Source organism: Arachis stenosperma, chromosome 5, assembly GCF_014773155.1.
Source record: "Arachis stenosperma cultivar V10309 chromosome 5, arast.V10309.gnm1.PFL2, whole genome shotgun sequence".
NCBI classification, from domain to species: Eukaryota; Viridiplantae; Streptophyta; class Magnoliopsida; order Fabales; family Fabaceae; genus Arachis; species Arachis stenosperma.
The window spans coordinates 129,906,722-129,978,810 of record NC_080381.1 but is presented as its reverse complement, the minus strand read 5'-3'; the positions used below and the strand labels follow the sequence as shown (position 1 = coordinate 129,978,810).

Here is a 72,089-nt window from a genome sequence, read left to right as displayed (position 1 = left end):
ATCGTATGCGGAAAATGTAAAAGATCTTTGGGACAACATCAAAGAGTAGTTTTTGTGGTAAATGACCCATGGATTAGACGATGTGGGTTACGGGATAGTGCAGTCCAATATTCTGGCATGGATCTACTGTATTTCCTTAATTGAGTGTACATTATCTTGGTACATGAAGAACGGGTGAAAATGGTCACCAAAACAAAAGAAGGCAGAGAAAAAGGGGCAAAAAGAGACTAAACAGCTCGTGTGCTCATACTATGGTAGATCAGGACATGAATTCAAGGAGTGCTTCCAACTTGCTGGTTACCCAGAGTAGTGGGGTGACAACCCATGCAAAGGAGAAACCAAACCAACCAGAGACAAGGTGGATGTGGGAAAGGTGGTATGGTACGAGCAGATGTTGCCTATGTTGCAACTAAAACACAAATGGAACAAAAGGAAGACTGCTTTAGTACGGTGACTGTGCTCAACAATGAACAATGAAAGATGTTGATTGAAATGCTTAATGTCAAGGGAAACAAAGCAGATAAAATAACTAGTAAGATAAGCTCTATTTTGTGGATTATAGAAAGTGGCGCCTCTAACCATATGACAAGAAATTCCAAGTATTAAGGAAGCAATGCTCTATAAAGGCTTGTGCAATAAGGTTGCGTAATAAAAAATAAGTTATTGCAAGTATAGAGAGAACGATGACCTTTGAATGAGGCTCAAAATAAAGAATGAGCTGCGTGTACCAAAATTGAGAAGCAATTCAATCTCGGTATTGTAATTGACTGATGATGTGAATTGCTTAATACTATTTACTAAAAGATTTTGGGTGATACAAGACCTTGTTTTAAGGATGCTGGTTGGAGCAGGTAAATGAAAACATGGATTTTACTAGTTTCGTGAAATTCAAAGAGCAGTAGCATATCAGACTAGTGTGGAAAATCAAGTTGAACTCTGGAACAAGCAAATGGGACATCCTCTCTATAAAGTGGTTCAAATATTACCTGAAATAAGTAGTGATTGTAAGCATGAGAATTTGAATAAGATTTGTGACGTGTGTGAGATGTCAAAACAAATGAGAGATAAATTTTCTTTGAGTGATTATCATGCTACATCTATCTTTGATTTAATATATTTTAATATGCGGGGGCCTTACAGAATCCGTTCATCTTGTGGAGCTTCTTATTTTTAACAATAGCGGATGATTACTCTAGAGCAGTATGGATATACTTAATGTGTGAAAAGAAAGAGGTCTCTAAGGTTCTTATTAATTTCTTTACTCTCGTCGAATGACAGTTCAACAAACCTGTCAAAAGGGTGAATATATAGTGATAATGGAATAGAGTTCATGTGTCTAAGCCCATATTTCTTGCAACATAGAATCAATTATCAAACCTCTTGCATTAGCATACCACAACAAAATAGAAGAGTGGAAAGAAAACGCAAGCATATTCTTAATGTTACTCGGGTACTACGATTTCAAGGGGATTGTCCATTTGGTTTTTGGGAGAATATATTTTGACTGTTAAATATTTAATAAATTTTACACCTTCATTTATTTTTGAAAGGAAAACACCATATAAAATGATACATGAAAAGCCACCAAGGTATAATCATTTGAGGGTGTTTAGTTCCCTCTATTATGCAAACAATCAACTCACCGAGGGGGACAAGTTTGAGAGTAGAAGTCGTAAGTGTGTTTTTGTTGGGTATTCTTTTGAGAAAAAGGGTTGGAAATTTTATGATTTGGAAATAAATGTTTTCTTCATATCCCTTGATGTGAAGTTCAAAGAAGATAAATTTCACTTTGCTTCTTTGTCTTGATTGGACGCACCAATGGAACTGTCCAAAGTGTTTCTACAATGAGTGCTTTTAAGCCTAATATGTTTGATGCTTATAGTTATCAAAACTGAATCAATAATCAATCTGACTAGAATCCTGGGTCAGTGATTCAATCGGTAAATTACTGGTCGAACCGTTCAATCTAATAATAATTAAATAAGGCTAAAGTATATTTTTTGTCCCTGAAGTTTTATAAAAGTTTCAAAAATACCCCTAAGTTTTATTTTGTTTCAATTTTATCCCGGAAGTTTTCAATTTGCATCAAATATACCCCTAACGGCTAAATTTTCAAAAAAGTTAAAACCAATCTAAGAATAATGCATGAAAATTATGCTTGATTTGTTTGTTTTAGAGGGTTGTTCTTATAAAATTGTTGTTGAATTGGCCTTAACTTTTTTGAAAAATTAGCCGTTAGGGGTATATTTGATGCAAATCGAAAACTTCTGGGACAAAGATAAAACAAAATAAAACTTAGGGATATTTTTGAAACTTTGTCAAACTTTAGGGACAAAAAGTATACTTTACCCATTAAATAAATATCACATAAATCTAATTATATTATAATCTAATTTAATAAATACTTATATATATACATATTGGTAACACTATGTATGACTAGAGGAGTTGGCTTAGTGACAATAAGTATTTTTATCGTATATATCAAATTATTAGCACTAAATGGAGTAAGAAACTATTTGGCATAGTGGTATGGTCACTTTTTTTAGACTAGAAGGTTGCAAGCTCGAATCTTTGTCTTCATGCATGATTTTTGAATTTGGATGAAACCTCATGTCCCACATTGCCTGGCAAATAAAAGAAGAAAGTGTTTATAATGGTTTCTAACATTATGGGTCATGTGTTTGATGATGCAAGGAGGTGGCGTGTGTGGACTTTTCTATAGGATACTTTTATTTATGCTGGTCCATTTATGGGGTGCGCAGGTGGCATTGATTCACCAGGTCAATGGGTCCGGTTTTATGCCTGGTTTGACAGATTTGTTGCAAGTCAATTACATAAATGATCAAAATTTGAAACCAAATCAGTTCAAGACTCGGTTCACCTATGGTGATGCTATTACTCTTAGGCCTAACCTAAATGATACTCCACCTTTAATGAAAATGGGATTCTTCCTTAGACCAAGATGCGCAAAACGCATATGATGTTAAAGTCCTCATGATGAACAAACTCCCACTGTCACTTCCTTGCGCGACCTAGATGAAGAACCTTTTTGAAGTTTTTACTTGGGTGAGGACATCGAGTGAAACAACTTATGTATCTTGTGCACATTTCTCTCCTAAGCACCATGCTTTTCTAGAAGCAGGTGCTTAGTGGATAGTAGCTATGACCGATGAAGTTAAAGCATTTCAAGACAATGACACCTACCACGTTATCACCTTGACTCCGAGTAAGAAATCCCTTGGGTGCAAGTGGAACTATTGCATTAAATATCACTCATATGGGAGCGTTGAATGATTCAAAGCACGCTTGGTCATTTTGGAAAACCATCATGTTGAGGGAATAGATTTTATTGAGACCTTTATGCCGGTAGCGAAGATGGTTATTGTCCGTACTGTGCTTACTATAATTATGGCCAAAGATTGGGAACTCCACCTAATGGATGTTCACAATGCTTCACCATGAAAAGGAGATTTACATGAAGGTACCACATAGATTTCTTATTCAAAATAGCAACATGGTGTGCAAGTGGTGCGCAAATCAGGATTTCACACAGCTTAATCGGCAAGTGTATCGGATTATTTAAGTAATACCTCAAGTGAGTGAGGGTCGATCTCACGAGGATTGTCAGACTGAGCAACAATGACTATCCAGTTGGACTTAGTTAGGTGAATAGAAAAGAGGTTTTGATGGTGTAATTCACATAAAACAATAAATAAGCAAGTAAAGAAGAACAAATAGGAGTTTAGTGTGAAAACAGTATGAGAAAACAGTTATGGCTTCGGATATGTTTATCTTTTCGAATTAAAAATTCTTACTAACTATTTTAACAATGCATGATTCATTCCATGAAAAATTGTAAATAACTAAACCCTAATCCCTTAGCGATTTAGTTTCCTCTAACCTTCATTAATCGCCACTCCCGTGGTCACTTAATTCCGAGTAGATGGTTAAGTGCAAAACTACTTTATGGTCACAAAAACCCTAATTATCCAAAGCTAACAGGATTATATGTCACATATCCCAATTAGTTCAAGTAATTAGCAATTTAGGAGGAATTTATTTTCAAGTTGTAGTTCAAGCGAGATAACTCTCGAGAGAGTCACAAGAACTCATGTAGAATAAGGGTCATACTCTCGTTCCACCTAAATTCATAAGATTAAGAACGAAAACAATCCTTATAATTGAATCAAAATATTAATTAAAATAGAAGAATAATAATCTTAATTAATAGAAATAAATAGAGCTCCTAACTTTAACCAAAAGGTTTAGCTGCTCATGACTTACAGAGAAACTAGGGTTCTAAAACAAAACGTGCGGAAAGGAAGAGATCCAAGATACAAGAGATCTTTTCCCTTTTATATTAACCTAATTTTATTTGGAAGCAAAAATAAAATAATAAATCCTAAAACTAAAAGATATTGTTTATAATTAAAAGATACAAAAAGAAAATAAAATAAAACTAATACATGCTAAATCCACTTGAGAAGCTCCAAGAAAAGAGAATTCGGACGGCTGCTGGCGTTAAATGCCATTTTGGACGTTTAATGCCCCATAGGGAGCAACACGTTCTGGCCTTGAGTCCCTTAGTGGCGCTAACCGCCAGTTGGGCGTTTAGCGCCTAGGGAGGGTGCTACTAGCTTTTTCATTTTTAGCTTTAAACTCCATCAAATAGCTCCGAATTTCATCTGAAATCATAAAAATACTAAAACAACTTAAAATAGCATCTAAAAAGAAATTTTGGCACTGAAATCTAATAAAACTAAATAAAATCTAACTAAAAATAATTAGAAAATACTAAGAAAAAGGTATAAGATGTTCGAACTTTGTATGAAGGTTTCATTACGCATTTGTGTTCCTTTAAAAAAAATTCGGTACGAATTGACTTAATTATCATGTATTTGTAGGTAGTGAAATTCTAGCAACAAAAAAGTAGAGTCTTTAGCGTAAGTAAAACATAGCCAGATATCTAATAACCAAGCGAAATTGCTGCCATATGCGAAAATATTTTTTTCCTATGTTTCACTTTTGTAATTTGCTGCCATATGTGAAATTAGCTAATATGAAAGTCTCAGCTCAATATGACTATTAAATTAAACCCAGTTAATATTGGACATTATTGATGTAAGATCCTCAAATGCTTGGGCGGCTTTGAGGAGGTAGTAGCGATGCATGAGAACATAGAGGGCATGGTGAATATGAGTAGATGCGTGTAAGTTGAAACTCACAAAGCCCAACATTTATCATTTATTTATATATATGAGAGAAATGATAGAGCCATAAAAATTTATTATTTTTAACCATTATTTAGTTATCGATCTAATTTTTTTCTATAAATAATACTATCCTATTTTTATCTCAAATTTACGATACCAACACTTAAAGAAAATATCGGAGACTCTGTAACACTCATTCAAGATATTTTTCATTGATTGAACATACAACAATGATACATATGATTGCTTTCTAATTAAACTCCTAATAGCTAGAAAGAGGGTGAAGACTTAATATTGAACACAATTTTTTTGCAACTTTACTTAAGAAAAATAACATAGATATATATTTTACTTTTATATAGGAAAAAATTTTCTGATGACTTAATTGTTAAGTGTCTATAACTCTATATAGTAGTAAAACTAAAATTGCATGAAGTAAAATTTATATTGAATTGCCTTACATGACTTTCAAATGCTTGAGTTATTATCATATGCTATGTTTTTAGCCAATTTTGTTAACTTATCAAACATTGAAAAACTTTTTTAAAATTGTATAATTTTTAATAGTGACGATCTTTTATCAACTTGTATAAATAACTTTGTAATTCATAAAGATTTTAATAATTTCTAAGAATTTAAATTCAAGTTAAATTCTTCAATTTAATTATAGGTTATTAATAAACTTAATTAATTATAATACAAGGAGGTGGAGAAGGATAAGAAAGGGGAGAAGTTAGCCACGGTTGTGGCAAAGGAGAGGATGTAGTGGTGATAATAAGAGTGAGAGAAAAAATAGCAAGTAGAAAAAAAATAAAAAATACTAAATCGAAGAGAAGAGTATAAGATTAGTAATTTTGTAAAAAGGTATAAAATGGATATGGAAAATAATATATTAGGAATAATTTAAAATTCTTTTATTAATAATTAAAGATAAATACCATCCTTTACTTTTTTTTTTAATTTTAAAAATGATTCCAATTCTCGACAAAAATAATAATGAATTATGAAGAGTTAATATCTTCTTTTTAATCATTCTTATAAAGTGAAAAAAAAAATAATAAAAAAGAGAACAGAAACATTTCTGTAAACATTTATTCCTAGACAAAATCATAAAAATTTCATGCATCCATTAAATAGAAAACAAAAAGATCTAAGATTAATAGACAAAAGCTATATTTGATGGTTAGGTTCATTGTGCGTAATGTGGTATGTGGATAAGGAAAGGAAGCGGACCAACAGATCAAAGAATGATGGTTGGGACTCGAACTTTCATCGTCAATACTCAATAGTTATTTGCCAACCAACACAAGCTCCAGATATTTTTACAACGAGTGGCTTTGAAACTTTGATAATTTTGTCCAACTCAATGCCACTAAAAAAATAAATAAACTAAAAACTATATTTTATTTTTCGGTGAGAAGCAAAGTCTATTTTCTGCGCCACTTTCATACCAACTTTATGTGAATTGCGTGTAGGTAAACTTGCTCCTGCCTTCGGAGTGGTTTAGAATTCCAATTTTCACTTTTGTGATAAAAATTAAATTCTTGTATTCTTTTTTAATTTTAATTTTTTATATTTATATTTATGATAAGTTATTATACTCTAACTAATTTGACTTACATGAAAGTAAAGACTACCATAAATAAAATTCTATAGCATCCCATCATACCAACCCAAAAATTAATAAGAAAGTAAGCTATCATTTTGGTATTTAAATAATTGAGTTTTTAATAAAATAATTCTTGAAAAGATTGAAATGATATTGTCACATTTCAGAGATTTATTCTATTTTAAATTATATTAGTTATGAACTTTTTTCCGTCAATGTTAACGGAGGTTGTAGCACCAAAGTACTAAGAGTCTATTTAAAAAGTTTTAAAAAGTATTTTTTTTAATTTTTGATTTATAAAAAATCACATTAATATTATTTGGTACAGTTTTTTAAATATATTTTTAATTTTTTGAAAAATTGTTTAAAATTTTTTAAAGAAATTAAAAAAAATTTAGTTTTTTTTTAAAAAACTATTTTATCATTTTTATTTGTTTAAACAACTTTAAAACAATTACTTCTATAATAAAAATCCAAACACAAAGTAATAAGAATAATAAATCAACGTAAACAAATTGAATGAATTCCAAATTTACATAATGTCCTAAATGCAAATGCAAAGAGGTTCATAGATGTCTCAATTATATATTTTCGATTTACACTTTTTTAATGTAAATCAAATTCAATTAATTTAAATTAGTAGGTATACTCATAAATTAAATTCATTAAAATCGATTTACTATAAAAAAAATATTTTAGCTAAGACTATTCCATGTTACATAAAAGGAAGCTAATAGCTTCCATTTAATAAGAGCAACTTTTATGGAGGTAAATCGAATAAGAGTTGAACTAGGATCTATTAGTTTCGATTTAATGGTTTTGATGTCCATGTTAAATCAAAATCACTTAATTCGACTTACTGTATTTTCATACATGAACAAGTAAATTGAGTATATTACAAAAATTTTGATAATATTCATAACATTTTCTAAGCCATCTATAATAATTACAAAAAATGTTTACAATAAAAAATTTTAAAATTTTATAAAAGTATTTAATTTAAAATTATTATTAAAATTTTAGTTATAGCCGTTAGAAAATGAATAATTATCATAAGAATTTTTAATAATTATAATAATAAATAAATACAAAATAAATGAACGATTTAAAAATAGGTACAACTAACTTAAATAATTTTATACATTTTAAAATCTTTTTAAAAGATGTTACGAGTACCACAAAAATTTCGTTAGTGAATCGGTTTTGCATAAATTAACTTATAAATTTTTATAATATTCATAATATTTTTTGAAAAATTTTTAAATTTTATAAAATTATTTACAATAATACTATCTAAAATAACCATCCGAGTACTAGGGATAATAAACATCTTCCCATAAAATTAAACTGATTTTGGGGTTCATCAAGGATTGAACTCTTGACCTTTCGGATTTAGCGCTCTAATACTATGTCATAATACCACTCATCCCAAAAGCTTTAACTGATGGGAAAAGATAACACGATTATATCTCTAATACTCCATAAACCTCCATTGTACACATTGTACAAATATTCCATTGTCTCCTCATACTTTCTCTTTTAATATTGGAAGCCAATTAATTTAAAACGTGATTTAAAAATAAATTTTTCTTATAATTACATAATTATGAATTTATGATACGAAAAATATTTCACAAAAAAACTATTCTAAGGCTTGACTTCTAAACATCGAATTATTTATTTAAATAGTTAAATTTTTATCTAATTTAATATAATAAAATAGGTTTAAACCATATTATTATTATTATATCCATATTAAAAAGATTGTCATATTTTTAAATCGTTCATTCATTTTGTATTTATATATTATTATGAGGATTAATAGTCAAATTGTCAATGAGCTATAACTCAAAAGGGATAGTCTTTCCATACTTACTTAAAAATTGTGGGTTCGAGTTTCTCTATTTTTGGTAAAAAAAAAAGGGGTTAATAGTCAAACTAGTCCCTGAAAAAAAAAAAAAAGACATTATTCAAATTCATCCCTAAAAAATTTTTTCAATCAAATTGGTCTTTCAAAGATAATTGATGAAAATTGATATCCTAAATCGTTAATTGATAACATATAAATCTAATTAGATGTTGACTAAATATGTTTATGAAAATTTATTTAGTCATTTTTTTCAATTACAAAAATTATATTCCCAATATGACCTAATGACTAAATTGATAGATTTTCGTAAATATATTTAGTCAACGTCCAATTAAACATATTATGTGTTATGTATGCTATCAGAATGTCTTATCTTTTAGGGACTAATTTGACTATTAACTTATTGATATAATTTTTAAAAATTCTTATGATAATTATTCATTTTCTAACTACTATAACAAAATTTTTTATAATAATTTTAAATTAAATATTTTTATAAAATTTTAAAATTTTTTATTACAAATATTTTTTGTAATTATTATAAATGGCTTAGAAGATCTTATGATTACTATAAAAATTTGTAATATATTTAATTTACTACTTGTTTATATATAAAAATATAGTAAATCGAATTAAGTGATTTTGATTTAGCATGGGCATCAAAATGTTGAACTGAAATCAATAAATTCGATTTATTTTGGATGTGGTTCGACTCTTATAGCTTCTATTTATGTTTATGAAAACTGCTCCTACTAAATTGAAGTTATTAGTTTCATTTTACAATTTATATAAAATAGTCTTCGCTTTTTCATAGTAAATCAATTTTAATAAATTTGATTTATGAGTACACTTATTAATTTAAATTAATTAAATTTAATTAATATTAAAGAAGGAATTCGATTTATATTAAAAAAAAGTGTAAATTAAAACAACTGAATTCAATTTGTATTAATATGCAATTGAAGCATTTATACAAATTTTTTACATTTAAAATATTCATATAAATTTAAAATTTATTCAATTTATTGATGTAATTTATTTATAAACGGTTATTAATATAAGTTTTTATATTTTAAATATTTTTTAAAAAAATTTAATTAAATTATTTATCTAAACCCACGCTACGTATTTCGTATGCATGTATAAGTTGGTGTATTTTGTAAGAAGAAATAAATGTAAACGAGCCATGACTTTTCGTTTTAATGTATAAGTATTTCTGTTTTATAAAAGATTAAGTAATTTTCTTTTCAATTAAGTATTCGGGCTTAGATAATGGTTTCAAATTGGAATTTTCGTGAAATCTCTTTTTTTTTTGTTAATTTTGTATATATATTTGTATCTCATGAATTATGATATATGTATATTAATATTATTTTTTAAAATTCATTACTAATATAAAACATATATTAAAATATAAAATAAATATTAAAAATAAATATTAAAAATAAATTAAAAAATATATATATTTATATACAAATATATAATATTTAATTTTAGTTTAAAAATAATATTTTTTCTTATATTTATATCTAAATTAATAATTTTTTAATTTTTGGAATTTTTTATTTTAAATTAAATAAATGTAATAATTATTGAATTAAACAATTTTAAAAATTATTACCGAAATACATGTAAAATTATCTCGTTTACAATGTAAAGGAGATACAGTGAGACAATTTTTCAGCAGCTATAAAAGGATGTGTAATCTTTGACATTCTCCACATAATTTTCATATCTTCTTCTGTCCTGCTTTTCTCACAAAAAGAAGGCAACAATGGCCAGTAATAGTGTATACAATGGCCAGTAATAGTGTATACATAGTTGTTTGTATTTATCCCAATTGTCGTATGAGAAATGGCGATAATGGAGTGAAATTTGAGTGTGAGAATCCGATATTGTTGCGCACTCAACGTGTGAGTTCATTGTCCGAGTTAAAGAGTTTGATATTGAGCAACTTTGGTGGCACTGAAACGAAGGAGGTCAGAAGGGTGGGGTATAGGTTGCTGGCACCGTTCCGATTTCGATTGTTTCGGCTTCTAGGGGACGAACATGTGCAACTCATGTTCGACATCCATGGGAGAATCATGGCGGAACAAGTGATGGAGCTTTCCACCGAGGTTGGAGATGTTTGTAGTGGTGGTTCTGTACACTCGACCTATGTACAGGACGACTGACCTCTTGCACCACCACCCATTCATGTCGCCATTCCTGTGGAGGACATGGAGGTGGGAAAGGAAGACTCCGACGAAGAGTACGTTGCCGATAGTGATTCTTCTAAAGAGGCTGATGAGGAGGAGTTTGTACCCGAGACGCCCGCCAAGACAGCGGTGCGCTATGTTTTGCTCCCCCCTTCCTCCCCCGCACCTAATTCTAGCGCTATCAGATGTACCAAGTCACTATCATACATTGGATCTAGATGCCATGCATGAGAGAACTCCGTTTTTCAACACGGGGGAAGAGGATTACAACATAGACGGTGGGGTAGAGTTTTAGGTTGGCCACAGATTCAAATGCCGAGATGCAGTGACGCAAGGTGTGAAGAACTACATTATTTGCAGGAGTGCTGAGTACCGGGTGATCGAATCGGATCAATTAAAGTACCATGTGAAATGCCGTTAAGCTGCAAATGGCTGTCCATGGAGTCTCTGTGTTGCCTTTCGACAGAAACTCAGATACTGGTGAGTTCAAGTTTAATTGAACCATACTTACTCATTTATGGTTGCCATATATTAAGTAGTTTTGAACCATGGCTGAAACATGGCTATTTTATATCATCAGGGAGGTCCGAAGGGTTGGTAGAACGCACACTTATTTAGCACCCACCATGTCCCAAGACCATCGTCAGTTGGATAGCAGTCTCATCTGCAAGGTCATCTTGCCGTTGATACAGTCCAACCCCTCCGTTAGCATCCCTGTGCTGCAAGGTGCGGTCCGACAGAGCTATCACTTCAAACCCTCCTAAAGAAAGGTGTGGATAGCGAAGTAGAAGGCAATTGCTCAGATCTATAGAGATTGGGAGGAGTTATAAAACAAAGTGCCGAAACTACTTCAGGTGCTACATAGTTGTTTCTTAGAAACTATTTGTGAGTTACGGGTCGTACAGTACTACGACGAGCACCTTCTGGTCCACGACTGTAGCATGTTCGATAAAGTATTTTGGGCTTTTTCATCCTGTGGTGTTGAGGCTTTCAAGCATTGCAAGTCATTTGTTTCCATCGATGGCACGCATCTGTATGTCAGATACGGTGGGGTGTTGCAGTGGCACAAGACGGCAACAGCAATATCGCCTATTGCTTTTGCCATTGTAAAGTCCGAGAGTACCGAGTTATGGTGATTCTTCCTTACTAATCTGAGATGCCATGTCACCCCACAAGAAGGTAGGCTGGTTATCTCTGATAGATCGCAGGCCATCAAGGTTGCACTCAGTGCCGATGATAGTGGTTGGCATCCTCCTAGGGCGTTCTACGCTTACTGTATTAGACACATGGCTGCGAACTTCATGACTCGATTCAAGTCAGCCAAGGACAAGAGATACCTTATCAACGCCGCTTAGAGTCCAAGCAAGAGGGGTCACCTGAGGCTGAGGGTGAGATGGTGGATCTGATAGAGGGCTCACCTGAGGCCATGATGAGGTTAGCAACATACTGTAGTCGTACAATGGTGGTATCGCATACTGGGCACCCGGTCAAACCTCCACCTCGTATGACGCTCCAGATGCAGGAGATATATGTGGCATCCAGGCCGAGGTATGCGCGAGAGCAGATGGATGCTGATACTGTCTGACATCCTGCTCCTTGTCAGTCCCGAATGACTGGGTTAGGTACTACATCGAGGCTGGGTCAGAAGTGTGAAGCTAGAACGCATCGTCGAAGAATATCTCCTCAACCATCTGCTATTCCCGATGGCTGCTGGATGGCCCTGCATCATGCCATCCGGGTGGTAATGTGTCCCAGATGGCTTGATGTTGCAGCCCTCCTGAACTGGATGGAGGACGTGGTGGTGGGTTGGAGGAGATGGAGGTGGAGGTGAATCCTCCCTGTTTGATGGGATGTCTCCGTGGTCCTCATATCGGTCGTACCCCGCCTCCTCGGCGAACTTTACATCCAGCTGCACTCGACGAGGCCTGACCTTCTCCCTCCTAATCCCCTCACCTGGTCTGTGCTCTCTAGTACCCTTGTCCCTCCTTACAGGTCATCGGGTATCCGTCCTAACCTCCCTCGTATGCCTACGCCGATCCAGCACGTCCTAACCTCCTTGCCTGATAGGTGCTTAACACAGCAAGCCCCACGCCACCAATCATAATACTCCTGGGTCGGCCTGTAATCCAATATGTGATGAATGGAGATCCTGTGGCCAGGATCAAAACGTCCCTGCCAGCCGCTATACAAATCATGATGTCTGTCAGGCCACCACACATCATCACCCCCGCCAGTGGATGTCAGGAACTTGTCTAAAAAAAAAATCAGATGTAACTAATCTGATAGGGTTGATTGAGACACATGTGATGGTTGTAATAATTTAACTCTAAACTCAGAAAAGCAAAGATAAATAAGACATCAGCGATACCTGTCAAGGTTGATTGGGGTGCCAGGCACCTGCTGCTCTCTATTGAATTGCCACTTCACCCAGTCAACCTGGTGAAACTGCACAGCACTGAAGCAGACATACATGTCCCCTACTCGTCCTCCTCGATGAACCAAGGAGGCCATAGAGCCTACAGAGCAGGATCGTCGTACGATGTCCATACAAACTGAGAGAATCGTAATAGAACTAATAATTAGCACGAAAAATGAATTCAACATAAAGGACTAAAATGAAAATGTGGTGGCTCAAACGTGGTGCTAACCTCATCGAATCGTAACCTGTCGATCGCTACTCTCCATCATAGGACCCTGGCCTCATGCTCATCTATGCTCTACTACTGCAGTCCAACCAACCTGACACCAATCAAAAGAATAAAAGCAGTTCATTATGCAGAAAGTCGTAAGAAGTTACAAATTGATAACTAAATAAAGCCATAAACAGTTGTTACCTCGCAGCCATAGGATACATGTAGATCCCTCACTCTGGTGGACACCACTGAAAAAATCTCTGGTATATCCAGGACATCAACAGTGGGGTGTAGTCAGCGATGTTCATGACGCCACAGTGTGCCGCCGAGCACATTGACTGTATGTCCAGGCCAGCATGGCCAATCCCCAAGACAACGCCTGGCACCGCCCGAAATCCTGAAGAAGTGGGAGCCAAGGCAGGTGGACCAAGTTGTTCGATTTGTCCGTCATTAGATAGCCTCCGATTAGTAAGATGATGTAGCACCTAACGTACTGTCGTAGGGTCTCTAGGTCATCCGTCGGGGGCATCTGGCGGATATGGTCCCGTAGCCATATGAGTTTCAGCGTGAACAACTCTTTCCTTTGCGCTGCCTGCTGTGGAGCCACCGAAGGCCTGGCACCTAGCAACTGCTCCACCAACTCCCACGTCTCCGTGTGGTACTACCTGCCAAAGTCACGGAAGCACCCCCAACTAGGTCCCCGTGTGCGCATAGCCCTAGGTGGTACTCCATGTCCTGCAGGGTGATAGTGCCCTCACCCCTCGGGAGATGGAACGTGTGGGTCTTAGGACGCCATCGCTCCATGAATGTCGTAATCAGGAAATTGTCGAATGTGAAATACTTAAGAGGCACTGTGTCGCCGAATCCAGCCTCCCTCAGATACAGGACGATGGTGTCGGGTGGAAGAAGGGTATGATTCACTCGTCGGGGCAGTAGAAGGCGAGGCCTCAGAAGAAAAAATATATATTCACAATAATCAAGAAATAATTTTAAAACTTTTATTGGTTGTTTGAAGTTTAATGGTCCTTATAATATCACAAAATTTTTAAATAGGTTTTTATATCTTTTTATTAAATTCTTATACTATTTTTAGTTTTGTAATTAGATCTTTTTAGTATAAAAAATTATAATTAAATAAATATTTTTTTATAAATTAAAGATATTTATAATTAAGAACATAATTAGATCTTTAATTACATCTTTTTGAGAAAAATATTATTCTGTTAATTTTAATATATTTTATATAAAAAAATCTAAATATAAATTTATAAGTAGTATAATAACTAAATTAAAAAAATATAAAAATCTAATTATAAATTTGACGAAACTATAAGAAATAAAATAGAGTTCCAAACTAATAATTATGTAGTAACAACCTAACATAAGTGAAATAAAATAGAGTTTCAAATTTCTAACAGTGACCTATTCCTAACGATACAAACTATATTTATTTTAGTTCTTGACGACTACCCTAACCATGGCTACATACACACATATATCTATAGGGGATTGCATCAAATTCAACCCAACATAACTAACCGCAAAGTCGGCTACCCCAGCATAATGCGAAGTCTCGTTTAGTCTGTTGATGTCTCCATCGTTACCAGTTGCGCGCCATCGTCGTATTTATTGATAATATGGTCAGAAAGAGGTAAAAGAGAGGAGAAAGTGGTTGAAAAGTTTAAATTGGAGCCAGTCAAACACTGTCAACCACATATATTTAAGTTTGGACGTATCTCGTTTATAATATACATGTGTCACGTTTACGTATCTTATCTCGTTTACACGATAAACAAGATACGTATAAAATTATCTCTTTTATATATGAGATAAGACAGGCTCACGGAAATGATCTAATTCAGTAATTATTACATTTATTTAATTTATTTAAATAAAAAATCCTTAATTTTTCTATTAAAAATATTAATCACCTGATATTTATTTTATAAAAAAAAAATAAAAAGGAAGACCATCAATAACACGTCATCATCATATAAATGAAACGCAGGAAGAAGCACAATATTCCATTTTATTTAGTCAGACTCACACAAACTTGGAAGCCACACACTCGGATACCAGCTCCTTCTGTTGCAGTGGAAACCGCCACCAATGACTTCCCAGGCTTCTTCTTCCGCCGCTGCCTTCGCTCTCCCTGTTTCCTCCGCCACTTCTTCTATCCGCCGCCGCAATCCCACTCTCGTTCGAGCCCAAGGTAAGTTCCTTCTTTTATCCTTATTATTGAGCCACTGATTCTACTTCCAATTTTCCACATTCGAATTGAGTTCTAGCTTTGGTTATGTTTAGTTGCTTCCTGATCTTGTTGCGAAAATGCTCTTTTTTAAGTTCTAACTGAATTTTGAAATTCTTATTTTTTATTATTATTTTAAGATAATTATTAGCACTCATTTTGTGAGGCGTGAAATGGATTTTGATTTTTTATGTCAAATCTTGTTTTTATTTCTATTTTTTTTCTTTTGTCAAATTTCAATGCTTTTTGGCTTTTGAATCTATAGCACAACTTGGCAAAGCTAAAAGTTTGTCTGCTGCATATCCATTTCACGTTTGTGGAGATGTGTATAAGAATAAGAAATTAATTGTATTTTCGTTTTTCAAACTAATTTTGTTAAGATGTTTGCTCAGCATTTACAAAATTTATTTTAGGTAAAATTAATTCTGATAGAATTAGGTTAGAGGCTTAGATTTGGTTTTCACAAACTTATGTTCGGCGGTTCCTCTAAAAATGATTATGGCAGCAAGTGAAGATTTTTTGCTTCAATTAATATTAAAATAAATTTTGGAGGCAAGAATTTCTTTTGAGACTTGAGAGTTAGGCAACAAAATTAGCAAAATCAATTTTACCATCTCCCCACTCTGTTCTGATTTTGTAATGGTTTTGACTTCAATTTGGTGATTTGTTAACATATTGCTTCTGTTTAAATAATTTGGTTGTTTTTCCAGTGGAACCATCAGATAAATCTGTTGAAATTATGAGGAAGTTCTCAGAGCAGTATGCACGCAGGTCAGGAACATATTTTTGTGTTGATAAGGGAGTCACCTCTGTTGTTATCAAGGTATATTATCTATCTTTGCCATATGAATTATATAAGTGAATGTGATGTAAACTTCCTATAAATAGTTTCCCAAGTTTTAAGTAGTGATCTTTGTCAAATAGATATCTCATAGTTCGTGCTCCTTATAGTTGTTGTCAATGAACTGTAGCTCAAGAAGCATCTTATTACCAATCATAAATAAAATATTCCTTTGGTCGGTGCTGTGAATCTTGATTCAGCAAGTCTTTGTTGGCTGATATTTTGAAACTTCATAACAGTGAGGTGAGTGAGTTCTGTTCTTTGGTTGGCATTGTTGCCTCTCAATGTAAATGAAACATAAGTATCACAATAAATTAAGAAAGAGCTACTTGAATTTAAACATTCTTTGTGGGATATACACTCATGAGGTAGTGTATTAGTGCCGGTGCAACTATGCAATTAGATCTATGCTAGGTACCTCGGGCATTACTTTCATAAAGTTTGCTACAGAGTGCATTTAGTGTTCTGAATTGTGCTGGAATTTACTTCGTGTTTATGTTCATATTTTTCAATTTTGCTTCTTAGGTTGTGAAGCATTTGATCATTTCATTTCTATTAGTATTAATAAGAAATAGTATGATACTCTTGTCAATGATACTAGAAGGCATTGTCTTCAGTTTTTGAGAATTCAAGAGTTTGAAAATGAATACTAGTTTTCTTAATGCAATACATTTCATTTCTATTAGTTTTTCTTGATGCAATACATTTCTGGTGCGGCTTTAGGGATCTTATATGAGTATGTGAGAATATAGTATGGCTGGACCAAATTTGACTTCTGCGTGCATCATATTGCTCCTTGCTTTGTAAATTTTGCAAGGATAATTATAGTTTCCTGCTCCTATAACAGAATTTTCTGAGAAAATAATATGATATCATGACATTTCACTATATTGATACTACAAAAAATAAAATAATAATAAATATCAGTAACAATGTTATGAAGGCACCCCTTCAATCATAGACTAGTGCATGCCACTCCCGAGAAGTATTATGTGTTGTAATCTACCTCTCCCAAAGCAGAACATGTTGTGATTGGAGCTTTTTATTTTCACTTCAATCAATTGAACCTATCTGTACAACTATCTCTTATGACCATGTTACCAAGCAGCTAGAATTGTCAATTAATTATGTTGAAATCATACAAATATTGATAGGCTTATTCCATATTGGAGAAAATTATCTCTGTGATGGATGAGATATAAGAATGGTGATGATAATTATCTAATCTGTGATATATCTCTACTCCTCTGTAAAAAGGGTTGAGACACACTAACTTTCTTCTGGTAACATTTTGTTTCCAAGTTTAAGAGAAGTATTTTAATGATGGAAGTCACAAATATTACCCCAAATTTTGTTAGTGATCCTGAATGTATGACTGGCTCATTCACCGAACAGCCATATTAATTGCTACTTAGAATAGTAGGGTGTAGTCCTATTACTTAGGGGCAGCAGAAGAGATTGACAATGAGAACAACAGTGGTGTCTTCGTATCCAGTAACAAGAGGGTGGATAATATAGAAGGTATTCCAATGGCTTGAAGTAGAGAGAAATTACTGGTGAAACTATTAAGAGATTTATATGTTAATGTTTAAATACGATAAAAGAAAATGTTGTCCAATCTCTTGAGCGCTTTGTGCCAACATAACCGAGTGGGGCAGGATTTTTTTTGCTATTGTTCATATTGACGAGCAAAATTTTCAAACTTTACTATGTCACAAGTTTAGGGAGCTATATTACCACATGTAAAAGCTTATAGGGGCAAATTGCACCATGCACATAGTATATAAGGCCAGCTAGTAGTAGTAAGGACAGTGTTTACACTAGTTCATTTTATGTGGAAAATGCAGTATTAGAAAAAAGAAAAGTAAGTGAAATTTAGGTTGCTGCAAATATTGACATGTTAGAATAGAAGTTATAAAATTTCTTGAAGCAGTACTATGTTCAAGTAATGAGATGCATTTTAGTTTTCTTATTTTTTTTTCCCCATTAATGAGATATATTTCAATTCTGAAAATGACATCAGAATGAATTTATAAATTTGCTAATAGATGAATGCAACTGATTTTAGAATTGTAATTCTCTCAAGTAATCTGTTCTTTTGTTTTTCTATGTATTTTGGAACAGGGGTTGGCTGACCATAAAGACTCATTGGGTGCTCCACTATGCCCTTGCCGGTAGAAACTTGATCTTTTAACTAGTTTTCCCTCATAATTTCCGTCTTTATCCTGTAATTCTGGCTGTATGGTTTAATGGATAATTTGAGTTCATATTGGTGTTTTTTAAAGTTTTTAACTCAAAATACTTGTGTTTTAGGCATTATGACGATAAAGCTGCTGAGGCTGCACAGGGCTTTTGGAACTGCCCATGTGTTCCCATGCGAGAAAGGTAGGAATATTTTTATAACTACTGGAACATATATGGCTCCTATGGTATTAACTTATCAAGTTCAAAGATATATGTTTAGAGCAAGCAAGTTTTTTATTACAATAAGATATTGTCTATCTAGATTAGATTTAGGATTGTATTGATAAAGATTCAGTAATCTGCTTGTATGTCATTCTTGGCTGTGGTTATGCAGTGATTATGCAAGCTAAAGACTTGCTAATTTTGCTTTCCCTCCTTCTATCTGTTGATCTTTTGAAAACAGAGATATTTATCCATAAAACAACTGTATCAAATGCACAAGTATAGACTATAGCCATGCAGTTGGTTTGCTAAACCTAATATATTGAAGAATCAAGATGTAGGTCAAAATAAACTCTGCCTTAAACTGTTGTCACCGCATTCTTGTTTGGTCACATTATTAAACTGGAATTCTTTTCATAGTTTCTGTTTTGATCACAAGCAGTGTCACTTTAGCTGTTCTGATTACTGATTAGTAATATGATGTTCTGATCCCCGGTGAAGTTTATGCTATAGAAGCCATCATATATTTTGTACTTTTGTTGTTCGTCAAGAAATGTGGATTAAAATATATGAAACTTACGAAACTTAGTTATGCCACCCAAATGTCTCACCTTGATTTTTTTTGTCACAACTCAGTTATTATCATTTCATTTGGCAGGAAGGAGTGCCACTGCATGCTCTTTCTCACTCCTGACAATGATTTTGCAGGCAAGGAGCAGGTAAGTACCTTAATTTCATTCGTTCTAATTAGGGATAGCAAAACTCCCTGAAACGTGGGGATCTCCATGGGGACTGCCCCAAATGGGGATCTGAAGACGGAGAATTTTCTCCGCGGGGATAAGGGGTAAAATTCCCCCGAAGCAGGTGCGAGAATCTGAACGTGGATTTTTGCCCCGTCCCCGCTAATCCCCGAATTACTAAATTTATTTAAATATTTTTAATAATTTTTTTAATGTAATTTTTTTAGTCATTTCCAATCTCTTCTCTCCATGACTATGATGTGTTATTTTATATTTTTGGACTTATAATCTTGGACAATACTCCATTTGTATGTTGTAATAATATTTTGTAATTTTTTAGATTTTTTATTAGAATTTTTATATAAATTATTAATATAAAGAGATGGAAAATAGGGTCTCTGTGGGAAATGGAATCCCTGCGGAGAATGGAAATGGGGGACAGTATTTCCCCACGGCGGGGATCAGGGTGGGAATGGGGAGTAAATCTGGGGGCGGGGACGGGGAGCAGGGAGGCATCCCCCGCCCCCCGCCCCTTGCCGGCCCCATTGCCATCCCTAGTTCTAATTTTGATTTAGGTTGTCATGAATCATGATTACATCATACTTTCTATGCTGTGTTCTTATTTCAGTTACTATGATTTCCCTCCTTGGAAGAGGTCTGTGTGTTTGATTTAGAATACACATATATATTACAACCAGTTTTGCTGCTTTGCAGGCAATCACCTTGGATGAGATTAAAGAAGCAACAGCAAATATGTAACAAGCTATTTTTATATTTAGCTACTTGTTACAAATCTGTATCTCTAAAACAAACAAGCAAAAGGAAAAATGTAATAATGCCTACCCAAAATCATGTGTAATATTGATTTTTTGTTCTTTCTGAATAGTTACACTGTATTTGTCCTATCACAAAGCTCATTCATTTTACCACTTCATTCTTTTGGATCTGATGTTAAAGAGCACCTATATTTTTACACCCAGTTTTGTGTTATCTTTTTAGCACATAATGATCTGTTATTGCCAAACCGTCACAATCAAAGTAATCTATTTCGAATACCAAAAAAAAAAAAAGTAATCTATTTCAACCTTGGAGAATGTACATGAAAGCACCACTTTCATTCCATGCCATAAAAACTAAAGCATTACATGGTCACATAAGAACGAATAAATTTCCAATCTATAATCCTCGTCTCAGTATGCCTTAACAGAAGGATTTCCAGGAGCTGAAGCAGAACTACCTCCCCCACTCTTGCCACACTCTTGTCCGTTCCTCGAGGCGAAAGCGGCCAAGAACTTGTTATTCCACCATCCACTAGCAGAAGCAGGAGCCGTAACCGACACTGACACTGGACTCGAAGCTGCTCTACCACAAGCATGATCCGCGGGAAAACGGTGCTTGAGGCACACCTTAATGTGGCAAGTTTTACACGTACTGGAATTTGAGAAGGTTAGAACCTCCTTGCAACGCTTTACAGGGCAAATTGGTTTCTTCTTATTTTGGGGGTCACAAGTTCCTGAGTTTTGGTGCTTCTTCAAGATGGCCTCCTCGTCCTGTCCTCCATGTCCTGTGGTCTCAATAGAAATCGAACATGTTTCACAAATTATGACTTTTCTGCTGTTGTGGTCGGACTTGGGGCAAGAATGGGACATGTAGGATCGGTGTTCCAAACAGAATACCTGTACAATTTATCACATTCACAGCAGTTTCTTCAATTTAAAGTGAACCATAAATGTGAATATATATCGTAGATCGTTTAAAATTGCAGCTCGAAACCTATAATTACGTCCCTAACTTTTAGTTTTATTGGTTCATGCAACTACATTATAATAGCAATTGGAAATCCATGAATTGTCTGCAATCTCTTCTAATAATATCAATGATTCAACCTAATTGCAAACGAAATTTAAAATTATCAATTAAATTATATGTAATTATCATACTAAAATTATTATATTGTTGAGTTTCAAAGTCTATACTTATATTCCTAAAAGTATTATACCAAAGAAAAAAAGATATTTGACATTAGATAATTTCTGTTTTTTTAAATATATTTTTAATGAAGAAAAAAATAAGTTTATTTTACGATATATATTCGTAGTTAAAAAACCCTGCAATTGGGCCAATGAATATGTCAAGATACAAGTTAACGGAGCAAGAGATGGAATATCATAACTAAAAAATAGGAAAGGTGTTCCAAATTTGAATTTACGTGTGAAGAGGCAAAAAAAGAACGGTACCTGTTTGCAGCCTTCACAGGTGAAAGGGAGAAAATCAAGTTGTTTACAATCTGGTTGCTGGCAGTGTTTACCCAAATCTGGAAAAGCTTCTGTGCCACCTCCTTCCATATTTTCAAAGCCTTTTGTTACTCTCTGATAATAATTGAAAGAAAGATAGAATTGAGATGATAAGATTTTTATGAAGTGAATAAGGATGGGAAACAGAACAAGAAGGAAACGTGTATTTATAGGTTTGGTATGTCTTGTGGCCTAAGTCAGAAAATATGGGAAGGAGATAACGAACCGTGTGAAAGTGTAAACAGAAGATTCCAGATAGTGGCGGGCTACGCCTACGCGCTCTCGTTTATATAACGGATCTATATTATTATTATTTTTTTATAATTATTTAGTGTTTCTATTCTGTTATGTTTTTGTTACCATTCTTTAAATTTATCACATTCGCACGGCTTCACTTTAAATAGAAACAACAAATCAGAGTATTTCTCTTTATCTAATTTTTTAATTATTTTTTTTAAAAGATAAAAATAATTTTATATTTAGATATTTTATGTAAAAATATTTTTTTATCAAATAATTATATTTAAATATAATAATATAAAAAAATTTATTTTTTATTTATTATGTTAAAAATATTTTTATAAATAAAAGAAATCTTTAAAAGAAAGATAAATTATGACTTCTAAAAGAAGATATTTTTTATTTTTTTTGTTTTTACTTTTAGGATTTAACTAATTTATACTCTATAAAATTATTATTAAGAATTTTTTATTATAAAATAATTTTTTTTATTGACTGTTTTTAACTGCAACTTCTTTATGCAGTTGGTCCAGTGATTGAATAAACGGTGTGTTTTGCAGTCCAGTTTCATATAATTTGATACGATTTAGATCGTATGGGTATACGTTTATTTTTTTTCAATTAATCCAATTTTACTTAAATAATTTAAAATAAAAAATTATAAAGTTTTTAATTTAAAATTTTAATAGATATAATTTAAATTAGTAATTTAATTTAATTTAATAAAAATAAAAATACTCATATTATTATATTCATATGATTAATTATATTTATTTAGTTTAAAAATATTTTAGCTGTTTAAAATTGTTTAAAAATAAGCATACTAGTATTATTTTTAAAATAAAAATTTTAAATAAATATATTCGTATTAAATTATTAATTTAAATTATATTTATTTAAATTGTATATTAAAAAATTAAATTATTTAAATAAAATTAAATTAATTAAAAAATAAAAATAAACCAATAAGATTCAAATAGTACCAAATTATATCAAATTGGATTGTAAAATATAGAGATGAAAAGTTACAATTTGCTTAATAATTAAGTAAACTGATGCAGTTTGTCTCGCCTAGACATTAGGCAAATTGTGTACGAAACAAAAAAAAAAAATAGATTTTCAGTAAATAATGTCTTTGTTTTAAATAAAGTATTTTTATTTTATAATAAAAAATTCTTACTATTAATAGAAGGTTTCAAATTTTTTACTTTAATAGATATATTGAAAATTTAATTTTTTTTGTATTTGCAATTATATTTTTTTTAATTTGTAATCTTAACATATGTTTTTAGCCAAGATTTGATTATTTTTTATGTCTCTTTGAGATATAGATGTGGTGATATACTTGTGTCCTGTTTGATTTAATAAGACACAATTTTTTTATAGACATGAAAGACAAGAAGACACTAAACTATACATCTCCAAATAGTTAAGACACTAAAACATAATTTATAAGACACTAATTTTTTACACTTTTATCTTTATTTAATTTTCAAACTCCGAAATTCACCCTTCTATACTCCCAAACATGTCTCTCTCTTGATCCTCTCTCATGCATCTTCTACCTCCCTCTGTGCAACTCCTCATCATTCTCAGTAGTTCACCATCCTCCATCATCTCTCATCCATCTTCCCTTCTCACTTTCCACTATCCCCTGCCGCCTCTCTTCCTCTTCCTCTTTGCAGTGGCTACCACTGATTCTCTCTCTTTCTCTTCTCGACGTCCACCGCCTCCTCTCTTCCATTCCTCTTCTTCGCCCATTGTTCCTTCTTTCTCAGATAGTCAGATCTGCATCCATTTTCTTTTTCGTCGATTGCCACTTCTCTTCCGTCAAAATCCACCACATTTGCTCCTTCTTATATATTCTCTCTCGAAGGGTTCAGGCTTCGGGCGTACAAATCCATCGTTATCCAGATTCGCCGCTGACTTTAGGCTTCAACAACGTCTCTCTCCATTCTCTCTCTGGCGATATTGTTCATCCTCTCTGAGGAGAACGTCTCTTCCGATCTTTTTCTTTTTTATTCTCTTTTATCTGTGTATAATAATATGTTAGATTAATTTATTTTATTTAATGAGTTGTTATGTAAGGATAATTCAATTTAAGTAGTTAGAGTACGTGATAAAGAAATAAAGAGTAAACAAAAAGACAAGTAAAATCGAATAAAAAGATACATTGAAATTGAAATAAGAAATAAAAGGGATAGATTGAAATTGAGTACAAAGAGAATCAATTTACTTTCTACCAAATTTCTTGATACAACAAGAGAGAGATTCACTCAACCTAACTTGTTTACATCATAGTTTAAGAATTGAATTGAAGGGACTCCTCAACCTTTTACCTAATTCTCTGATGCAACAAGAGAAAAACTTACTCAATCTCACTTGTCCACAACATAATTTAATCACGCACCAAAAAGGAGTTTTTAAACCTCTAAATCACTCAATGATGACTATAATAATCTATAAGGTATTTATAACATTTTATTAGGTTAAAATAAAGAAAATTTTAAGCCAATAACATAAAGTCTAATTTAGTAATTAAATTAATAAAATTAAAATACATCAAACTAAATTGAACATTCTAAAAAGATAAATTAATAACTTTTAAATAATACTTGAACTTTTTATATCACAAACATTTGAAGCACATATCATTACGTATTAAACATGTTAGCTTAACTTGTTTTAATTAATTAGTTGACATATTTATTTATTTATTTGGATTCAATTAGTTAAAAGTGTAGTAGTTAAGAGTGAACATTTTCATTAAAAGATAATTTGTTATAGATGAAGTTCTCTTTTTTAGCAAAATTTTAATTATATTAGAATATTATTAATTAATATTATTTTTATGATTATTCCGGTAAAATTGAGAATTTTTTAATTAAATTATTTAGTTACTTAATTATAATATTTAACTTCATTACATTATTTAATTACTTAATTATAAGATGTAATTAAAATATTTTATTACTTAAAAAAATTAAGTTATTGTTAGCATTATCATACGTAATTAATTATAAAAGACTAATCAACTATATTTTTACAGATACCTTAGTTGCTCTTGTTACGTCGTGTAATATTGTCAATCCTATTGTCTGATATTTTTACATTAAGAAGGTTGGATTCAGACATCTAATAAAGCTAAGGAATTTTATGTTTGACAATGTCTTGCTCTTTGTATTAATTTATTGAGCGGTGGAAATCCGAAACGCATAGTTTCCACCTTTTATAGGGCAAAGTCATCATTACACTCGAAGATGTGGCTTACTATTTTAATTTGTGCACAGATGGTGATTCGATTGAAATTGTACTAGAGATTTTTAATTATATCATGGATACCCCATATAGCAATGGGCTAAGGATTTGCTTTGTGACAAGTTTCCACCTCAGTCAGTGGACTGGAAGTAGAATGTTGGGGTTCTGCATTGCCGATGCACACTTACCATCTTCGGCAAAGTCTCTTTATTATTCTCTATAACTGTTAATAGTCTCTATGAGAATACTTGAGCACCTTGCAATTGAGCGTGCGCTTCACGCCCTTTGTGCACAAATAGTTGTTGTAACCTCTCATAAGTAGCCCTCACAATAGCTGCCATGGGGAGGTTTCTCATTCCTGTTAAAATAACATCGATGCACTCTGAGAGATTTATCGTCATGTGACCATCTGACAACCTCCATCACAATATAATGCTGGAGCCATAGTTCCTTTATAAACCTCAGTACCCACTCTGACATATCCCTTGATAATCTCTCAAGGTATCCAAGTACCACTTACATCCCTCCTTACTTGGACTATACGCTACACATTGATAAGATATCTCTTATCTTCAGCCAATTTGAATTGAAAATTGAAATTGGAAGCCACATGACATATGCAATAAGAATGTTAAACTATTGGAGGACGCCAACCACTATTGGGTGCATTAAGGGCAACGTATATGACTTGAGATCTATCGGATATGAGAAGAAGGCCCTGTTACGGAGTAACTGCTGCCTCAAATTTATTAAAAAAAATGACCATGACTCGATAGACTCAGACTCCACTAGTACAAAAGTTATAGACAGGATGTTGTTATTACCATTTTAGGCCACATCAATTAACAACAACCCCCTTATTTTTCATACAAATGTGTCCTGTCAACCAATACAAACGAGTTGCAGTAATTAAACGCTTCGATGAATAGAGAAAATACCCAAAATACTTTATCAAACTCACTTTAATCTTTGGCAGTCATGTTTCTGTTGTAATGAGGAACATCAACACAATCATGTATGGTGCCATGGAAGCATTGTTACAAAGTTTCTAATAGGATGGAGTCTTGCTATACAACTCTTTTCAATCACTGTAAATCTAAGCAATTATCTTCTATTTTGCCTCCACACATTTCGATATGATGGCTTAAAATGATAACTCGATTGTACTGTACTTTGCAACACTAGGATGAAAACAAAGTGATCAGCATGTGTAATTGACAGTATCATAATGCATATCAGACTGCTATCTCACTGAGCATAGTCTTGAGACATGGTTAGCCCCAAACAAGTATGTCGCCTCCAAACCCACACCTCATCATCTAATATATAACATAATCAACATTTACTTGTTAGCTCCAAGTGATTAAATTTCTATTTCTAGGCAATCAAATCTCCTCTAATACAACCAACCGTCAATCCCTTGATCACTCAATTGCATTAGAGGGTGAAGTTCAAATTCTAATTTATATGCCACACAACCTTAAGAACCCCCAAAGCATAATGCGGTTATATATCACGTACCACGTTAAGTCCAGATAATTAGAAATTATGAGATATTGGTTTCAAGCTGTAATTCCAATGATATAACTTTTCCAAGACTCAAATAGAATTCAAGTTGAATTAGAGTTATTTCCCAATAATCACTAATTTTTAGGATGAAGAATGAAACTAATTCTTAAACAATAATCAAAATATTAATCAAGAGTAGAAGAACAAATAATTATTAATCCATCAAAGTTAATAGAGCTCCTAACATTAACAATGGAGGATTAATTGTCCACAGTGTAAAAAATTCTAAATCATAATCTAATGTAAAACCTAAAACTAATGAAGAATGAAAATAGAAAAGAGAGAACGAGTGTAATGTGTGTGAAAACTAGAATGAGGTCGAAGAGAAGAGAGAAGCCCGAAGGGCTAAATCTTTTCCCTTTCATATCTAACTTAATTTTGATTTGAAAATAAAATAGAATAAGAAATTCTAGGCCTAAAAGATTGTGTTTATAAATAAAAATAACCAAAATAAAATAAATATACTAATTAAAACCCAAATCTAACTAATGAATCCCCTTTGGTTGAAGTTGGATCTGCGTCATTAGCGCTAAACACCAGAATCGGCGTTTAGTGCCCTAGGTGGCAGAAAGCTTCCTAACGTTGCTGTCTTCCTGACGCTAAACGCTAGGCTTGGCATTTAGCATCCTACGAGGTAGAAACTTGGTACGAATCACGAAGCACCTGGCGCTAAACACTCAGGTCCGCATTTAGCAATAGCTTGACAGAATGGTCCCACATGTTCCAAAGCTCTTGGGAGCTAAATGCCAGATGCGGCGTTTAGTGCCAGCATAACAGATTTAAAATTCTTCTCTTTTCTTGCATGCGAACTCTGCCAAACCGATCTAAACTTCACCTGAAATAATAAAACACTAAAGCGACTCAAAGTAGCATCCATATAGGTTTCAAACACTAAAATATCAATCAAATTCAATAAATTCATATCTAAAATAATAAGAAAATAAAGAAAAGATGCTCACGCATTAGAGTGTCTATGTTCTATATTCTATGTCCCAAATCTCAACGAACCTTCTGTCGCTCCGACCTTTGTCTTTATCTTTTTCTTCTTTGTGAACTAGTTTATTTAATTTACCCTCGTCTGTTCACGAAAACGCGGAAGCACTTGCTCGTTTAACACTATACCCAAGTACCGATACAGCGGCTCTTGCTTATTTGACACAATGCGTGGGCTATATAGCGCATTGCTTCCGGACAACGACCTAGTTTTAGCGAAATAACATCTTTGATACATGTCATGAAGATTTGACTAAATTTTTATGTTGGTTGTCGAAGGTCTAACACAATCCTCCTCCTTTATCCAGACTTGGGACCGGCTATATACCGTAGATGAAGCATAGACAAAATTACCATACAGAGTTAGTATAGGAAAAAAAGGAGCAAATGCAAGAAAACAAAATACTTGTCCTTTACATATATTTATTTTAAGGAATAAAGTGACCAAAAAAAATCTTGTTTAACGTTAGTGTGGCTGATTTTTTTTTTTTTATATTGGAGCAAATTATGTGATGTGCCACAATATTTTAGTATATGTCAATTTTACTATGGTATGGGATATTTTTCACTTTTTCAAAGACATAAAATGTTACCTATGTTTTATATATAAAAAATATTTTTTATATTCGTTAAAGACAAAACGTTGTTGCCGTTTTCTTTTAAAAAAATAAGAATTTTTTTCACAAAATGGCAAGACCGTTTTGCATGTGATCATTTTTTTTGAAATTGAGAGTAAGAAAATGTCAATGACGTTTTGAGATTTTTGTTTTTTTGTTTTTTTTAATTAAAAAATTTGAAAACAACAGTGAGCGTTCTGTATTTTAAAATATAATTCGGTTAAAATATCAGAAACTTCCACAATAACATTAAACATGATTATTTTGGGCATTTTGGTATATTATACCAATGCAACCCCCTTCCCCAATATTAAAAAAATTCTTTAATATTCTCTATTATATATAATATCTCAAACCCTAAAAGGATAAAAAAATGTGCAAAAAGCAAATAGATGCTACAAAATTTTCTCTAACTTTCTTCAAGTTTTTTATTTTTTTTGATAACTCTTTTATCTTAGAAACGATTTTAAAAATTATAATTCAAATAGTTTTATTTCCAATGTTAATCGGTGTATTACATTAATTATTGTAACTCTGAGAATAATTCACATTCATTAAAAAATCTCATAACTATAACTCAAAAATAAGAAGAAATTTTAAATTAAGTCATCAAGTTTTTGAATTTCTCATCTTGTGAACAAGCTGTCAAACTCTCTATATATTCATCTTGTAAATTAATCCATTAATGATTTCTAGTTTTAAGAATATTTAAGAAAAAATATTTAAGATTTTTAAAATGATGAAGAGCCAATATAAATTATTATTTAATAATAAAAAAAAATCTAAAATTCTTACGTTAGTTGAGAGTGAATTTGATGAGAATACTTGAGTAAATAATATCTAAAATTTTAAAGTTAATGAGTTAGTTGTAGTCTAATTTAAATTAAAATTTAACTTGAGAAGATTCTAAAAAAGAATATATAGCAAAACTGTCATTTTTTTAAAAAAAATTGTATGTAAACTTTTGAAACCATACCGGTATATATCATATGTGTACATCTTCTAAAAACTTATCTCTTTACTCTTGAGTTTATTACTTATAATTAATTAAGAAATTTCTTTTCATATTTGCCTGCTTAACATAGATTTATCAAAAATGGTTTACAAATGATTGAGAAGATATGATTTGAAAAACATTTTAAAAAGATTTGATTTTAAAATTAATGACTTGCCTAACAAGAAAAGATATGATTCAAAAATTAAACCTTCCTCAACAGAAAAGGCAACATACTTGAGATTTTGAATCAAATCATTAATTGTTTAGCAAGTACCTTTGAAAAAGGAAAGAAATTGATTTTGAGAACATTTGATTGAAAAGATATGATTTGAAAAAGATTTGATTTTGAAAAACTTTGAAAACTTGAAAAAAAATTGATTTGAAAACAAAATCTTCCCCCTTGTGCCATCCTGGCGTTAAACGCCCAGAATGGATACAAAATGCTACCTTTTTGGGCGTTAAACGCCCAACCAGGTACCCTGGCTGGCGTTTAAACGCCAGTCTGTCCTTCTTCACTGGGCGTTTTGAACGCCCAGTTTTTTTCTGTGTAATTCCTCTGCTGTATGTTCTGAATCTTCAGTCCCCTGTACTATTGACTTGAAAATAGAACCAAGATCAAATAAACAAGGCATGCAAGACACCAAACTTAAGATTAAACACTAGACTCAAACAAAAGAAACAGAAAATATTTTTGGTTTTTATGATTTTGTAAAATTTTTTTGTTTTTTTCGAAAATTAGGTGAAAAGGAAAATAAAGGTATCAAAATTCTTAATGAGAATTCCAGGAATCATGCAATGTTAGTCTAAGACTCCGGTCCAGGAATTAGACATGGCTTCACAGCCAGCCAAGCTTTCAAAGAAAGCTTCGGTCCAAAACACTAGACATGGCCAATGGCCAGCCAAGCCTTAGCAGATCATTGCTCCAATAGCAAGATTGATAGAGATCAACAAGCTATTGTGATGATCAGTTGAAACCTCGGTCCAATAAGATTAGACATGGCTTCTCAGCCAGCCAGATTTCAACAAATCATCATGAAACTCTAGAATTCATCTTCAAGAATTTCGAAAAAAAAAATACCTAATCTAAGCAACAAGATGAACCGTCAGTTGTCCATACTCGAACAATCCCCGGCAACGGCGCCAAAAACTTGGTGCACGAAATTGTGATCACTACAACTCAAAATAATCCCTAGTAATGGCTCCAAAGACTTGGTGCTCAATACCATGGCATAAACACAACTTCGCACAACTGACCAGCAAGTGCACTGGGTCGTCCAAGTAATAAACCTTACGCGAGTAAGGGTCGATCCCACGGAGATTGTTGGTATGAAGCAAGCTATGGTCACCTTGTAAATCTCAGTCAGGCAGACTCAAATGGGTATAATGGTATACGAATAAAGCATAAAGATAAGGATAGAGGTACTTATGTAATTCATTGGTAGGAACTTCAGATAAGCGTATGAAGATGCCTTCCCTTCCGTCTCTCTGCTTTCCTACTGTCTTCATCCAATCCTTCTTACTCCTTTCCATGGCAAGCTTATGTAGGGTTTCACCGTTGTCAGTGGCTACCTCCCATCCTCTCAGTGAAAATGTTCCTATGCTCTGTCACAGCATATGGCTAATCAGCTGTCGGTTCTCGGTCAGGCCGGAATAAAATCCATCGATCCTTTTGCGTCTGTCACTAACGCCCCGCCTGCTAGGAGTTTGAAGCACGTCACATTCATTCAATCATTGAATCCTACTCAGAATACCACAGACAAGGTTTAGACCTTCCGGATTCTCTTGAATGCCGCCATCTGTTCTCGCCTATACCACGAAGACTCTGATCTCACGGAATGGCTGGCTCGTTTGTCAGGCGAGCACTCGGTTGTCAGGCGATCAACCATGCATCGTGTATCAGGAATCCAAGAGATATTCACTAGAGCCTTGGTTGCTTGTAGAACAAAAGTGGTTGTCAGTCACCTTGTTCATAGGTGAGAATGATGATGAGTGTCACGGATCATCACATTCATCAAGTTGAAGAACAAGTGATATCTTGGACAAAGAACAAGCGGAATTGAATAGAAGAACAATAGTAATTGCATTAATACTCGAGGTACAGCAGAGCTCCACACCTTAATCTATGGTGTGTAGAAACTCCACCGTTGAAAATACATAAGAACAAGGTCTAGGCATGGCCGTGAGGCCAGCCTCCCAATGATCTAAGAACTAGATGTCCAAAGATGATCAAAGGATCTAAAATAATCCCAAGATGTCAAATACAATAGTAAAAGGTCCTACTTATAGAAAACTAGTAGCCTAAGGTGTACAGAGATGAGTAAATGACATAAAAATCCACTTCTGGGCCCACTTGGTGTGTGCTTGGGCTGAGCAAATGAAGCATTTTCGTGTAGAGACTCTCCTTGGAGTTAAACGCCAGCTTTGGTGCCAGTTTGGGCGTTTAACTCCCATTTAGGTGCCAGTTCCGGCGTTTAACGCTGGAATTCCTGAGGGTGACTTTGAACGCCGGTTTGGGCCATCAAATCTTGGGCAAAGTATGGACTATCATATATTGCTGGAAAGCCCAGGATGTCTACTTTCCAACGCCGTTGAGAGCGCGCCAATTGGGCTTCTGTAGCTCCAGAAAATCCCCTTCGAGTGCAGGGAGGTCAGAATCCAACAGCATCTGCAGTCCTTTTCAGTCTCTGAATCAGATTTTTGCTCAGATCTCTCAATTTCAGCCAGAAAATACCTGAAATCACAGAAAAACACACAAACTCATAGTAAAGTCCAGAAAAGTGAATTTTAACTAAAAACTAATAAAAATATAATAAAAACTAACTAAATGATACTAAAAACATACTAAAAACAATGCCAAAAAGGGTACAAATTATCCGCTCATCACAACACCAAACTTAAATTGTTGCTTGTCCTCAAGCAACTGAAGATCAAATAAAATAAAAAGAAGAGAATATGCAATGAACTCCAAAAATATCTATAAAGATCAGTATTAATTAGATGAGCGGGGCTTTTAGCTTTTTGCCTCTGAATAGTTTTGGCATCTCACTTTATCCTTTGGAACTCAGAATGATTGGCCTCTTTAGGAACTCAGAATCCATATAGTGTTATTGATTCTCCTAGTTAAGTATGATGATTCTTGAACACAGCTACTTATTGAGTCTTGGCTGTGGCCCAAAGCACTCTGTCTCCCAGTATTACCACCGGATACATACATGCCACAGACACATAATTGGGTGAACCTTTTCAGATTGTGACTCAGCTTTGCTAAAGTCCCCAATTAGAGGTGTCCAGGGTTCTTAAGCACACTCTTATTGCCTTGGATCACAACTTTATTTCTTTCTTTTTCTTTCTTTTTTCTCTCTTTTTTTTTCGGTTTTTTTTTTTTTCGCTTGCTTCCTTCTCTTTTTTTTTTCACTGCTTTTTCTTGCTTCAAGAATCATTTTTATGATTTTTCAGATCCTCAGTAACATGTCTCCTTTTTCATCATTCTTTCAAGAGCCAACATTCATGAACCACAAACTCAAAAGACATATGCACTGTTCAAGCATACATTCAGAGAACAAAATTGTTGCCACCACATCAATATAATTAAACTGTTATAAAATTCAAAATTCATGCAATTCTTTTCTTTTTCAATTAAGAACAATTCTTAAGAAAGGTGATGGATTCATAGGACATTCATAACTTTAAGGCATAGACACTAAGACACTAATGATCATAAGACACAAACATGGATAACATAAGCATGAAAATTTCGAAAAACAAGAAAATAAAGAACAAGGAGATTAAAGAACGGGTCCACCTTAGTGATGGCGGCTTGTTCTTCCTCTTGAAGGTCTTATGGAGTGCTTGAGCTCCTCAATGTCTCTTCCTTGTCTTTGTTGCTCCTCTCTCATGATTCTTTGATCTTCTCTAATTTCATGGAGGAGAATGGAGTGTTCTTGGTGCTCCACCCTTAGTTGTCCCATGTTGGAACTCAATTCTCCTAGGGAGGTGTTAATTTGCTCCCAATAGTCTTGTGGAGGAAATTGCATCCCTTGAGGTATCTCAGGGATCTCATGATGAGAGGGGTCTCTTGTTTGCTCCATCCTTTTCTTGGTGATGGGCTTGTCCTCATCAATGGGGGTGTCTCCTTCTATGTCAACTCCTACTGAATAACAGAGGTGACAAATGAGATGAGGAAAGGCTAACCTTGCCAAGGTGGAAGACTTGTCCGCCACCTTGTAGAGTTCTTGGGCTATGACCTCATGAACTTCCACTTCTTCTCCAATCATGATGCTATGAATCATGATGGCCCGGTCTAGAGTAACTTCGGACCGGTTGCTAGTGGGAATGATTGAGCGTTGGATAAACTCCAACCATCCTCTAGCCACGGGCTTGAGGTCATGCCTTCTCAATTGAACCGGCTTCCCTCTTGAATCTCTCTTCCATTGTGCGCCCTCTTCACATATAACTGTGAGGAGTTGGTCCAACCTTTGATCAAAGTTGACCCTTCTAGTGTAAGGATGTTCATCTCCTTGCATCATGGGCAAGTTGAAAGCTAACCTTACATTTTCCGGACTAAAATCCAAGTATTTCCCCCGAACCATTGTAAGATAATTCTTTGGGTCCGGGTTCACACTTTGATCATGGTTCTTGGTGATCCATGCATTGGCATAGAACTCTTGAACCATCAAGATTCCGACTTGTTGAATGGGGTTGGTAAGCACTTCCCAACCTCTTCTTCGGATCTCATGGCGGATCTCCGGATATTCACCCTTTTTGAGTGAAAAGGGGACTTCGGGGATCACCTTCTTCAAGGCCACAACATCATAGAAGTGGTCTTGATGCACCCTTGAGATGAATCTATCCATCTCCCATGACTCGGAGGTGGAAGCTTTTGCCTTCCCTTTCCTCTTTCTAGAGGTTTCTCCGGCCTTAGATGCCATAAATGGTTATGGAAAAACGAAAAAGCAACGCTTTTACCACACCAAACTTAAAAGGTTTGCTCGTCCTCGAGCAAAAGAAGAAAGAAGAGAGTAGAAGAAGAAGAAATGAGGAAGAAGGGAATGGCTTTGTGTTCGGCCAAAGAGGGGGAGAAGTGGTGTTTAGGTTGTGTGAAAATGAAGGGGTGAAGAAGGGTTTATATAGGAGAGGTGGGGGTGATGGTTCGGCCATTTATGGGTGGGTTTGGGAGGGAAAGTGGTTTGAATTTGAAGGGTGAGGTAGGTGGGGTTTTATGAAGGATGGATGTGAGTGGTGAAGAGAAAGATGGGATTTGATAGGTGAGGGGTTTTTGGGGAAGAGGTATTGAGGTGATTGGTGAATGGGTGAAGAAGAGAGAGAGTGGTGGGGTTGGTGGGGATCCTGTGGGGTTCACAGATCCTGAGGTGTCAAGGAAAAGTCATCCCTGCACCAAATGGCATTCAAAATCACGTTTTGAGCCATTTCTGGCGTTAAACGCCGGGCTGGTGCCCATTCCTGGCGTTTAACGCCAGGTTCTTGCCCTTTTCTGGCGTTTAACGCCAGTCTGGTGCCCCTTTCTGGCGTTAAACGCCCAGAATGGTGCCAGACTGGGCGTTAAACGCCCAACTGCTAGCCTCACTGGCGTTTAAACGCCAGTGGGTTCTTCCTCCAGGGTGTGCTATTTTTCTTCCTGTTTTTTCATTCTGTTTTTGCTTTTTCAATGGATTTTGTGACTTCTTATGATCATCAACCTACAAAAAACATAAAATAACAAAAGAAAATATATAAAATATAATATTGGGTTGCCTCCCAACAAGCGCTTCTTTAATGTCAGTAGCTTGACAGATGGCTCTCATGGAGCCTCACAGATACTCAGAGCAATGTTGGAACCTCCCAACACCAAACTTAGAATTTGAATGTGGGGGTTCAACACCAAACTTAGAGTTTGGTTGTGGCCTCCCAACACCAAACTTAGAGTTTGACTGTGGGGGCTCTGCTTGTCTCTGATTTGAGAGAAGCTCTTCATGCTTCCTCTCCATGGTGACAGAGGGGTATCCTTGAGCCTTAAACACAAAGGATTCTTCATTCACTTGAATGATCAGTTCACCTCCATCAACATCAATCACAGCCTTTGCTGTGGCTAGGAAGGGTCTGCCAAGGATGATGTTTTCATCCATGCACTTCCCAGTTTCTAGGACTATGAAATCAGTAGGGATGTAATGGTCTTCAATTTTAACCAAAACATTCTCTACAAGTCCATAAGCTTGTTTTCTTGAGTTGTCTGCCATCTCTAGTGAGATTCTTGCAGCTTGTACCTCAAAGATCCCTAGCTTCTCCATTACAGAGAGAGGCATGAGGTTTACACTTGACCCTAAGTCACACAGAGCCTTCTTGAAGGTCATGGTGCCTATGGTACAAGGTATTGAAAACTTCTCAGGATCTTGTCTCTTTTGAGGTAATTTCTGCCTAGACAAGTCATCCAGTTCTTTGGTGAGCAAAGGGGGTTCATCCTCCCAAGTCTCATTTCCAAATAACTTGTCATTTAGCTTCATGATTGCTCCAAGGTATTTAGCAACTTGCTCTTCAGTGACATACTCATCCTCTTCAGAGGAAGAATACTCATCAGAGCTCATGAAAGGCAGAAGTAAGTCCAATGGAATCTCTATGGTCTCAATTTGAGCCTCAGATTCCCATGGTTCCTCATTGGGGAACTCATTGGAGGCTAGTGCACGCCCACTGAGGTCTTCCTCAGTGGCGTTCACTTCCTCTCCTTCCTCTCCAAATTCGGCCATGTTGATGGCCTTGCACTCTCCTTTTGGATTTTCTTCTGTGTTGCTTGGGAGAGTACTAGGAGGGAGTTCAGTAACTTTCTTGCTCAGTTGTCCCACTTGTGCCTCCAAATTCCTAATGGAGGACCTTGTTTCAGTCATGAAACTTTGAGTGGTTTTTATTAGATCAGAGACCATGGTTGCTAAGTCAGAGGGGTTCTGCTTAGAATTCTCTGTCTGTTGCTGAGAAGATGTTGGAAAAGGCTTGCCATTGCTAAACCTGTTTCTTCCACCATTACTGTTGTTGAAACCTTGTTGAGGTCTCTCTTGAGTCTTCCATGAGAAATTTGGGTGATTTCTCCATGAAGAATTATAGGTGTTTCCATAGGGTTCTCCTAGGTAATTCACCTCTTCCATTGAAGGGTTCTTAGGATCATAGGCTTCTTCCTCAGACGAAGCATCCTTAGTACTGCTTGGTGCATTTTGCATTCCAGACAGACTTTGAGAAATCAAATTGACTTGTTGAGTCAATATCTTGTTCTGAGCCAATATGGCATTCAGAGCATCAATCTCAAGAACTCCTTTCTTCTGATTTACCCCATTGTTCACAGGATTCCTTTTAGAAGTGTACATGAATTGGTTATTTGCAACCATTTCAATTAGCTCTTGAGCCTCTGTAGGCGTCTTCTTCAGATGAAGAGATCCTCCAGCAGAGCTATCCAAGGACATCTTGGATAGTTCAGAGAGACCATCATAGAAAATACCTATGATGCTCCATTCAGAAAGCATGTCAGAAGGACATTTTCTGATCAATTGTTTGTATCTTTCCCAAGCTTCATAGAGGGATTCTCCATCCTTCTGTCTGAAGGTTTGGACTTCCACTATAAGCTTACTCAATTTTTGAGGTGGAAAGAACTTTGCCAAGAAGGCATTGACTAGCTTTTCCCAAGAGTCCAGGCTTTCTTTAGGTTGAGAGTCCAACCATATTCTAGCTATGTCTCTTACAGCAAAAGGGAATAGCATCAGTCTGTAGACCTCAGGGTCAACCCCATTAGTCTTGACTGTGTCACAGATTTGCAAGAATTCAGCTAAAAACTGATGAGGATCTTCCAATGGAAGTCCATGGAACTTGCAATTCTGTTGCATTAGAGAAACTAATTGAGGCTTAAGCTCAAAGTTGTTTGCTCCAATAGCAGGGATAGAGATGCTTCTCCCATAGAAGTCGGGAGTAGGTGCAGTAAAGTCACCCAGCACCTTCCTTGCATTGTTGGCATTGTTGTTGTTTTCGGCTGCCATGGGTTCTTCTTCTTTGAAGAATTCGGTCAGGTCCTCTACAGAGAGTTGTGCCTTAGCTTCTCTTAGTTTTCGCTTCAAGGTCCTTTCAGGTTCAGGGTCAGCTTCAACAAGAATGCCTTTGTCTTTGTTCCTGCTCATATGAAAGAGAAGAGAACAAGAAAATGTGGAATCCTCTATGTCACAGTATAGAGATTCCTTGAGGTGTCAGAGGAAAAGAAAAATAGAAAAAAGAGGTAGAAGAATTCGAACTTGATCAGTTAGAGTTCGAATTGTGCATTAAGAAGGAGTGATACTCCATAAATAGAAGGATGTGAGAAGAGGGGAAGGAAATTTTCGAAAATTAAGTGAAAAAGTTTGAAAATATTTTGAAAAACTTTAATTGATTTTCGAAAATGAAAGTGGGAAAGAAATCAAGTGATTTTTGAAAAAGATTTTGAAATTAGAAATCAAAAAGATTTGATTGAAAACTATTTTGAAAAAGATGTGATTAAAAAGATATGATTGGTTTTAAAAAGATGTGATTGAGAAGATATGATTTGAAAAACATTTTAAAAAGATTTGATTTTAAAATTAATGACTTGCCTAACAAGAAAAGATATGATTCAAAAATTAAACCTTCCTCAACAGAAAAGGCAACATACTTGAGATTTTGAATCAAATCATTAATTGTTTAGCAAGTACCTTTGAAAAAGGAAAGAAATTGATTTTGAGAACATTTGATTGAAAAGATATGATTTGAAAAAGATTTGATTTTGAAAAACTTTGAAAACTTGAAAAAAAATTGATTTGAAAACAAAATCTTCCCCCTTGTGCCATCCTGGCGTTAAACGCCCAGAATGGTATCCATTCTGGCGTTTAACGCCCAAAATGCTACCTTTTTGGGCGTTAAACGCCCAACCAGGTACCCTGGCTGGCGTTTAAACGCCAGTCTGTCCTTCTTCACTGGGCGTTTTGAACGCCCAGTTTTTTTCTGTGTAATTCCTCTGCTGCATGTTCTGAATCTTCAGTCCCCTGTACTATTGACTTGAAAATAGAACCAAGATCAAATAAACAAGGCATGCAAGACACCAAACTTAAGATTAAACACTAGACTCAAACAAAAGAAACAGAAAATATTTTTGGTTTTTATGATTTTGTAAAATTTTTTTGTTTTTTTCGAAAATTAGGTGAAAAGGAAAATAAAGGTATCAAAATTCTTAATGAGAATTCCAGGAATCATGCAATGTTAGTCTAAGACTCTGGTCCAGGAATTAGACATGGCTTCACAGCCAGCCAAGCTTTCAAAGAAAGCTTCGGTCCAAAACACTAGACATGGCCAATGGCCAGCCAAGCCTTAGCAGATCATTGCTCCAATAGCAAGATTGATAGAGATCAACAAGCTATTGTGATGATCAGTTGAAACCTCGGTCCAATAAGATTAGACATGGCTTCTCAGCCAGCCAGATTTCAACAAATCATCATGAAACTCTAGAATTCATCTTCAAGAATTTCGAAAAAAAAAAATACCTAATCTAAGCAACAAGATGAACCGTCAGTTGTCCATACTCGAACAATCCCCGGCAACGGCACCAAAAACTTGGTGCACGAAATTGTGATCACTACAACTCAAAATAATCCCTAGTAATGGCTCCAAAGACTTGGTGCTCAATACCATGGCATAAACACAACTTCGCACAACTGACCAGCAAGTGCACTGGGTCGTCCAAGTAATAAACCTTACGCGAGTAAGGGTCGATCCCACGGAGATTGTTGGTATGAAGCAAGCTATGGTCACCTTGTAAATCTCAGTCAGGCAGACTCAAATGGGTATAATGGTATACGAATAAAGCATAAAGATAAGGATAGAGGTACTTATGTAATTCATTGGTAGGAACTTCAGATAAGCGTATGAAGATGCCTTCCCTTCCGTCTCTCTGCTTTCCTACTGTCTTCATCCAATCCTTCTTACTCCTTTCCATGGCAAGCTTATGTAGGGTTTCACCGTTGTCAGTGGCTACCTCCCATCCTCTCAGTGAAAATGTTCCTATGCTCTGTCACAGCATATGGCTAATCAGCTGTCGGTTCTCGGTCAGGCCGGAATAAAATCCATCGATCCTTTTGCGTCTGTCACTAACGCCCCGCCTGCTAGGAGTTTGAAGCACGTCACAGTCATTCAATCATTGAATCCTACTCAGAATACCACAGACAAGGTTTAGACCTTCCGGATTCTCTTGAATGCCGCCATCTGTTCTCGCCTATACCACGAAGACTCTGATCTCACGGAATGGCTGGCTCGTTTGTCAGGCGAGCACTCGGTTGTCAGGCGATCAACCATGCATCGTGTATCAGGAATCCAAGAGATATTCACTAGAGCCTTGGTTGCTTGTAGAACAAAAGTGGTTGTCAGTCACCTTGTTCATAGGTGAGAATGATGATGAGTGTCACGGATCATCACATTCATCAAGTTGAAGAACAAGTGATATCTTGGACAAAGAACAAGCGGAATTGAATAGAAGAACAATAGTAATTGCATTAATACTCGAGGTACAGCAGAGCTCCACACCTTAATCTATGGTGTGTAGAAACTCCACCGTTGAAAATACATAAGAACAAGGTCTAGGCATGGCCGTGAGGCCAGCCTCCCAATGATCTAAGAACTAGATGTCCAAAGATGATCAAAGGATCTAAAATAATCCCAAGATGTCAAATACAATAGTAAAAGGTCCTACTTATAGAAAACTAGTAGCCTAAGGTGTACAGAGATGAGTAAATGACATAAAAATCCACTTCTGGGCCCACTTGGTGTGTGCTTGGGCTGAGCAAATGAAGCATTTTCGTGTAGAGACTCTCCTTGGAGTTAAACGCCAGCTTTGGTGCCAGTTTGGGCGTTTAACTCCCATTTAGGTGCCAGTTCCGGCGTTTAACGCTGGAATTCCTGAGGGTGACTTTGAACGCCGGTTTGGGCCATCAAATCTTGGGCAAAGTATGAACTATCATATATTGCTGGAAAGCCCAGGATGTCTACTTTCCAACGCCGTTGAGAGCGCGCCAATTGGGCTTCTGTAGCTCCAGAAAATCCCCTTCGAGTGCAGGGAGGTCAGAATCCAACAGCATCTGCAGTCCTTTTCAGTCTCTGAATCAGATTTTTGCTCAGATCTCTCAATTTCAGCCAGAAAATACCTGAAATCACAGAAAAACACACAAACTCATAGTAAAGTCCAGAAAAGTGAATTTTAACTAAAAACTAATAAAGATATAATAAAAACTAACTAAATGATACTAAAAACATACTAAAAACAATGCCAAAAAGGGTACAAATTATCCGCTCATCACCATGACTTCCGCATCACTTAGTACTACACAAATTACTCAAGTTTTCTCAAGTCCGATTGCAATGAAACTAGATGAAGAAAACTTTCTGCCATGGAAAGATGAGTCAATTCCAAAGAAGCATCTTTCAATCGAAGATGAAGCTTCAGGCACGATGAATCCAGAATACGCAACGTGGAAGAAACAAGATGCACTACTCAAGACTTGGCTTCTTGTATCCATGAGCAAGAGATTGAATACCCGCATGGTTGGATGTGTATTTTTTTCACCAGATCTAGAAAAGATTAGAGACTTTCTTTGCATCACAGATCACGATAAAGATTAGACAACTCAAGAACAAACTAGTAAACATGAAGAAAGAAGGTTCGATTTGCGATTACTTGCTAGAAATAAAGAAGGTAGTAGATTCTTTAATTTGTGTTGGAGTGACGATAAATGACTCTGATCATGTAGACGCTATTTTAAATGGACTACCAGAGGAGTATACCTCATTCAACACCATTATAACTGCTAGGTCTCCTCCAATGTCAATTGGAGAGTTAGAAGCTTTGTTAAGGCACACGAAGAGTTGTTAGACAAGTATAAGAGATTTGACAATTTTGTACAAGCACATGTAGCACATGTTCAAAACTCTAATCACAATTTTAGAGGAGGTTTTCATGGAGGAAGGTTTCCATTCCATGGACGAGGCGATTCAAGATTTGGCAGAGGAGGAAGACACATGCAGTTCCAGCAGCAAGGATACTGAAGATCAAATTCCATGCATTCTTAGGCTCAAGGATATGGAAGAACAAATTCCAAAATAATACAGTGTCAAGTGTGCAACAAACTTGGACATTCTGCTCTCACTTGCTGGTACAGATACAATTCTGACTCTAGAGGACGTTCACGCACAGAAAACTCCTTAGTTTCTCAAAGTCCTGGTGCGAATCTTTCTTACTCTAGTGTCTTAATGTGAAATGAAGCTAATTATGCTACACTTTCAACTCTTCAAGACCCGAACTAGTATTTAGACTCTAGTGTCATGTATCATATGACTGCAGATGCAATGAACTTCATTGAAAAGTATGAATATGCTGGATCAGAACATGTCACTATTGGAAATGGTACAGGTTTATCAATTAGCCATGTTGAAAATTCTATTTTTATTTTAGATCTAAATAAGAAACAATTTTTACTCACAAAACTTCTTCTAGTGCCTCAAATTTCGAAAAATCTCCTGAGTGTATATCAATTTGCTAAAGACAATAAAGTTTTCTTTGAGTTTCATGATGATCACTGTGCTATTAAATGCAAGGTCTCCAAGGAGGTCATACTCCAAGGAACAATTGAGAAAGGACTATACAAGTTTACTGACTTTCGAGCAAAGGACAAAGGCAATTTAGCTACTGCCTTCTCTGCTTCAGTTCCACGAAACACCAATTTCCTCCTTTGGCATGCTTGCCTTGGGCATCCCTCAACTACCATAGCAAATAAAGTTTTGCAATCTTGTAATATTCATTTATGAACATTTTGTGTGTCCTTCTTATGGTCTTGGGAAAGCTCACCAGCTCCCATTTCCTTCTTCAAATTCTGTGTATAGCGAATCCTTAGAACTCATGTATACAGACATATGGGGCTCTGCCCCTATGGCTTCAATAAATTGTTCAAAGTACTATGTCCATTTTATTGATGTTTTTTTCTCGTTTCACATGATTTATCTCATTTCTTCGAAGGCTCAACTCAGATCTATATTTCTTGATTTTCAAATTATGGTTGAATTGCAACTTGATACTAAAATTAAGATGATGTAAAGTGATAATGCAAAGGAATATGTGAGTTTGGCCAAGTCTTTGCAGGGAATAGGTTTGGCATGGAGGTTCTCATGTTCGTACGTCTACCAACAAAATAGAACTGCTGAACGAAGACACATGCATATCATTGAAACAGGTCTCACACTACTAGTTGAAGCTTCAATGCCCAAACAATTTTGCGGTGATGCCTTTATCACTGCAGTGCGACTTATCAATATGCTGCTTAGTCCAGTTTTGGACAATATTCACCTTTATGAGAAGTTGTTCAATGTCAACCCAAACTACTTGTCCCTGAAAACTTTTGGCTGTTTATGGTTCTCTTATACTAGGCCATTCAATAACTACAAGATTGATGATCGGTCCCAACCCTGTGTGTTTATTGGTTATAGCATTCAACACAAAGGCTACAGATGCTTGAATGCTTCAGGAAAAATCATTTTGAGTAGGCATGTTATCTTTGATGAAACCAATTTTTCTTCAAGTCTGGGTTTTTGCAATCGCTAAAGGATACCCTTCTTGATGATCCCTCATCATCACCATTCTCATTATCTCAACCTATGCCATCTCTCACCATTTTGTCTTACCAGCCCATACCTGACACACAAACCCCCTCTCTTAGCCTGAGCCCTTCCATCAATTCCCAGTCCATTAAAACTCACATCTCCCAAGTAATTCACATAATGAAACTCCCTCTTCTTTTCCTAGTCTTACTAACCAATCCACCCTATAACCTCAATCTCAATATTTTCCACATATACACTCATCTCATCCAATGATAACTTAATCGAAGAATGATATTTTCAAACAAAAAATGCTTCAAGCCTCTATCACAATCAATCTTGAACCTAAGAATTACAAGGAGACACTATCAATTCCATATTAGAAGCAGACGATGGATGAAGAATATAGTGCTCTCATGCGTATTCACACTTGGGATCTAGTTCCCTTGCCTCTAAATTGAACTCCTATAGGATGCAGGTGGATTTTTCGAGTGAAACACAACTCGGATGGCTCTTTACAGAAGTATAAAGCCAGGCTAGTTACTCAGGGTTTTACCCAATGACCTGAAATTGATTTTCAAGAAATCTTCAGTCCGGTTGTGAGGCCTACTTCAATAAGATTAGTGTTGTCTTTGGCTGTCTCGAACAAATAGAGCATTAGACAACTTGATGTTTATAATGCATTTCTAAATGATGACATAAGTGAAGAAGTGTTTATGATTCAGCCACCTGGTTATGAGACTGGTTTCCCTAATGAAGTATGTAGATTAACAAAGTCATTGTACGATTTGAAACAAACTCCCTATGTGTGGTACACATGATTCTGAAAACTGAACCAGACTGGCCGGTTCAATCGGATTAATCGGGAACCGGTCACCTAGTTGGTCCGGGTAAGATCAGAAACCATCTGGCAAAAAACTGGTGAGAAAACTGGTCGAACCGACGATTAATCAGTGAACCGGGAGAACCGTCTGGTTTTTTAGCGGTTTTTGGTTAAGAAATAAAAAGTGCTAAACAGCGTCATTTTTCCTTTAAAAAAAAAGAAAAGAAAGGCTAAACGCCTAATTGCCTAAACGAAGCCCTAATCTTTTCAGCAGAAATCACCCACAACTCCACAAGCCAGAAGAGGGATCTGGGATCAGCAGTTTAGCACTGCCATCGCCACCGCATCCCGCAGTGACAGCAGCGACGGTGTTGAGAGCCGCAACCACCACCGCGTCCTGTTTCGTCGCCGAGCTCGTTTCCTCGTTGGTCGTCGCCGAGCTCGCCTCCTCATTGGTCGTCGCCGAGCTCGCCTCCTCCTTCGTCATCGCCGAGCTCGCCTCCTCTTTCCTCGCCGTTACTCGCCGCCGGTAAGACTCTGTTCTTGTTCGGTTATTCACTTAGTCCTCCTCGCTGCCTTTTGATTTTCTGTGCTTGATTATATGATTTATTTGTTTGCGATTTTGATTTATTTGTTATCTGTTCATGATTTTGTTTGCTGGCGTCATTATTTGTTTGTTTGCTGGCTTCATGATTCTGAGGTTATTTGTTCATGAATTTGTTTGCTGGCTTCATGAATTTGTTTACTGCTTTATTTGTTCAATTTTGATTTTGATTTTTCATTTTCTGAGGTTATTTGCTTGTTTGTTGGCTTCATGATTTGTTTGTTTGCTGGCTTCATGATTCTGAGGTTATTTGTTCGTGAATTTGTTTGCTGACTTCATGAATTTGTTTGCTACTTTATGAATTTGTTTGCCGCTTTATTTGTTCGATTTTGATTTTGGTTTTTCATTTTCTGAGGTTAGTTGTTTGTTTGCTGGCTTCATGAATTTGTTTGTTGCTTTATTTGTTCGATTTTGATTTTGATTTTTCATTTTCTGAGGTTAGTTGTTTGTTTGCTGGCTTCATGAATTTGTTTGCTGCTTTATGATTTTGGTTGCTGAATTATTTATTTGTTCATGGTTTTCTGAAGTTATTTTCTGGTCTTTGATTTTCTGATTGTTACAGATGGAACAATCACAAAGTAACCCATAGCCACAAGATAATGCTGTTCAAGATTCTCAAATTGGTTCATCCAAAGGTAAACTTTAATGTTTGAAGTTGTTTGTGAACTTCTAATATTAAGTAATGGATAATTTATTATGTGAAATTTTAAGTTTTAATAAGTTAAAAATTATTGAATTTATATATTTAAAATTATTTTTAGATTTTTTAATAATTTTATTTAATATTTAATTAAATCGGTTGAATCCTAGTTGAATCCCAATCGAACTAGTGAACCATTGAACCAGTGACCTTACCGGTTTATTGACCGGTCCGGTTCTCGCAACCTTGGTGGTACATGAAGGTTTCAGGTGTTTGCACAAGCTTGATTTTGCTACAATAAGGGCTGCTACGTCCCTTTTCACCAGGGTTTATAATGGTGCTCTTAGCTATCTTCTCATTTATGTTGATGATATTATAGTTATTGGTAGTTCAAATGCACAGATTAAGCAAGTCATTGTTGATCTCAATTCTCATTTTGCATTGAAGGATATTGGCAACTTTCACTACTTCCTAGGCTTGGAAGTGGTTTCTACCAATGATGGTGGCGTTCTCTTGACATACTAAAGAAAGCCAACATGTTCCTGTGCTACTCCAATTCCTTCCTCTCTTAAATTATCCAAGACTGACAGTATTGTGTTTTCGAATCCAACTCTCTATCGCTCAATAGTTGGGAGTCTTCAGTATCTCACCATTACCGGGTCAGAGCTTGCCTATTGTATCAACCGCGTCTGCCAACTTATGCAGAATCCACTCGAGTCAGATTGGAAGGTTGTTAAGCGCATTTTTCGCTACATTAATGGAACGGCTGATATTGGCATTCAAATTTAGCCAGCCGTGGAGCACAATCTTACTGTCTACACTGACTCTGATTGGGGGGTCAGACCTTGATGATCGCAAATTGACTAATGGTTATTGTGTTTTCTTGGGGCCAAATCTGATTTCTTGGACCTCACGTAAGTAGCATGCTGTCTCTCGCTTTAGTACTAAAGTCAAGTACAGAGGCATTGCTAATGCTGTGGCTGAAATTATGTCCATTCGTAACCTCCTTTCAACTATTTATATGCCAATTACAACACCTCCAATTGTACACTGTGACAATCACAGTGCTGTCATGTTGGCCGCCAACCCGGTTCTTCATTTCAAATTTAAACATATTGAATTGGACATTCATTTTGTTCGTGACTTGGTACTTGTTACGGATCCGGCCCACAAATCCAGGATCCAAAGTTAAGTCCGAACCCGGCTTCCCGGGTTCGACCCGCCTCCCTCTTCTAGAAGGTCCAAAACCGACCCTCTAGAACTCCTAACCAACTTTCGAATTCGAACATCTCCCTTATCTTAGCCAAATAAGATAAGATAAGATATTCACCATCACCTATAAATAGAGGACCCAGATCCCTTCAGGTATTCATTCACTCCTCACATCTTCTACCTCTTAGATCCATTCTGACTTGAGCGTCGGAGTGTCTTTGCAGGTACCTCCCCCCATTGCTCCAGTCAAGGCATCCGGCTTAACCCGCGAGTTTCCGATCCATCTCTCAACCCGTACCAGAGACATCTTGTACATTGGCGCCGTCTGTGGGGAACTTGCGCCGACTAAACCGGAATGGGGGACGTACTTGAAGAAGCCTCCTCGAGCCAGAATGACTCTCGAGTAAGGAATCCGACCCCAAAACACCAGGAGGTCGCAAACCAAGGAAGGATAACAAGCACCATCCACCACACACAGAGTAAGGAAAATGATCACATAATCACGGAACCACGACACCCTGAGAAAACGGGGGACAAATCGGCACAAATCATCCAAGACCTTTGCCTCCGTGTCCAAGAACTCGAAGGCAGATTGACCGCCAAGGAAAGATACAATAACGAACACGGAAGCCACGCAACTTCCAGATCTAAATCTCGCCACGGCAGATCGCCAACTCGGCGACACGATAGGAGAGACAACTGCAGCACCTCGCGCGATTACAAGCAAGAAAAATCGCCAGAACGACGACACAGCAAAAGGCACAACCGCAGTGCTTCCCGAGATCGGAGTCGTCAGCACGACTCAGATGAAGATCGGCGACACCGAGAGAGCAAGCACACGAGAAACGACCACACGATAATGGGAGCCACACCTTTCACGGAAAGGATCTTAAAAGCAAAACTCCCCAAAGGTTTCGACAAACCCACCGACATGAAGTACGACGGAACCAAAGATCCCCAAGAACATCTAACGGCCTTCGAGGCCAGGATGAACCTATAAGGAGCGGCCGACGCAGTCTGATGTAGGGCTTTCCCGGTAACCCTAGCCGGATCAGCAATCAAATGGTTCAACGCCCTCCCAAACGGATCCATCGCCAGTTTCCGCAACATCACACGAAAGTTCATGGCCCAATTCACGACCAGAATTACTAAAGCAAATCACCCCATCAGTTTGCTAGGGGTCACACAAAAACAAGACGAATCCACCAGGAAATACCTCGACCGCTTCAACGGCGAATGCCTAACGATCGACGGGCTCACGGATTCAGTTGCAAGCCTCTGCTTAACCAACGGGCTCATGAATGAAGACTTCCGCAAACACCTCACCACCAAACCCGTGTGGACCATGCACGAGATCCAGAACATCGCCAAAGATTATATCAATGACGAGGAAGTCAGTCAGGTCGTCGCCGCCAATAAACGGCAACACGGCAACCCTCAACACGGCAACCCGGCGCCCCGGCATAACCCACCACCTAGGGAAAATCAAAGAGACCACCCCAAACTAACAAACACAAGCCGACCGCCAAGAATCGGCAAATTCTTCAATTACACCCCCCTAACGGCTCCAATTACCGAAATATACCACCAAATAGCGGACAGGGGTATCATCCCAAAAGCCCGGCAGCTAAGAGAAAGGACGGGCGGCAACAAAACGTTTTATTGTGACTACCACCGAGGATACGGACACAGGACACAAGACTGTTTCGACCTCAAAGACGCCCTCGAACAAGCCATAAGGGACGGCAAACTCCCAAAGTTCGCCAAAATCATCAGAGAACCAAAGCGCACGGAAAGAGAAAGGTCACCAGAGAAAGAAGGGCGCAACCCGAGGACGCAAAGACAAACCCTAGAGAAAACCCAGAAGACGACCCGACAATAGTAGTAAACGTCATCACGGGCAAGGACGTATCAGGCAAATCAAAATCAACACTCAAAAAGGACCTCAAAATCCTGGCCGTCAGGGATCAAGCTCCAACCAACAACATCAGCAAAACAATAACTTTCCAACCCGAGGAATGCCAGCACGGCACCTCGGCTGAAGATGCCCCGTTCGTCATCTCGGCAAGAATCAGAACGGGACTCGTCCGGAGAATACTGGTGGACACCGGGGCAGACTCCAACATCCTTTTCCGAGGAGCCTTTGACAAGCTCGGGCTCCGCAACGAAAACCTCCAAACACACCGCAACGGCGTCACGGGACTCGGGGACAACTTCCTCAAACCAGAAGGTTCCATCACCCTCCCCCTTACCGTAGGAAAAAGCAACCAAAGGATGACAATTCTATCTGAATTCGTGGTCCTAAAAGACTCCACCGCCTACAATATCATCCTCGAAAGAAAAACAATCAACGACCTCTCGGCCGTCATCTTTACCAAATACCTCCTTATGAAGTTCATAACGGAAGACGGCTCCATCGGAATCATCCACGGAGACCGGGAAGTCGCGGCAGAATGCGACAACACCAGCCTGGCTCTACGAAAAAAATCCTGCGACGCGGCCGGGATATTCCTAGCCGACCTGGACGCCCGACAAGACGACCAACCTAGGCCGGAACCGGAAGGCGACATAGAAAAACTACAAATAGGGCAAACCAGAGACAAATATACATTCAACAACAAAAACCTCCCATATGACCTTAAAGAATACCTTTCCCAATTTTTGAAACAAAACAGAGACTTGTTCGCCTTTACCCCAGCCGACATGCCGGGGATAGACCCCGACTTAATGTCCCACCGACTAGCCGTGGACCCCAAGGCCAGACCCGTGGCACAATGGAAACGGAAAATGTCGCCAGACCGAGCGGCCGAAGTCAAGAGACAAGTACAAGCCCTACTCGAAGCGAACTTCATCCGAGAACTACCCTACACGACATGGTTAGCAAACGTCGTAATGGTGAAAAAGTCGAACGGGAAGTGGCGAATGTGCGTCGACTATACGGACCTTAACAAAGTCTGTCCAAAAGACGCCTATCCCCTACCAAACATCGACGGTTTGGTGGATGCCGCATCCGGACATCGATACCTCAGCTTCTGGACGCATACTTTGGCTACAATCAAATACCCATGCACCAACCCGATGAGGAAAAAATGGCATTCATCACCCCTGACGGAACATACTGCTACACGGTCATGCCCTTCGGCTTGAAGAACGCCGGAGCCACATACCAAAGGCTCGTTAATAAAATATTTCGAGACCTCTCCGGAACAAAACTAGAAGTCTACATAGATGACATGCTCGCCAAGACCAACTCTGGCGATCAACTCATTAGCGACCTCAAGGTCATCATGGACACACTACGAAAGCACCACATGCGGCTCAACCCGACAAAATGCGCCTTCGGAATGGAGGCAGGAAAGTTCCTCGGCTTCATGATCACACAACGCGGAGTTGAAGCCAACCCAGAAAAGTGCCGAGCTGTCCTTGAAATGGCAAGCCCGAAAAACATAAACGACATCCAGAAGCTCACCGGCCGATTAACAGCACTATCTCGCTTTCTCGGAGCGTCGACCCAAAAAGCAATCCCCTTCTTCAAACTAATGAAAAAAGGAACCCCCTTCAAATGGGAAGCAGAATGCGAAGAAGCTTTCCAACACTTCAAGAAAGTCCTCGCGGAACCACCAGTCCTCGCCAAACCCCAAACAGGGGAGACTCTTTATTTGTACCTCTCCATAACGGAAGAAACACTCGCGGCAGCACTCATCCGCGAAAACGAAAGGAAAGAACAAAAACCCATATACTTCATAAGCAAAGTCCTACAAGACACGGAAACCCGCTACTCGCGCCTCGAAAAGCTAGCCTTCGCCCTCCTCACGACTTCCCGACGTCTACGGCAATATTTTCAAGGCCACCCAGTGATAGTTCGAACCGACCAAGCCGTTAAACAAGTACTACAAAAACCCGACCTAGCGGGCAGAATGCTAGCGTGGTCCATCGAACTATCTCAGTTCGATATCAAGTTCAAACCCTGAAACGCGATCAAAGCGCAGGCCATGGATGACTTCATTGCCGAAATGACACTGGAAAACTCCACCCCCAAATCATGGAAGCTACACGTCGACGGCTCATCGAACACCACCTCCGGAGGAGCCGGAGTAATACTCGAAAGCCAAAATGGGGTCATAATCGAACAATCAGTGCGCTACGAGTTTCCGGTCTCAAACAACCAAGCAGAATACGAAGCGCTCCTAGCAGGCCTGACCCTAGCCAAGGAGGTCGGAGCAAAAGCCTTGGAGGTATGCACCGACTCACAAGTTGTCAGTTCCCAAATCAACGGAGATTACCAAACGCGAGACCCCCTACTCCAGCAATACCTCGCCAAAGTGAACAAGTTAAAGGAAGGATTCGATTCCATAACCGTACAACACGTCCCCAGGGAACGAAATGCCAGGGCGGACCTCCTCTCCAAACTAGCCAGCACCAAACCAGGGCACGGCAACAGATCGCTAATCCAAGAAGTCGTTAGAACACCATCCATATCAACCACAACTGACGCCGTTCTAACACTCTCAAACGAAGGATCATGGACCTACCCCATCCTACAATACCTCCTCAACGGGATGCTACCCGAGGACCCCAAAGAAGCAAAGCGGACAAAGAGAGAAGCCGCTAATTACACCGTCATATCAGGACAGCTATATAAACGGGGACTCTCGCAACCCCTCCTCAAATGCGTCGAACCCGAAAACACGGAATACATACTCCGCGAAATCCACGAAGGCTGTTGCGGCCACCACATTGGCGGCAAAACCCTAGCCCAAAAAGTCATCCGGGCCGGGTACTTCTGGCCCTCGGTTATCCGGGACTCCGCGCAACTGGTAAAAAGCTGCATCAAATGCCAGAGCTACGCCGACACCCACCGGGCCGCTCCCCACCAGCTCAGCGTCATAACGGCAGAACGACCATTCGGAACATGGGGCATCGACCTCGTCGGTCCTTTTCCAACGGCACCCGGCCAACTCCGATACCTAATCGTCGCCATAGACTATTACACTAAATGGATCGAGGTCGAGCCCCTGGTCTCCATCACGGCAACCCAATGCCGAAAATTCTTCTGGAGACAAATCATAACTCGATTCGGGATCCCCGAGATCGTAATCTCGGACAACGGAACCCAGTTCACCGACAAAAAATTCAAAGACTTCCTAGAAGGGCTACACATATCACAATGCTTCAGTTCGGTAGAACACCCTCAGACAAACGGGCAAGTAGAATCTGCGAACAAAATAATCGTCAAGGGACTCAAGAAACGGCTCAACGAAGCCAAAGGACTATGGGCCGACGAACTCGGATCAGTTTTGTGGTCATACCGAACAACCGCTCAAACGAACACCGGGGAAACCCCCTTTCGCCTAACATACGACATAGAAGCGATTATCCCGGTAGAGATCGGAGACCCAAGCCCTAGAAGAACAATCGGAGGAAACGACGAAGAAGCAGAACGAGACCTCACAGACGAAATGAGAAACATAGCCCACATCAGAGAACTAGCCTTAAAACAAAAAGTCAGCCTAAGGTACAACCACGGCGTGATCCGACCAGAGTTCACGACCGACGACCTGGTCTTACGACGAAACGATATCGGCACCCCGACCCCAGGAGAAGGAAAACTCGCCCCTAACTGGGAGGGACCCTACAGAGTCAAAGCAGCAATTGGGAAGGGAGCATACAAGCTCGAACGACTCAACGGCGACGAGATCCCGAGAACCTGGAACGCCGCCAATCTACAACGATACTACACATAGGCCAACCCCCTGAATCGGCCTTGCTCTCCTTTTTATATTGTTTTCCTTTATTCCCTTTTGTTACAATTTTTGTTTTTTTGTTTAAGTCTCGAATCCGGGTACTCTTTCCCGCCATAAACGGAGGGTTTTAACGAGGCCCAGACATCAAAATTTTAATACATCCCTTGATTTTCCTTTATTTATTCATACATTTCCTAACCTCGGAATGAAAAATACGGCCACAACTGGGAGACTGATCACCCCCAGGGCCCACAAAACGGATATCCATAAGATTACGACCACACGGCGAGCCGCCCTCCCCAAAACCAAACAAATAAAGTCAAGAAACGGCTTAAAAATAGAAAGGCCCGAACGGCCAAAACCATCATGAAACAAAATTCATACGAGTCACAAATCCACTGTCACACGGCCACACGGCCAACAACAATAGAAGCAAAAGATTCAAAATCCAAAAATACGGATACAAAAGCTACTCAAGGTCGACAATCCGACCATCTCGGACGGTCTTGAAAGCCCCCATCACAGACACGTCCATACCCGGAGCCAACACCAAGGCCTGAGCCTTCATCGTCTCCTCGGTGGCAGTAATCGCACCTTTAGCATCAGCCAACAACTCCGCCTTCTCCCTCTTCAAGGTCGCAACTTCAGCCTTCAGAACCTCCAGCTCGCCAAGAAACACGGCAGCTTGAGAACCCGCGTCGGACGCCCTCTTCCGCTCTACGCCCAGTTGAGAAAGAAGTGAAGTCTCTACCTCGGAGAGACGGAGGATCTCCGCCCCAGCCTCCTCGAAAGATTTCACTGCTTTCTCCCTCGCAACCTCGGCAGCCTCAAGTTGCTCCTTCAGTTTAGCCACCTCGGCATGTGACTGACGCAGTTTCTTGTCCAACAAACCAACCTGAGCCATCACAGGTTCAGCCTTCCGAACAACAACAGCAGATCGGAGGAGGGCACGATACACCGACTTAGCCTGGAACGACACATCACAATCATAAAAAAACGGCTCCGTCCCTGGCAGCAAGTGCTGATCAATAAACCCAGAAGCGTCGAACCGCCGATCCATTACACTGGGCACAGCACCCTCCTCCTCAAAAGTCTCACTGCTAGGCTCTTCGACCCTCTTTCTCTTCCGAGAAGCCTCAGCACCTGAAACCACAACAACTTCAGGCGAGTTCACGGGACCAGGCGAAGCCCGAGCATCGGCCCTCACCCCCGACGAAACCACCTAATGAGAAACACCTTGAGAATCCACAGCGGGGTTAGAAACAGGGGTAGCAGGAGACGACGATCCCTCCTCCCGACCCATCGCCGCCTTCAACCGCGCCAAAGAAGTCAAACCACCGGCCATCTCAACTGAAAGAAGCCAAAGAAAAATCAAGTTACCAAACCGGGAAGAACGAAAGCAAAACCAAAAAGAAAAGTCACACACCAATATACGTTCGACAAGCCTCGGGATCCCCCATGACGTCTCGAGGATTTAACGGACGCTCGCCAAACAGATGCCACAGAACACTGGCAATGTCCTTATCCTCAGGAGACAAACCATCGTAAGTAACCTTAGTCAAAACTGACGGGCCGGCACCAAAGTTCCAGTATGTCGGGAACCGACGCTCACCCTCCAACGCCAACCAAAACGGATGATGCCCCCGGACAGGGCACACTTTAAAATACTCCCTCTTAAAACCGTGAAAAGAATCCTCATTCAAACCGAAAATACGGCGATGAGGTTGAGCACGGAACGACATATACCCCTTCTTATGCTTCCCTTCCCTAGTCGGAAGCGTGCACAAGAAAAGGAAGAGGAAAACAGGAACAGAAGCCGGAAGATCAAGATACCGGCACACCAACTCAAAAGACCGCACGGCAGCCCAACTATTCGGGTGAAGCTGAGACGGTGCCACAGAACACCGACTCAGCAAATCCTGAACGAACGAAGAAAAAGGGAACCGAACGCCGAGCCGAGTAAACATCGACTCATAAACCCACTTCCAATCCGGCACAGTGGGCGAATGGAGGTTCAAGTAACAAACGCGCTCGTCGGCATCCGGGAGGACGAGCTCATACTGCCTCTCCTCGTCACCACCACCACAAATCGCCCCCTGGTCACGGAGCCTCTATAGATCATCCTCCGTCATCCGTGACGGAACGCCCCACACATCGCTAGTCACCCAGGCGTAACGAGCGGGGACACCCCTGGAGGGGGCGATTGGGGCACCCACGCCCTCATTTCTCCGCCGTTGCATACCTAAAACATGGAGGAGCACCACCATCAGCCTAACCCTACGCAAAAGCAAGACAGAAACCCAACACGGTGGTGCACCGCCACTACCAACCTAACACGGGGGTACACCGCCACTACTAACCAAACGCGGCGGTGCTTAGCCCCTTCAAAACCTGAATACCACCTCCGAAACACAGTACAAAAATGAAAAATGAAAAGAAACAGACAGCACAATGCGTAGCAAAACAGAACAACAGACGCATCACCAAACAAAAACCAAGAAAAGCGAGACGTACCAACCTGGTAATACAGAAGATAAAGCTGGAAAAACTTGGAAGGCAGAAACAGCAGCAACACCAAAGAGCAACACCACAGAGAGAAGAGGAGATTTTTTTCCAGAAGAGAAAACAAAAAACGAACGAGGGAACTACAGTAAAAATCCAAAACGGTTTCAAAAGGAGGAGTGGAAAGACACAATTAACCCCAAGCAAAGGTAAAGCACGTAAGGGCAAAAGAGGGAAACGTCCCCTTGCATTAAATGCCCCCTCTCGGAAAAAAGAAACCAATAAAGCTCACTTCGAAGAACGCAACAGACACTGTGGACGCGGAAGAGTCACGTCAAACCAAAACGGTCAGACGACCCTTCAGCAGAACCGAGACCGAGATACCGATCTCCCCCCCAAAGAACCAAACGAACGCCCGAGAAAAATAAGAGACCTAGCCCGCGGTCAAAGCCACACCTCCCAGCGACAGACCGACCTTGCTCGCTCTCCTGCTGCGGGGGCAACTGTTACGGATCCGGTCCACAAATCCCGGATCCAAAGTTAAGCCCGAACCCGGCTTCCCGGGTTCGACCCGCCTCCCTCTTCTAGAAGGTCCAAAACCGACCCTCTAGAACTCCTAACCAACTTTCGAATTCGAACATCTCCCTTATCTTAGCCAAATAAGATAAGATAAGATATTCACCATCACCTATAAATTGAGGACCCAGATCCCTTCAGGTATTCATTCACTCCTCACATCTTCTACTTCTTAGATCCATTCTGACTTGAGCGTCGGAGTGTCTTTGCAGGTACCTCCCTCCATTGCTCCAGTCAAGGCATCTGGCTTAACCCGCGAGTTCCCGATCCATCTCTCAACCCGTACCAGAGACATCTTGTACAGTACTGATATGTGTACAATGCAGAATCTGTCAGAAGAGTTAGTCATGCTAGTAGATATATAAATTCACTACACACATCTTTAAAGATCAATTATATATTTTTAATTTAGATCATTCTTTCTTCTCCATCGCTCCCTCTTCTCTCTTTTTCTATTGAGTTCTGACCTGATACCTTTAATTCTTATAACTATATATAAGTCGTTGCTCACTAATCATATTTTGAATTAATTAATAAAAAATATTATACTATAATATATGAGGACTGGACGTAAGTTTTTGAGGTCGAAATAGTATATATCGCATATATATGTACCTTTTCTAAAAAAAATTATCTCTTTACTCTTGAGTTTATATTACTTATAAGTTATAACTATTCAGAAGTTTCCTTTCATACTTGCGCGTTCAACGTAAATACGTTAGAAACTATTTACACAGGCAACACAGCTATCTAAAGTTTGTTAAGATCTAAGAAATGTTTTAACTAAAGAACTAACTTTTCAGAAATAGTTTTAAAAAACTTTAAACAAAGCTTTTCAAGTATAAACGCTAATATATTCCAATGTACAGAAATTCTAAAATTTTAAAAACTTTTATAAATTCGTTGTTTCAAATTAAAATAAAATGTATGATTCAATTCTTTTTTCGTGCACTTTTTCAGATTTGAATTATGCTTTCTTATATATAAATCCTCGCTCACTGTACTAATAATATATTTTGAATTAATTAACAAGGAATATTATATTGTAGTATATGACACAACTGCTAGTTGATGTAGCATTACTTTTGTTCAATCTTAATAACATATATATATAATGGATCCACGGCACTGAGGTTAATTTTTTATATATTGTTTTAGAATTGATAAATCACTTAAATATTGGATGATTTGGTATTTAACAAATGTCTGAAAGCGTCTGCACACAAATAAATCACCAAGAATGTATTATAGGAGAAAATATATAACTTGCGAGAGACGTATTGTTAGAAACATATTTTTTTATTTGTAAAAGTACAATATATGCAGGATGCGTATTATCAATCCCTATAGAGTATTGTTAATTTCCAACTTTCTGTTAGAAAAAATATTAGAAGGTTATTAGAATTTATTATTTTTTATTTAAGTAATAGTTAAAAACAATAAAATTTTCATAACTTTTTAATATTTTTTTATTAAATACCATCATGTCCAATATGTACCTATTTTACACACTATTCTACAATATCAAAATAAAAAATCGTGGACCTATCCTCACTTACTAAATGAAATTTTGTTATTATCGTTATGGTTAAGAATTTATAATGTGATGTAAAGAGAAAGGAAAGAGGATTTATTGGTTTATTTTTTGGCCATTGGACCTTAATGGGGTAGGGCCATAAAAGGAATCAATCACTTTTAGCAAATAAAAGGTGTGATGAGTTAATACGTTCCAGCCTAGAACACTCAATAAAAAAAAGGTTACATATATGAGGGTGCTTAGTGGTACAGAAACTTAGCTCTTAAGATTGCATTAATAATTAATAATGATACAAAATTGTGGTGACTTAGTTGTAAGAAAACAATATTATTATTCTTCATGCAAAAGCAGTGTGTATCATGCTAACAAATTAAGATATCTGGTTAGGCATTTTTGTCCACGAGAGAAAAAGCTAATAGTTGCAAAGTGAAAGAGGGTGGGGTCACGGGAAGACAGAGAAGAGACACACTTTTCTTTCAACTTTTCATGATTATTTGTCTCGAAAGAATTAAGAATATGAATCATTGTTGTCACAAATTAAATAGCTTAGTATGGAAAACTAACCAATTTGGTATGTAGGGTTCTCTCCACAGATTAGTAATTTTGACCAAAATAAAGAATTGTTCCCTTTCATCCACTTAATTAATATACAAATGAAAATTTAGGGTGCTTCCAAATTAGTAATGATTAATGTGTTACTTCTGTTTGATGCAACTGAGAAATAAGGACATATGCATATTATTAATTCTCCGAACCTTACAATATAATAGAATTTATTAGATATATTGCTCCTTATTATATAGGTTAGATAATGTTTATGTGGCTTCTTATACTATCGGGAATTAAAATGTCTAAAACCAAAAGCTTTCTTAATAAAGAATGTATTGGAGTAGTTGTTTAATACTTGTAGGCAGCGTTGGTTTCTGAAAATAAAAAAAACATGTAAAAATATTGCCAAAAAATACTTGAAATAAGAGGCAGGAAACAATGCAAAAAAAAAAAGCTATAATATGATTAATAAAATTTATTATTTTCATTCAATATTTGGCTTATAAAATTTTTTTATATTAAATTCTAAACTATAAACACTAAATTTTAATAATATAAAAAAATAAAATAACCAAAATATTAATTAATATTAATAAAAATATTAACATTTGTTTTTTTATTTTATTGTCCTAAACTTCAACAAATTACAGTGCATGTTGCAAGAGTATATACATATATTTTAATATATTTTAATATGTTTATGTTTATAGTAGTTACGGTTAAAAATTATATTTTAATAATGATTTTTTTAGTAATATTTTTAAAAGAATATTATTAAATAAAAAAATATTACTCTAATTTTAACCAGACTTTTTAAAATATCATCACTACTATAACTACTTCAACATAAATATACTTAGAATGTTATATATACTATTACTAATTCGAAAGAGTGAATATTGGCTAGTATGATTTGCCAAAGATTATTATGATCATATAGAATATGTACATATTACTCCAAGGAAAAGTGAGATATTATTAAATACTAAAATATTTGATAATAACTAAAAGAAATTAGTCAAAATTATCAGAATTTATTTTATTTAATATTAATTAATTTTAACAATAATTAATAAATATTAAATAAATAAATTTTAATTTTTTTGTCTTTTTAATATTACTGTATTAAAAAAAATAATATTCTCATTATTGGCATATTGCTTGGATCAAACTAAAGTTTGGTGTGTAAAAGGCCAAGCTTGTTCTAACATAATAAAGCTGTAAATGTATGTGCAATGGTGATTATTTTGTATAGGTATTATTAGGATTGTAGAAGAAGGGATGAATGTACCACTTTCACACTTGTTATATGCTATTGGACGCATCTAATATAAATGCTGGGGACCAAATTGAAAGATAGAAGAGACCAATGAAGAAAAAAACAAAGTCAGATGGAAGTCACATTTATATTGCTGGTTCCCTTTTTCATTTTCAGTATCTTTTTATTTCTATGGTTTGATCATACAGGATATATAATCATGATCTCAGTTACTACTCATTTACCATGAATAGGAATTCATGCTTCTTTTATTTATTCATTTTACAATAATGAGCACCAGATCAGAGCTTGTATGCATGGAAGGATTAAACAGCTTTCCTATAATTCGAATTAAAAAAAATTGACTGGACAATCATTTTTCATTAAAAGTTTCAAATTACAATAGTTTACTCTCATATATAACTGTAAACTGTATAAGCAAATATCAAAATCATTTTAATTTTCAGATGCACTTATATCTATTAAAAGGGTTGTGCTATATGCACACCACTTTCAGCCACTGTTTATAACCATTGTATATATGTATATAATACAAAATTCAAAAATTAAAAATAAAAATTTCACTCTCAACTTTACTCTCACTTTTTACATGCATTGACACAAACGGTGCTCTCTGTTTCAGGCGTTAATTTTATTGACTGCATTTTTTTGTTTGATTTTGTAAAGTAAATTTTTATTCTTTATTTGATTTTGTATTTTTCTTATATTTTTTCTTATTTTATTCTATTAGCTTCTTCGACAGCATTTTTTTGTTTATTTTGAGCTTTGATAAGCTTCTTCGACAATTTTCCTTCTTCATTTCGAGCTTCTATAAATAAATTTGTGTGGTGCATAGTTTATTCTAAAAATATTTAAGTTGGGGTTTTGAATTGAAGTCATCATATGTTAATTTTAACAATAAATTATTAGTAAATTATTAATTAATTATAACTGTATTTTTGTGATATGAATTGGAATATGTTTAATTATTATACTGAATGAGTTTGATTATGCTTAGTTTTTAAAAATTATATTATAGCATAGTTGATATCTACAACATGTTTGATTATAACCGGATGTTTTTGATATGATTCGGAACTTTTATTATTGCATCCTATAAAAATACTGTATTAATAATTGCGCATCCCCTCCTCTTATATGATTTTGACACTTTTTGCTACATGATTCTAAAAATCTTTATCATAACCACCACCAACAGTTGCTAAATTTTGATAAGTGTTTCTCATTGTAACACTAACTTGATCATTGATCTCAACTATTCTTTTGGCATGCAAATTTAGTTTTCTATTCTTTCTTAGAATCTTTGTCATATTAGGACTAATAGCATAGTTGTACTAGATAATCACAAAGATTAACACATATATATTTGAACTTTTTATCTCTTTTTATAATAATCCTAACTTTACAATAATTTATCTATTTTGATCTCACTCAGTAATTCTTATATTGTTGCAATTATGTCATAGACTAAAAAGCGTTTTAACTAAGTGAATTCAATTAATTAATTAATTTTGGGGGGAAAATACTAATTAGAATTGAAGAGAAATTTTATTAAGAAGTTATTAACAATGTTAAAAGCACAAAATCAAAATGCGTGTACGTGTGTATATCTGCATAAGAGACTGAACATCTTTCTTTCTTCTTTTCTTAAAAATGGATAATAAAAAATTAAAATTAAATTAAAATCATATGCATATATAAAATTAAAATCAAATCCAATAGTCAAACATCTGAGTATAATTAAATTTAGTAAATATGTATAATTAAATTCAATAGTCAAATATAGCACTGAACTTGAATATAATCAAACTCGGTAAACATGATAATCAAATTTAATAGTCAAATATAGCATAAACCTCCACACATTCATATAATCAGCATTATAAACTTCCTATACATTCATAGAATCAGCATCATCATCTGATCTAAGCAAATGTAGAAATTTTAAATATACAAACTATCAATTTTGCTTCAATTCAAGAGCTAAATATTTTTTTCATTACACAAATTTATAACAAATTTTTTAGGATGTAATCACACAACGTACATGATGTAAAAAGACCTAAATGACATAATAAAGTCAGAAGCATAAGTCAAATAAAAAATACTTGCATTTCTAGATAATCAACAAAATTAAAATCAAATTAAAAATAAAACATGAATAATAAAAAAATTAAAATCAAATCAAGAATAAAAAATTAACATATGAAGTAAATTAAACACAAATCTCATCACTCGAACTTGTGGATTCCATTGAATCAAAAGTTATAATCAAATCTTAAGATAATAAGAACAAAAAATGACACGAAGCAAAGCAGAAAAAAACATGAAAAAGAGAAAAAAGCGAAGAGTGAGATTGGCGCGATTAAAGAGAAGAGAAGAGAAATGAGGTGCATACAATGAAACCCTCTATGCCGAAAAGAAAAAAAAATTACGATTGAAAGAGAAATTTTTGGCGCGATAAAAAAATTCTCAACGCATTGAATTAACTCTGAATTATTCTTATATATAATCGTATTTTCTACTGTACTTTAGTAAGAATAACTAAATTAGTCACAGAAAAATAATATACAAACAATATTTTTCCTATTAAAATTCGTATCTATTTTCTTACTAATTATGTTATTTTGAGTCAAGATGATGATTAGATAAGACCATGATTATTAAAGCGATTATTTAAGGATCAAAATCCCAATTTATAGACAAAATCATTTCTATATATACTTTAATTTATCTATAAAAAAATTAGTTTACTTTAAATTTAAAATTATCCGTTTTCAATATATATTATATACATGGTGAATAATTCATATAATAGTAAGTGCTTGTTTGGGCTATTTTGATAAAAACAAATTTTAATAAAAAAGATTTTTTTTATTTTTTAATGTATTTGATAAATTTTTAGTAATAAAAATAAAAATACTAAAAAATATTGAGAAATTATAATTTATATTTTTTTTAAAGATTTTTTTTAAAAGATCTTTTTTTCTTAAAAAAAATATTTTTTATGTAATAAATAAATAAATAAGTACTTTTATATCATTATACCTAAATATAATTGATAAATAAAAATACTTTTTTTGTATAAGATATCCAAACATAAAATTACTTTCACTTTTCGCTATAAGATTTTTTTAAAAAAAATAACTAAAAAAAAATCTTTTTTTAAAAACTCATCAAAACAAACCCTAAAAAAATAAATAAAATAAACTCTCATTTGTCCACAAGAATGAAACTTTTATGGTAAGCTGTATGTTTACATTATCAAAGAACTCTAATGATATTTTCTAATTTCATTAAAAAATGTCATCTTATCAAAGAACTCACGTAATCTTTTGTATTTCAGGTGACCTAATGATGAGTGAATCACATGAAGCGTTAGGTAAAAGAAATTGTTAAAATGTTATGATAGTCATCGAGTTATCAAAAGAATATATATATATATATATATATATATATATATATATATATATATATATATATATATATATTCGCCTCAGAAGATTTTTTCGGTAACTAATTCTTCTCCAAGATGTTACAATTTTTTGATATCATAATTTTGAATAAATGAATCAATATTTTATGTGTTTTAGGTTACTATTTTGATTTTATATAAAATTTCAATTTTAACTAGCTAAATACTAAGTAATAGACAAATTAATTTTGTTTAATTTTCAATAATTTTGTATTTTTGAAAAAAATATGAGTAACTTATCATTTTAATTTCACAATATTCACTTTTGACACAGTAGAATTCGAAAGAAAAAAAATCAATAACTTTAATTGATCATTTGAAGATTATCTTCGTTTGACAAAATACACCATATATAAAACATAATATAAAAAGATTATACAGATCATATTTGGTTTTCTTTCTTTTGTAATTTTACTTTAAAATTAATTATATAATTCTATAATTTAAATTTAATTATTTTATGCTAAGGTTAAATTTAAACGATAACTTCTACACAAATTAGGGGTGTGCATGACCCGACCCGATTCGAAGACTCGGCCCAATTTCGAACACTTTAGATGCTAATTTGGTGTGATTTCACCGGATAAGGGTCTTAAAAATAAACCCGGTCATTATTTCGGGTTTGGTTCGGGTCATGCCTCGGATAACCCGAAATCGATCCGGTGGTCCCGTCATCATACACAATTAATATTTTGTGTTATTAGTGATGGATGATGCCATGATGACTATTCTTATGTGGAATTTAAGTATTGTAAACCTTAATATTTTGTGTTATTAGTTATTATAAGACTATAAGTTAATGTTTCATGTTTAAAATGCATAAGATTTTAGAATAATTAATGCATAATATTGTGTTATTTGTATTGATTTAAATATTTGGTGTTATTAGACAATATTAGTATTGATTATGGTTATGCTTTAATTTTAGAAAAGAGTTAGTTCTTGTTATATTTTTTTAAGTGAATTTTATGATGTCAAATAATGGTTGGAGTCTTGGAAATTTAGATATTTTTACATGCTAGCTTTTTTACCCGGTTTTTATCCGGTATAATCGTGGTCCGAAAGTGTATGGGTTTCATCGGGTCTAGAGTCGGATTCTGGTCTAATAAATAAGCCCGATATATATTTCGGCTCGGATCTGAGTCACATCAAATCCGATTTCACCCGACCCATGCACACCCCTAACACAAATGTTAAAAAAACGAACTAAAGAAAATAAAAATATTTAGAGATTGAAATTTTGTCTCAATTTTTTATAAATATTTTTATAAAAAAAATCAAATATATAAGTTGTTTATTTATTGTGAAAATGTTAATATATTTTACCAAATTGAGATAAATATTTTGAAGAATCAAGATATCATTTTTTCGACTCATTTTATTATGGAGAGAGAAATTCTTATCTATCAAATTAAAAAAAAAATTAAAAACAAATAAGAATTTAGGGCAGATGAAGGATATGGAAAAAAGAAAATTATGTGGACATTTGAACTTTTAACTAATTTAAACCTCTAACTAATTAAAATATGAACATTTAAATTCTTAATTAATTTAAACATAGACACCAACCCATAATAAATCATAAAGTAGGACAAGTATAGTAAATTTTAATAAATTATTGTATTTACTGTACTGGTTTGATCTTCGTTGGCGGTAATCTCGGTTCTTTGCTCCTCTTTCTCTTTCTTTTTTTATAAAGTCCTGATATGAGCGCCGTAAGAGCTACTTCATCAAATTCAATCCCTTTCAATTATTTTCTTCTTGATCTCTAATACAAATTGTATGTCCTTATCTTTGCAATATTCATCTATTAGTATTATGAACGTGATCTTATTAGATTTTAAACCTCTCTCACTCATCTTATTCACAAGTTTTCTAACTTCCTTCAAATCGTAGATCTTACAAAGGCCATTGATCAGCACATTGTACGTGATCAAGTATGGCCTAATGCTTTGATTGATCATTATTTAAAAATTATGCTAAGCCAAATCAATTTTTTATATTTACATTGTCCAATAATCGAAATAACTCTTTTTTTAATATGTCATCAAATAAAATTTCTGTAACATAAGCAGAAGAAGAAACAGCAAAAAACTAAAGTTATTACTAATCAAGGTCAACAACTAGTATAATAGCAAGTACAATAACTTATTAAAATTGAAGGATATTTATCTTATTTTATGGTTTATTATAGATTTATATTTAAATTAATTAGTGATTTAAGTGTTTTCTATAAAATTGTTTAAGAATTTAATTATCTTATTTTATTGTAGCATATGACTAACACAATAAAAAGTATTTTGTCCTTTAAAATAGTTTCTTAACATGTTATTAATTAACGTGATATATAGATAAAATCTATTAATTTTAAATATAAATATTAATAGAAAGAATAAAATATTTGACAGAATTAATCATTAAAGAACTCAATATCATTTTTTAATTGATGAAAAATGGAATAAGATAACGAAATAGTTAGGACTCATGAGGTTTTATCACTAAAAAATTGCTTTTACAAAGCAAAAAGTGATTTATCATTTATTTTCTAGAGTAAGTAAAAACCTGTCAAAAATAAAAACATCGAATAACCAGTTTAATTAGAATTTAGAACAACAAACAACAACAACAACAAAGCCTTGTCTCACTAAGTGAGGTCGGCTACATGAATCAAACAACGCCATTATATTTTGTCATGTATCATGTCTACAGAGAGACCGTTTACATGTAAATCTCGTTTGACCACCTCATGGATGGTCTTCTTAGGTCTTCCTTTGCCTTTCGCCCCTTGTCCATCTTCCATCTCATCCATCATCCTGACTGAATGTTCTATCGGTCTTTTTCTCACATGTCCAAACCACTTCAGACGCGATTCAACCATCTTGTCCACAATGGGTGTTACTCTAACTCTCTCCCATATATCTTCGTTTCATATTTTATCCAATCGCGTATGACCACTCATCCATCTCAATATCTTCATCTCTACCACACTCAACTTGTGTTCGTGCTCCCCTTTAGCCGCCCAACACTCCATACCATAAAGCATAGCCGGTCTTATAGTGGTGCGATAGAATTTACCTTTAAGTTTTAAATGCACTTTTTGTCGCATATAAAGCCAGATGCACTCCGCCATTTTGACCAACCTGCTTGGATCCTATAATTTACATCCTGTTCAATCTCTCCATTATCCTGTATGATGCACCTAAGATACTTAAAACTTTTAACTTTTCGTAGGATGTTTTCTCCAATCTTCACCTCTATATTAGGGTTTTTCCTTCTCAAACTGAACTTACATTACATATATTCCGTCTTGTTATGGCTTATGTGCGGACCATAAATTTCTAGAGCTTCTCTCCATAACTCCAACTTCTTATTTAGGTCATCCCTTGACTCTCCCATAAGAACGATATCATCGGCAAAAAGCATGCACCATGGTACAGGCTCTTGAATGTGCTCTGTGAGTACTTCCAAGACTAATGTGAAAAGATATGGACTTAAGGATGATCCCTGGTGTAATCCTATACTAATAGAAAATTTCTCTGTCACCTTGAATTTTCACACTAGTTGTAATCCCATCATACATGTCTTTAATTGCACGAATATATGCGATCCTTACTCTCCTCTTTTCTAAAACCTTCCATAAGACCTCCCTTGGTACTCTATCATACGCTTTTTCCAAATCAATAAACACCATATATAGATCTCTTTTATTACTACGATACCTGATGCGTGAGCATCTTTTCTATCTTTTCCTAGTGAATTTGCATCTAATTTGTTGAGTTTAATCAAGAATTAATTATATTTTAGCCACTATGAATGCTACTTTGAGTCTTTTGCAATTTTATTTATTTTAGATAGCATTCAGCAGGATTTGATAGAGTTTCTGGAGTACAAGAATCAAAGGAGATGGCAGCGAGGAGCGACGCGCACGCGTGCCTGACGCGTGCGCGTGATTTGGAGCTTTCCATGGCGACGCATGCGCGTGACTGACGCGTATACGTGATTTGAAGATTTGCTAAGCGACGCGTGCGCGTGACCGACGCGTTTGCGTGACTCGCGCAAAAGGCCATCGACGTATACGCGTGACCGCCACGTGCAGAAAACGCAGAAACCGCTGGGGGGTAATTTCTGGGCCCCATTTTAGCACCCAAATTAGGTACAGATCCAGTGAAGCCAAGTAGTCTCCACGTTACAAGACGTGGAGTAGTTAGTTAATTTTGATTTAAATTCAAATTTGAATTTGAAAATAGGAAAAGATATTATCTTAATTTTAGATATTAGATTTTAAATTAATTAGGATTAGTTATAAAAAGGAGAGACTTCTCTTCTATGGGAGGGAGATTCCATGAGGTGGATTCCATTAGAGAATTCTATACAAATTTACATTCCGCATTCCATGAGCAAATAATCCTCCATTGTTAAGGTTAGAAGCTCTGTCTATTTGTATGGATTGATTTTATTGCTTTTTCTATTTTAATTTATGTATGGATTTATAATTTAAGAATTATTTTCACTCTTTATTTTATGAATTTGGGTGGAACAAAAGTATGACCCTCTTTCTATTTGAGTTCCTGTAAAACTTGGAAAATCTCTTTACACGAACAACAGCTTGAAAACACATTCTCCTAAAATTTTAATTATCTGGATTTAACGGGATATGTGACATATAATTCCCTTATTTTTTGGATAATTAGGATTCTTGTGGCATATAAACTGGAATTTAATCATCACCTTCTAATTGGAATTAATTGACCAAGAAATTGGCAGTTGATGAATTTTAAAGGAGACTAGGAAGGTCTAAGGAATTAGGGTCTAGTCACAAATAGTTTGTCATGAATTAAATCCTACATGATTAAAATAGTTAGTAAGAAAAGTTAATCCGGAAAAATAGATAACTCTGAAGTCTTAACTGTCTCTCCAATATTTTATTTTCAACTTACTTACTTGCGTACTTGCCTTCTGATATTTTCAAATTTAAACCTTTTGAATATCTCAAAATCCTATTCTGCTTGCCTAACTAAGACAATCAATTAATCATTGTTGCTTGAGCCATCAATTTTCGTGGGATCGACCTTTAGTCACGTAAGGTATTTCTTGGTACGACCCGGTGCACTTGCCGGTTAGTTTGTGGTTGTAAAATACCGCATCAAGTGTTTGGCGCCGTTGCCGGGGATTGACTGTGATTGACAACTACTGGTTGTTTTATTTCTTAGATTAGGCGTTTTTACTTTAATTTCATTGAACTTATTTTTTCTAAATTTTCAAAAAAATATTTTATTTAATTTTTTTTCTTCTTAATTTTTGAAATTAAGTTTGGTCTCCCCATAGTAATTTTTCTCTTAAAAAAATTAAATAAAAAATATATATTTTAAAAAAAAAATCCTAGTATCCTTCTTTGTTTAATTTTTGAATTTATAGTTCACTTCTTTTCATTTATTTTTGAATTTTTTATCATTTTTTTATTTTATTCCTTTTCAAAAAAAAAATTGTTCTGTCTTCTTTGCTTTCCTGTTTACCACATGGTGCGTTTAATCCTTTTTGGTGTTTTGTGCTAAGGAAAAACAATAGAGAGAGATCACATGGGTTACTACTCACACCCGAGTAGTGATTCATATAATGGTGGATGGAGGAACTATCCAAATTTTGGTTGGCAAAATCAAAACCAAAGAAACTTCAATGCTCCATATTTCAACTATCAAGAGCCACCACCTCCATATTCATATCAAGAACCATCACCTCCATATTCATACCAAGAACCACCATCTCCCTATTCATATCAAGAACCATCATCTCTTTCTTATTCATATCAAGAGCCACAATATCCTTATTCATCTCAAATACCATCAGATCTTGAGCTCCTCATGAAATAATTTCTACATGATATAAAGACGAGTGTCAAAAATGTAAAAAATTATGTGCAGACAATGATCAAGAACCAGGAAGGGGAACAAGCAAATTCTTTTCCAAGAGATACAATGCAAGATCCTATGGAAGAAAGTGAAGAAACCAATCAAAGGAGTTTATACCCCAGTAAATTAGAGAACTTTCCACCTTCACATATGGAAGAAGAGGAAGATGCACAACCTCCCATGCCCTTGGTAAGCAATGAAGAAGAGATTAATTAGAAGAAAGCAACCAAGAGGAAGAGGTTGAAATTGAGGAAGCTTGCAAAGAGGTGGAAGAATTCAAAGAAGAGCACAAGGGAGTGGAGCTTGCAAGACCTCTTCCAAAGCTATCACCATCCAATACAACATTCAAGTGGGTAAAATTCCTCTCCTTAACCTTTACTTTCCCACTTGAATATGGGCTACTGGAGACGGATGGTCAACTTAGAGCTCTTTGTGGCATTAAGAGTAAGAGGAAGATGGTTAGTGGCAAGAGTTGTCAAGCAAGGTTCAATATGGTTACATGCTCCAAATTAAAATGTAAGGATTGGTGTAGAGCTCAATTAAATGAGTCTAGAAGGTTATTTGGATGTCTTTGTGAGAATTTAGATTGCTTGCCACCCGGTGGGAACAATGGTAATCCACAAGAAGACGGATGTAAAAGCAAGGTTTGGGACCCTGGAATTCATTCCCATAATCAACATTCTTGGGGCTTTGTCACTTGCTTCAACTTGCTCGAAGGCGTTATGCGCCTAGCATGGAATTCCGGTGGCCATTAGAATTACAAACATTGGTAGAGATTCCTGGATTAGTACAAGCACAAGCCACCATGACAAGGAGCTCACCACATGTCCAACTTAAGGACTTTAACTAAAAGTGCTTGGTGGGAGACAACCCACTGTGGTATGATCGTTCTTTTTCATTCTTAGTTATTTTTTGTAGTAGTAGTTTTCTTACTTATTTGACTTTTATTGAGTTCTTACTAATTTTCTGATCATGCAGCTATTTTAGAACAAGAACCGGAAAAAAAAGGGGAGCACATGACGCGTACGCGTCATATGCATGTGCGTGAAAAATAAAATTTGACAAAGAGTTGAGCGGAAGTAGCGCTGGAAGCATGCTGGAAGTACAAGCCGCATCACGCGTACTGATGAGCGGATATTTTATACGCTTTTTGGGGGTAATTTCATGTAGATTTTAGCATGTTTTAATTAGTTTTTAGTTAAATATTATTAGTTTTTAGGCAAAAATCATATTTCTGGACTTTACTATGAGTGTGTGTATTTTTCTGTGATTTCAGGTATTTTCTGGCTGAAATTGAGGGAGCTGAGCAAAAATCTGACTGAGGCTGAAAAAGGACTGCTGATGCTGTTGGATCCTGACCTCCCTGCACTCGAAATGGATTTTCTGGAGCTACAGGAGTCCAATTGGCGCGCTCTCAACGGCGTTGGAAAGTAGACATCCAGGGCTTTCTAGCAATATATAATAGTTCATACTTTGCGCGAGAATAGACGACGTAACTTGGCGTTGAACGCCAAGTACATGTTGCTGTCTGGAGTTAAACGCCAGAAAAACGTCATGATCCGGAGTTGAACGCCCAAAACACGTCATAACCTGGAGTTTAACGCCAAGAAAGGCCTCTACTCGTGGATAGCTTTAGTCTCAGCCCCAGCACACACCAAGTGGGTCCCAGAAGTGGATTTCTGCACCAATTATCTTAGTTTACTCATTTTCTGTAAACCTAGGTTACTAGTTTACTATTTAAACAACTTTTAGAGACTTATCTTGTACCTCATGACATTTTCAGATCTGAATTACATACTTTTTGACGGCATGAGTCTCTAAACTCCATTGTTGGGGGTGAGGAGCTCTGCAGCGTCTCGATGATTTAATACAATTCCTTTGTTTTCCATTCAAACACGCTTGTTCTTATCTAAGATGTTTATTCGCGCTTAATTGTGAAGAGGGTGATGATCCGTGACACTCATCACCTTCCTCAACCCATGAACGTGTGCCTGACAACCACCTCCGTTCTACATCAGATTGAATGAATATCTCTTAGATTCCTTAATCAGAATCTTCGTGGTATAGGCCAGATTGATGGCGGCATTCATGAGAATCCGGAAAGTCTAAACCTTGTCTGTGGTATTCCGAGTAGGATTCCGGGATTGAATGACTGTGACGTGCTTCAAACTCCTGAGGGCTGGGCGTTAGTGACAGACGCAAAAGAATCAATGGATTCTATTCCAACCTGATTGAGAACCGACAGATGATTAACCGTGCTGTGACAGAGCATAGGAACGTTTTCACTGAGAGGATGGGAAGTAGCCACTGACAACGGTGACACCCTACATAGAGCTTGCCATGGAAGGAGCCTTGCGTGTGGGAAGAGGATTTCAAGGAAAAGTAGAAATTCAAAGGACAAAGCATCTCCAAAACTCCAACATGTTTCTCATTACTGCACAACAAGTAACACTGTTATTCCCTTTTATTCTTATAATCAAATCTTGTAATTTCACTTTTTAAATCCTATTGGCTTCCTGACTAAGATTAATAAAATAAACATTGATTGCTTCAAGCCAATAATCTCCGTGGGATCGACCCTTACTCACGTAAGGTATTACTTGGACGACCCAGTGCACTTGCTGGTTAGTTGTGCGAATCACAAATTCGTGCACCAAGTTTTTGGCGCCGTTGCCGGGGATTATTGAGTTTGAACAATTGAAGGCTTATTTTATTTCTTAGATTAGGAATAATTTATTTTTGTTATTATAGAGTCATTAAATTTTGATAGGATAGTTTCTTTTCAAAAATTTCTTTTCAAAAATATTATTTTTCTTAATTAATTGTTAATTTTTCGTGAGTTTAGTGTTTTATTCTAAGTTTGGTGTTAATTGCATATTTTATATTTTCTTTGAAATTTTCGTGTTAGTGTTCTTGGTTCTTCCTTGATCTTCAAGTTGTTCTTGTTCATTTTTCTTCATTGATCTTTAAATTTTCTTGTTCTGTGTCTTTTCTTGTTTTTCTTATACTAATCCAAAGCATTAGTCTTCCAAAAAGAATATACCCATTCAGAACAATTGTTACCTTTTCTGCCCATTTGGCTAGAATATTGGTTTATATTCTTGATAAGGGAGCACCAATACTTTTGAAAATCTTTTTCAAAAATAATTTTTCTTTGATTTAATCTTGTGCCAAACTTTAAGTTTGGTGTTTTCTTGTTAATCTTTTTATAATTTTTGAAAATTTTCTTAAAGTTTTCTAAAAATTTTAAGTTTGGTGTTCTTTCTTGTGTTCTTGGTGTTCTTGTGAATCTTCAAAGTGTTCTTGAGTTTTTCTTGTGTCTTGATCTTAAAATTTTTAAGTTTGGTGTTCCTTGGTGTTTTCCCTCCAAAAATTTTCGAAAATAAGGAACATTAGATCTAAAAATTTTAAGTCTTGTGTCTTTTGTGTGTTTTTCTCTTTCATCACAAAATTCAAAATTCAAAAAAAAAAATTTATTTTCAAACTATTTTTAAAACTATATTTTCGAAAATTCTAATATAAAATTCAAATTTCAATTTCAAATTTTTTGAAAAAAAATTTTTCACAAAATATTTTCAAAATATTTTTTTTATATATTCCATTTTTATTTATTCCACTACTATAAAATAAATAATATCAACATATAAATTATCTCTTGTATTCCATTATGGAAGTAAGTATGAATGGACAAGACAAGAGGACTCTGGGGTCATATGCTAACCCCACTACTGCTTCATATGGGAGTAGTATCTGTATACCCTCCATTGGAGTTAGTAGCTTTGAGCTGAATCCTCAGCTCATTATCATGGTGCAGCAAAACTGCCAGTACTCTGGTCTTCCACATGAAGAACCCACAGAGTTTCTGGCACAATTTCTGCAAATTACTGACACAGTACATGATA

The 72,089-nt window shown here is 36.0% G+C and overlaps 3 protein-coding genes and 1 non-coding gene across 4 annotated transcripts; 3 read left to right on the top strand and 1 right to left on the bottom strand.

The window, feature by feature from the left end:
• The first annotated feature begins 15,518 nt into the window (after nt 1-15,518).
• On the top strand, nt 15,519-20,646 carry LOC130981414 (ferredoxin-thioredoxin reductase catalytic chain, chloroplastic). Its single transcript, XM_057905014.1, has 6 exons — nt 15,519-15,738; nt 16,485-16,597; nt 18,740-18,789; nt 18,929-19,000; nt 19,680-19,740; nt 20,476-20,646. Exons 1-6 carry the CDS (start codon nt 15,636-15,638, stop codon nt 20,518-20,520), a joined length of 444 nt encoding a protein of 147 aa, XP_057760997.1. The 5' UTR covers nt 15,519-15,635; the 3' UTR covers nt 20,521-20,646.
• A 142-nt stretch (nt 20,647-20,788) lies between these two features.
• On the bottom strand, nt 20,789-22,252 carry LOC130981413 (zinc finger AN1 domain-containing stress-associated protein 12). Its single transcript, XM_057905013.1, has 2 exons — nt 21,999-22,252; nt 20,789-21,437 (listed from the first exon to the last, which is right to left on the bottom strand). Exons 1-2 carry the CDS (start codon nt 22,104-22,106, stop codon nt 20,952-20,954), a joined length of 594 nt encoding a protein of 197 aa, XP_057760996.1. The 5' UTR covers nt 22,107-22,252; the 3' UTR covers nt 20,789-20,951.
• A 14,973-nt stretch (nt 22,253-37,225) lies between these two features.
• On the top strand, nt 37,226-37,333 carry LOC130983903 (small nucleolar RNA R71). The gene has a single exon (XR_009087872.1). It is a non-coding gene; the product is annotated as a small nucleolar RNA R71 (small nucleolar RNA).
• Nucleotides 37,334-47,742: 10,409 nt separating this feature from the next.
• Nucleotides 47,743-48,501, top strand: LOC130981394 (uncharacterized). The gene has a single exon (XM_057904995.1). The coding sequence runs from the start codon at nt 47,743-47,745 to the stop codon at nt 48,499-48,501; it is 759 nt and encodes a 252-aa protein (XP_057760978.1).
• Nucleotides 48,502-72,089: the final 23,588 nt, after the last annotated feature.

Coding starts and splice junctions, on each gene's coding strand:
- LOC130981414 (XM_057905014.1), top strand. CDS start 15,636: ATGACTTCCCAGGCTTCTTCTTCCGCCGCTGCCTTCGCTCTCCCTGTT. Junction 16,598..18,739: donor TCACCTCTGTTGTTATCAAG/GTATATTATCTA, acceptor ATTTTGGAACAG/GGGTTGGCTGACCATAAAGA. Junction 18,790..18,928: donor GCTCCACTATGCCCTTGCCG/GTAGAAACTTGA, acceptor CTTGTGTTTTAG/GCATTATGACGATAAAGCTG.
- LOC130981413 (XM_057905013.1), bottom strand. CDS start 22,106: ATGGAAGGAGGTGGCACAGAAGCTTTTCCAGATTTGGGTAAACACTGC. Junction 21,438..21,998: donor CCTGTGAAGGCTGCAAACAG/GTACCGTTCTTT, acceptor TAAATTGTACAG/GTATTCTGTTTGGAACACCG.
- LOC130981394 (XM_057904995.1), top strand. CDS start 47,743: ATGGCCCAATTCACGACCAGAATTACTAAAGCAAATCACCCCATCAGT.